At 39.0% G+C, this 72,089-nt stretch overlaps 5 protein-coding genes across 5 annotated transcripts; all 5 read right to left on the bottom strand.

Moving 5' to 3' along the window:
- Positions 1 to 9,922: 9,922 nt before the first annotated feature.
- On the bottom strand, positions 9,923 to 11,169 carry LOC122022444 (nuclear transcription factor Y subunit B-3-like). The gene is made up of 2 exons (XM_042580455.1): positions 10,171 to 11,169; positions 9,923 to 10,039 (listed from the first exon to the last, which is right to left on the bottom strand). The coding sequence occupies exon 1, from the start codon at positions 10,828 to 10,830 to the stop codon at positions 10,192 to 10,194; it is 639 nt and encodes a 212-aa protein (XP_042436389.1). The 5' UTR covers positions 10,831 to 11,169; the 3' UTR covers positions 9,923 to 10,039; positions 10,171 to 10,191.
- Positions 11,170 to 28,934: 17,765 nt separating this feature from the next.
- LOC122023347 (UDP-glucuronate 4-epimerase 3-like) lies at positions 28,935 to 40,297 on the bottom strand (the record flags this gene model as incomplete). Its single annotated transcript, XM_042581398.1, has 4 exons — positions 28,935 to 28,959; positions 29,916 to 29,993; positions 31,048 to 31,255; positions 39,907 to 40,297. Coding segments are annotated over 4 exons (702 nt in total), but the record flags the coding sequence as incomplete, so codon positions are not given.
- A 5,487-nt stretch (positions 40,298 to 45,784) lies between these two features.
- Positions 45,785 to 46,701, bottom strand: LOC122025240 (ethylene-responsive transcription factor 11-like). Its single transcript, XM_042584006.1, has one exon. It carries the CDS (start codon positions 46,627 to 46,629, stop codon positions 46,009 to 46,011), a length of 621 nt encoding a protein of 206 aa, XP_042439940.1. The 5' UTR covers positions 46,630 to 46,701; the 3' UTR covers positions 45,785 to 46,008.
- Positions 46,702 to 65,950: 19,249 nt separating this feature from the next.
- LOC122025667 (ATP synthase gamma chain 1, chloroplastic-like) lies at positions 65,951 to 67,266 on the bottom strand. Its single transcript, XM_042584506.1, has one exon. It carries the CDS (start codon positions 67,169 to 67,171, stop codon positions 66,089 to 66,091), a length of 1,083 nt encoding a protein of 360 aa, XP_042440440.1. The 5' UTR covers positions 67,172 to 67,266; the 3' UTR covers positions 65,951 to 66,088.
- Positions 67,267 to 67,743: 477 nt separating this feature from the next.
- On the bottom strand, positions 67,744 to 68,700 carry LOC122023348 (protein FEZ-like). Its single transcript, XM_042581399.1, has 3 exons — positions 68,652 to 68,700; positions 68,268 to 68,569; positions 67,744 to 68,130 (listed from the first exon to the last, which is right to left on the bottom strand). The coding sequence occupies exons 1-3, from the start codon at positions 68,698 to 68,700 to the stop codon at positions 67,744 to 67,746; spliced, it is 738 nt and encodes a 245-aa protein (XP_042437333.1).
- Positions 68,701 to 72,089: the final 3,389 nt, after the last annotated feature.

Consider the following 72,089-nt stretch of genomic DNA (forward strand, 5'->3'; position numbering starts at 1 on the left):
ATTTAAGGAACCTTGTCGAATGTACCAGTCCAATAAACATAAGTCTATGTGCCGAATTTTACAATAATCTAGTAAAAGTAGACGACTTCACCTATACCACTAGGGCGGCAGGCACTGATATCGTATTTTCCCCTACGACTATCCGAGAGTTTTTAGAGTTGCGTCCTTCTACTTGCTCCTTTTTATGCTATCCTCCGAGGGATCTACCGTTCGACGATCCCTACTCACATATTACTCTCGATACGATGTATTCATATTTTTTTGGGGGAGAGAGAGATCCCACTGTGACACAGTTTAGGTCAGTAGAACTTAGAGTCCAGGACTACGCCCTTTATAGGGTTGTAGTTCTTTGCATTTTACCACTGACCACTCGGGACATCGCTGTGATGCGCCCATTCCATTCATTCCTACTTTATGCCCTGATTCATAGGTTAGAGATTGACATTAGCCTACATATCTTTTCCACCATCATTTACTCAGCCGGATACGTGACTGACAGTCGAGTCCATATGCCATTTGGTCACATTCTGACAGCCTATATGTCCTCGCTGCACATTGATGTCACTAGAGGAGACGTTGCCCATATGACCGAGTTCGATGTTATATCCTCTCGGAACTTTTCCCTAGTCGGCATCCAGGTAGATAGAGATGACGGGACTATGACTTGGCGGAGGGGGGCACAGCACCGGCCCGATCCAGACGCACAGATGGACGAGTTCATGCTCGCACTATTTCCGGAGGAAGCCGCACCGGCTCCACCACCACCCCCAGCTCGAGCACCACGACACGCTCCCCGCACTCTAGCCGACCGTATGACCGGACTAGAGAGAGCCATGGCGAGTCTCCAGCAGGAGAACTCCGACTTTCATCGGGACATACGGCGAGAGGTTGCCGAGTTACGAGCTGCCGGGGACACCCGCCACACTGAGCTGATGGCACTTCTTCGATCCTTGGGATCTGGACCACCCCCTTCATCATCTCAGTAGCTTTAGTGATGACCTACTTCTGTAGCTACACTATTTGTAAAATATTTTGGATTTATCTAGTGGCATTTCAAACTTACATTGAATATGTTCTATCTTAATAGACTAGGAAATTTCAAAAAATACTTTCAAAAATGATTTTATCAAATTATAGGTTAAACTTGTTTGTTTTCAAAACTTTCCATTTTTAGATTTTCAAAAACAGTTTTGGCCTTAGACTAGGTTTACATCCTTAGAAAGCATGTACCCATAGGACCAGTTTTTGAGCATCTCACCAACACCCTAGGGTTACCTTGCTTGTGTTTGACAAACATAGAAAGGGGTGAGATGCATAGGCCAACTGTCTAGACTTAAGATGCTTATTTCAGTGCATCAACATAAGTTTGGACGTTAAATACAATTCAGATATTAATCAGATTAAAGTTCATCAGTCAAGTCAAACACTGACTGATTATAATTTCCTTAATCTGACTAACCTAGTGAAAGCTACTATCTTCTGATAGTTAGTTAGTACCTAATTGGTTAGACAGCTGGTTAGAATTAAGTATCAATTTCAGGGGGAGAAATAAAACTACTTTAGTTTTCCAAATTGAATTTTGAAAATCAAAGTTTAAAAACAACTTGTTTAAAATTGTGAAATTCTTTTACCTCACAAACTTTTTATCCATTTTTCCTAGTTTTTGAAAACTGACATTTTCAAGTATTTCAAACCATGGTTTTGAATCTAATCATTTGATTTTAGAAAACAAATTTTACAAACACATTCTAAAAATATGATCTTACTTTTACCAAACTCCTCTGAAAACTGAAAGTAAAGATTTAAATTTAATTTAACTTTACCTTGAAAAATGGTACTGAATCTAGTCCTTAAAACTTGAGTTTGACAATTTAATTTCAAAGCTAAATTTTACAAACTAAGCTTCTCAAAATCATTTTCTTTGATTTTGAAAATTGAATCTTTTACAAACTTAGTGTTGAAAAATAAATCAGTTTTGAAAAATATATTTTCTCAAACTTGTTTTGGAAATTTGGTTTGAAACATTAGACCTTATACACTTATGAATGAAAATTAGACAATCTACACTTAGCAATTTTTTCAAAAGCTAAAGAACAAATGCGTTAAACAAGTTTTTTTAAAACTCCCCCAAAGTCAAATTGATTTTTCTTGGATTTAAAGAGTGTACTTTTATCCTTGAATTTTGAACCAAACTCAGTTATTTTTCATGATTAGGTAACTTAAACACTATGCTTATTTACCCTTGTTCTTTTTTGATGAATGCCAAAGGGGGAGGAGGGTTAGGTGGTTAAGTTAGCTAAACCAATTTGAAAACTCAAATTAACTTTAAAACCACACAAATACATGTTGTTTCGTACATATGCTTTCACTAACTTAACCAGGTTGTCATTCCATCAAAAAGGGGGAGATTGTTGGTGCGGGTAGCACTAACGGTCTAACCCAGGTTTTGATGAATGACAAATGAGTTAAGTTAGTTGTGTTGTTGTCTGACACTTTTATCAAGTGTGCAGGAAAAGTCCAGCTAGGTCGACGGGCTGACCGGATAGCTGGGGAGAAGTCCAAGCGGGTCGACGGGCTGACCGGACGCTTGGCGAGAAGTCCAGCTAGGTCGACGGGCTGACCGGATAGCTGGCGAGAAGTCCAAGCGGGTCGACGGGCTGACCGGACGCGTGGCAAGAAGTCCAGCCGGACGTCTGGCAGGTAAGTGAGGTAAGTCACTGGAGGGGAGTGACTGCGAGGACGCGTTCCCGGGAATGGAACATTAGGCGTCGATCCGGCTTAGATCCATTTCGGATATCTAAGTCGAGATCGTGACTAGATTCCGGTCTCAGAAAGACGGAATCTAAGTCATACTCTAGATGCTAATTTTTATTACTGAGCGTACCTGTAAAAATGTGCTAACAAACTGTGCTGCAGGGTTTATTTGCCTCGGACTAACACTGTTTTGCAGGTAGGAAACAGTGGGGGTCCGGGCGCCCGGAATGGCTCCGGGCGCCCGGAAGTCCGGGCGCCCGGAAGGGATCCGGGCGCCCGGAGGCAAATTTTATCCCCAGGACGACGTTGACACTTGGAGCATGCTGGTTGGGAGTGCTACGTCACATTCCAGGCGCCCGGAGGGGATCCAGGCGCCCGGAGCAGCATATAAAAGAAGCCCCAGGCAGGAGCTTCAAAACACAAGTCTTCTGAGAACTCTGAGTCCAATCACTCTGCTGCTCTGCGCTCCAACGACGTTGACAAAGCTCCGACGACTCACTCCGGCTCTCCTTTTTAATTCATTGTTTGTCGGTTAGCTTTGATTTCTTTCTTTTCATTAGCAATATTTGTACGTAAATTGTAATTATCCGAATTGCTAGTGAATTGCCCAACGAAAGTACTCAAGGAGTACGGGCCTTCGAGTAGGAGTCGTCACAGGCTCCGAACGAAGTAAAAATCAACAGTGTTCATCTCTTTACTTCTTTACTTTTTCCGCTGCGTTTTAACTCGAGATTTTCGAATCGATATTCACCCCCCCTCTATCGAATCTAACGGTCTTACAGAAGCGACTTCAAATTTTGATAGACGACTAGTCAAGATTGTCAAGCACATCATCCGGTAGTGACTCGGTGAGCTTCTCCCGGTTTATAATCTTCTTGGTCAGCATGGGAGAGAGATAGCCGTTGTACTTCATCTGTTGGAGGGTCCCATCAATGTCACAGTTAAAAAGACGAAGAGCCCAATTTGTAAGCTCGTCGTTGAAGGGGTCAAAGCAGAGATAGTGTGCTTGAACGCTTCAAACTGCTCGGGCTCTTCCTCTTGGTACGTTTTGAAGAACGCTCGGGACTCCTCTAATTTAGCTTTCAGCGAAGCCAGTTCGACATTTTTGGCGTCAAACTGGAGCTTCGTAGCAGCTTCCTGAGCAGATCGGCTATCCCATGCAGTCGCTAGAGCAACCTCCACCTCCTTGGGCCAAGACCTGATCCTCTTTATTTTTGATGTCTAAGTCCTCAATGGCTCAGACTTTTCCTAGTGTTGGCGGAGTTAATCTTAGATTCAAAGCTATTGGCCTGCTTGGTGAGCCACTCAATTTGTAAGGCCTGATCGTTGTTCCTACTCCTCTCCGCATTTAGCGCCCGCTCGGAGCCCATTAGTTACCCAGAGCTCTTTTCCAGGTCGACCTTTAACTATGACACCTCTACAATCAACTGTTCAAGGTGAGCCCGGGAGGCTTCCGGATGTTTACCTGAGGCGCGCAACTGTTACACCTCGTGCTCCAAAAAAGCTAACCTCTAGCACATGACCATACTTTCTATCCAAAACTGCAATAAAATAAATTGAGTGCCGGTCGGGAAATACGCAAGCAAGTATACTGGCAATATACATACTCCAATGGACTTCTGAGTATGAATGTCAGCGAGCTCCCCGGATGAAATAGTCATCGCACGGGCCCGTGCATCAGCCAGACTTGTGCTAGCGATCTTTAAATTCTAATTTCGTGTTCGGGGAGCACGGCTCGGCGTCGTCAGGATGACGCCACTCGTCCGTTGGTAGGTGGATGATGGTCGTTATATGTCTACGACCGCTCAGACCTGAGGGCTTGGAGGTGGCATGGCCTGTGGACTTAGGCAAAGGGGCGGAGTGGATAGTGGGCACTTGGGCGCCCGACAAGGAGGAATGGGGCGGCATATACGCGATGAGCGACGGAATGGGGCGGCATATACGGAATGGGTTAAATTTTATTTTATTTTTAAATTTAAGATATTTTTATGTATATTAATATTAATGTTAATATGATAATGATTGGGTATTAGATAAAAATTAAGAATTATAGGGAAATATTAAAAAAAAAATCATTTTGAATTAGGTTGTTCGGGAGTTCGGATTGGTTGGGTTCATGTTATATTCAGATTCGAATTGGTTTCAAGTTGATTTTTTTTTTAAAAAATAATTTGACTCAAATCCGATATGATCTATTTGAATTGACACCCCTAATCCTCCCTTTGTTATATATATATATATATATATATATATATATATATATATATATATATATATATATATTTTGTGCACCGATGCACCAAGAGACGAAGAAGGATATGAGCTATGTTTGCTAAGTATTTTGGTGCATATAGGACCAGCAGGATTTCTTATGGATTCAATGGATACACTATACATACTTGGGTCGTAGATACTTATGATATGGAAGTAAAGCATGAGGACTCTTTGTTGATTAAGAGACTACTACGGATCAAGGATGAGATACCGGCATTAGAGGGCTTAATCACAACTGCAACAAATAAGCTAGTAAGATGGTTTACATAAACTAGGAAAGGGGTAGACAAAGCTTATGGTTACTTCAAGAGGTCACAAAGTACAAACCATGGACTGATAAGCGTTTGAAAATCAAATGTGCAACTGAGTCACACTTTCACAAGGTGTTTGCTGGCACATGGTATAAGAGATGAGACATAGGCATCTGTTTTTTTCCAATGCGTATGACAAGGCAGCTATGGAGGAGAACCAGAGATTGGCTAGACATGAGACAAGAGATAAGCACATATAGGAGAATATTTTGGGTCTTCAATCGATGCTATCATGGGGTATATATTTGTTGGTGTAATAGTTCTCGAATGAAGATTGACCAGTTTGACTAAATTCGAGTTAACTTGAGCTTGAGTTTCGATGTTTAATAATATGTGAGAGAACAATCAAGTAGGTCAAGAGAGGACCGAATACTTATCTGAGAAAGCCTTAATTGGATGTTAGGCAGTGGGTAGTCTAGCGGGGCTAGATAGTGAAAACCTAGTTGGAAACTAGACAGTGGAAATCCTTGCAGGACTAGGCAGTGGAAGTCCAAGCGGGGTTAGACAGTGAAGACTAATTGGGAACTAGACAGTGAAAGTTTTAGCTTGCCTAGGTAGTGGCAGATCTAACTGGAGGTTAAACAATGGAAAGTCCAAGTGAGTTAAAGGGTGACCGGACATTTGGCGATCGAAGGTTCAACTGGAGTTGGTATGAGATGAAAAGTCCAAGTGGGTTAAAGGTTGACTGAACATTTGATGAAAAAACTCTAACAGGTCAAGATTGACCGGATGCTAAGCAATGAGAAGTCCTAATAGGTCATGTATGATTGAATATTAGGTAATGGAAGTCCTGATAGGTTGATGTCAACCGGATACCGAGCAAAAGATCATGTGATTTCAACCTCAGAAAGGATGAAATTAGGGTTAGTAATTGATTGTTAAGGAGTGGAATCGATTGATAAACCCTAAACCTGAATCTTAGGGTTTTGGTGCTCCAATAGATTAGGAGGTTGATTGCCTAATCGATTAGGGTTGTTTTAATGGAGTATAGAAAGGTATTAAATCGATTAGGCTAATCAATTTAGCATGACTCAATGGATTAGGGTAATCGATTGAGAGATTTGTTACGATAACACAAAAGGTGTTGGAATCGATTGTACAATCGATTAAGGCTAAACCAATCAATTAGGGTAATCAATTGAGGACATTTTCGTGACAACACAGAAAGTCTTGGAATTGATTGAGACAATCGATTAGAGGCTTCCTAATCGATTAGTATGACTCATCAATCGATTATACGTTCAAAAAAGAGTCGTTCTGTATATTTTTGAATGGTTGTTTGACGTGATAATCGATTATGGGTAAGCTTAATCGATTAGGAGACATCAAAATAACCCTAGAAAAGGTGATTTTGCATAGATTTGAAGGAGAGTTGTGTTAGGACCAAAAGATTTTAGATATCTACATAATAGTATGATATTATCCACTTTGGACCTAAGTCCTCGTGCTTCTTCTGGTGGTTAGTCCAATGAAGAGCGATCTCATTCTGATACCAATTGTTAGGATAAAAAAATTTTTAGATATCTTTACAATAGTATGATATTGCCCACTTTGAGCCTAAGCCCTCATGAATTTATTTTTGGGCTCTACCAAAATGTCTTAATCAATAGAGATATCTTCATCTTATAAACTCATGATTTTTTTCATGTATTTCCAATATGAAACTTTGATTGTATTCCCAACAAGTTGTTTATGTTAGTTCTTAAGGGTTTGAAGGAGAAGTGTTGCTGCATTAACAACCATCAAGAGGCAATCCAAAGCGATAAGCAAACATCCAAAGCAAAGAAATTATTGTAAAGTGTTATGCTTTCATATTCCATTCATTTTAGCGTTGCTTATATTTTGTTCTTGTGAGAATAGCTTGTACCATGCTTTCCCGCCTCTAAAAAGTTTCCAAGAATGAGGGATTTTATAGTGGATGAGATCGTGAGAGCTGGACCCTCAATTAGTCATCTCAAGAAGATGGAGACTAAGTAAAACGAAGATATTAGCATTACTTTAAGTTTTCCGCTGTCAATCAAGTTCAAAAAGTGATCGAAACTATTCTCCCCCTCAAGTCTCTACATATCCTAACAATATTTTCATGAACGAATGAAACCTAACCATGTCATGTATGGTGCATCTCATTTGGTAAGTTTCTCACTAACAATCAGGATAAATCTGTATGTGCGAATGACGAGTCGCTTGGTAGCTAGTATCCTAGGGTTGTCTTCTTACAGGAAGAAATTAATCTGCAGTACGTCGCAATTAGGAATTGAACCTATGGATACCTAGTTAACTTCAAACCTCCTTACCATTGCACGTGCTATATTATGATTGTTACGTTGTTACATAGTTTGATATATATATATATATATATATATATATATATATATATATATATATAGAGAGAGAGAGAGAGAGAGAGAGAGAGAGATGTGATACTCTGCACACTCCTAGATGACCTTCACAGATCCAGACGCTCGGATCCTCGCCCGAGCACCCTTATTCACTTTTGAGAATTGGGACGCTCGAGCGAGCATCTGGGCGCTCGGACCTATGAGGGTCATCCAGGAGTGTGTAGGATAAGGATGTACAGGGTAAAAAATTTATATATAATATATATATAGAAAATAATTTTAATTTTAAAAATCATTTGTGATGGCAAAGACTATCATAATGTAATAGAATTATGATGTAATTTAATTTAGAAAAACTTATTTTCACACATTATAGGCTCTATATATATCAATCATGATTCCCTAATATTACCCTAAGGTGCATTTAGTTTAAATTATCATATATAATCTTGGTTATGCAATTATCTGATAATCACATAATCAATGTTATGGATAATAAAATATAGTATAATATTATTTAGTTCAATTTAGATAATTAATGCAACAATCTAATTTAATATTTTACTAATATACTTTTACTTCATCCTCTTCTCTTTTTTCTTGGTTATGGTGGGTTTGGGGAAGAACCATGAGATGATGTGGTAGAGGGCAAGCTCGATCTATTGCTGTTGGGTGAGGCCAATCATCCCATCATCGACTCAGTGGAAGATGATGCCCTTGTGCCCTTATTACTATCGATAAAGTAGGAAATTGAGGTCGAGAAAAAGGAAGAGATTGAGTAGGTTCAGCCGCCACCATTGCCGACCTTAGTTTTCATCCACAAATTTTTTATTTTTGCTAGCGACGCCTTCGAGCGAGTCCTTAGCGTCGTTGTTGTTGCTTAAAATTAAAGCTGGTCGGCAAGTGAAGAAATCGAATGCCAGCCGCTATGGTCGCCACGAGGCTTCACCATCCTGAGCACATCCTCAATGTGATCAAATAGATTGCCCATGCCATCTTCCATTTCCTCCCTCTCTTCACAACGCAACATCACAAACATGATGTTAGACCAAAAACCCAACGACGCCATTAACGAAACGCCTGGGCAAACTTGGGAATGATCCCTGATCCCGTCCGGAAGCTGAGTCAGACGGACCGCCGGGTGAGGTGGATGGAATGTTGACTGAATCGCGACGTCCCGAAGGGGGAGGTATGCTGAGATGACTTCTATGTTGACTAAGTCTTCGGAAGTCCTCTGGTCAACGCTACTTGCAGCCAGCGACCGAGTTGACCTAACCCCCGATACTCCGATACTCGAGGCAGATCCAACGAATATATGAGTACAAGACTAAGCCATAAAATAATGAAATATGCATAGAATATGAACGGAGAACGTACCCTGGCCCAGGGGGGCGCCCTTGGATGGGACGCTGGTCGAGTTGTTGTGACCTGAAAGAGCAGATGACTTTGATCAGGTTGGAGAGCTGGATCGGACGACGCGGAGCCGGATGCGGCCCAAAACCGGAAGGTGAGCTGCAGGTCGGGGTCTCGCTGCGCCATGCAGACCGAGACACAAGACCGGCACGCAGGCCAGGACACTACATTGGCACATAGACCGAGACACGAGGTCGGCACGTAGGTCGGGACACTACATCAGCACATAGACTGAGACACGAGGTTGGCACGCAGGCCGGGACATGAGATCGGCACGCAGGCCGGGACACTACATCGGCAGATAGACCGAGACACGAGGTCGACACGTAGGCCAGGACACGAGATCGACACATAGACCGAGACGGTTGATCCGTCCTTGGCTCCGTTGGCGGCGGAAGCAAGAAAACAAAGGAGAGAAAAACACCGCCCCTTCAAACCGTGTCCTCCTCCTCCTTCTAATCCCTAAATAGTAAAAAGACACAAATACCCCTCCTTTTCTCTTTAATTCCCTCTCTGCCCTTAACCTATATCCACATCACCCCCATTTGCTAACATGACCACATACTTCATTATATGAGAATCACTCATTATCTTAACTAAACCAGTTAAATAATATAATCTCATATAGATAACTAAGATTATCAATAATAATCTTGAACCAAACTAACTCTAATAATAATGCTTCTCTAGCACTCACAATATGCAACCCCTAATCCATCAACTCATTAGGGTTTAGGAGCAAGAGACTATATGAGTAACATAGGTATATATTGATGAAAGGAGATGGTTTTAACATTAACCCTAATCTTAATTAGTTCTCTCCATCTTCTACATTCTCTTCTCTCTTTGATAACTTAAACATCCGAGGGATCTCACCGAGACGATTCTCTACTATCCCTTTGGCACGTGCTAATCCGAGTAGGATGTCTCATCAGTAAGCAAACACACCTAACAAATTATTTGGTTAAATTATGAATTTCATACAATCCAATAATTATGAATCTCATCACAGTTGTAGCACTGCACAAGGGGCGAATCTATCATTCTGCGCATAAATAAACCGTGCGGGCTGTACGTACCAATCCAAATAGTAATCCTTGCTATTTAAATCCCGGCTTAGGAGACGACGAATTCCCGCCGGCGCCGGCGCCGCTTCCGATGCTGCTCTTGCCGGGCACGGCCATTTGGTGCTGGTGATACGCCGAGGAAGAAGGCGGCGCGGCGTACATCTGCTGGCCCACCATCATCCTCATTCCACCGACGTACATCGGCGGCGCGCCGCCGCCCGCGTAACCGCCCACATTGGTCGCCATGGCTACGGAGGAGCCGCCGCCTCCGACGCCGGAGGCGTCCTTCGGCTGGAGCTGCGACGAGGATGCGGAGGCGCCGCTCTTCTCCCCCTCCGTCTCGCGGAAGCGCTGGAGGTAGACCTTGAGCGGCTCCACGTACTCCTCGAACCCCAGGGTGGTCATGGCCCAGAGGAGGTCGTCGCCGTTGACGGTCTTGCGCTTCTCGCGCTGGCACTTGTCGGAGGCCTCGCCGGTGATGAAGCTGATGAACTCCGACACGCACTCCTGCACCGTCTCCTTGGCGTCCTTGGAGATCTTAGCGTTCGCCGGGAGAGCCTTCTTCATGATGCGGCTCACGTTGGCGATGGGAAGGAAGCGTTCCTGCTCCCGCGGCGCCGCCCCCGCGTGGCCGTGGCCCTGCCCGCCCGAATCATTGTCCGAATCGGCCATCGGAAGCACCCAAAGATCGCGACTTTATCCTATAAAACCCCTCAAAATCTCACCTTGATCGAAAATTCCGACGATCCACGACTCGACCAGACGGAATTCTTCCTCCTTTTTTTTTTACCGGCCAGAAGAACACACGGCCCGACCAGGATCAAAATCGGCGCCGGCGACAGGGGAGAAAGAAAGCCACGATCAGAACAGAGACGAACGAAGATTAGGCGAGGCGTGGCCGGAGAAATCTAAAACCCTGGCTGGCTGAGAGCCGCGGAGGGAGGAGAGATCGCCGGTCAGAGAGGAGGCGGAAGAGTGGGCAGAGAGAGAGAGAGAGAGAGAGAGAGAGAGAGAGAGAGTGCCGTGTTCGTTGGATCGTTGGGTCTGTTATCACATCGGGACGGAAACGTGGCGGCACGATGGCCGTTTGTTTTGCGATAAGAGTGTCCCTTGTGGGATCGCGTTGGCCCTTCGATGGATCACGTCACCCTTTATTTCGGCCGTTGAATTAGTGGCCCCTCCGTTCAACTAATCGGATTTAGATTGAATTTCATATCTTTATTATTCATTTTTCATCGAATATATCTGTCCTGTCCATGACTACGATATTATAGTAAAATATTTTAATTATATTTAATTTATCATCTTATTATTCTTCTAATATTACGATAAGATATTTAAATTGTCATCTATGTATTATTCAATCCCTAACTATATTTGTAGATTTTGTTTTTCAAATAGAAGCACAATTAAAGAAATAGTGACATTATCATCTATTATATTTGATAACTAATTTATCTTCTACGGATGAAAATCTTCTATAAAATTTATCTACCATCCTAGAAATAATTAATAAAAGTAACTGAGTTGAAATTATAAATATTTATTAAATTCTTAAAAAAAAAAATAAGTATTTTTAAAGATTTTAGGTAGAAAAGAAGATGCTATCGATCACATCGGCCAAAAAGGTAAAATAAGTTTATTTTTTTGTCAGAGGACCAATAAAAAATAAGGCTTATTTAATTGGGTGAATAGGATATGGATAATGTTTTACTATATTCATCTTAATATCATTATTTAATAGGATTTAAAATACATTTCTACATTTAGATCCGATATTTCGGAAGAAATTATCATCCTTAGTTTCGGCGGTGCAAGTCGGTCCAATTGGATTGGTCCGGTCTTGAAGGTCAATCCTCTGTTTACTCCGGAGGAGGAATTGAAGAAGGAAAGAAATTTGACGCGGAAAAAAAAATCCAGACAAGGGAAAAAAAAAAGGAAAAAAAATCTCTAATAAAAAAAAAATGTTTTAAATGAATAGGAAAAAAAAATTGAAGTGCGGACGGATCCATCGCTTGCAACCATGCGAGGCAAGCTCACGGTCGCATAGGGCGACCTCGCAGTTGCAAGCTACTGAGATGGTTGGAAAAATTATTTTCCATCCGATGAAAAAATATTGTAAAAATAATTCATCTCAAATAAACAGAGATAAAATTGACTGTAATTTGTTTTTTTATAATTTTTATCTTCATCCTCTCAAATAATTTGTTTTTCTCCTTTTTTTATGGATATTAGTTGAATAATTCTTGCTATTATTGAAGGCATTTAAGCCGAAAAGGAATGGAGAAATATTATTTTATCAAAAATTTAATGAGATAAAGACAGTGTTGCCAATCAGGCTCCATTTGTTTGTTTGCTCTTATTTTCTTATTTTTTGTTTCCAAAAATGGGAAAGCTACGTGGGTAGGTGTCCATATGGGAAAAGTAAGAGGATGGTGTTGGATTTAGTCGATCTTCCTAAGGTGGGTGAACATGATGCACAAATGTACATTATAGATGAACTCATTAAAATAATTCAATTTGTATGTTGAATCATGGGTTTATGATACAAGATATGGACTCGTATGTGTAAAACTCGTTAACTTGTTACCGTTAGTTTTGATGGATAACTAACTAGTTTGGGCCCGTTATGTATATAAGAGTGTGATCTCCGTAGGAGCGAAGATTGGTGACTTTCTTATTTTCTCCATCCGACCAAGATTATGGAGTCGTCGCCCTTCCACCTAAGGAAGATCTCACTCTATAGATAATTGGTGTTTTGATCTTTGGATTCTTCCCGCGACAATAAGGATGAGGATGTCTCTGAATTTAAGTGCGGATTTTTAGTTTATGTATCTATGCTTCCGCTTTTGTTTTTCGCATATTTGTTGTAGATCTCTGACATATCAGGTGTATCAGAGTCACAAGTTAAGTTGTCGTTGATTTTACAGCATTCTGATATGAGGTTTTCGACGATTTTGATCTAAATGCATGTGTTTTGTGTTAGGTTTTGATATAATGCATTTTAAACATGCATATTCATCGAGTTTTGGTGTATAAAACCTAGGATTATCATGTAAAAAATATCATAACCGCTATGTGCCAACGGTAGTGATTTCTGTCAAAATGTGAAAAATGCAATGAACAACGGTAGCTATCCTTGTAACCATCACACGATCTCGAAAAACATGTCAACAGGTTTGGGTTTGGCACGCACCATGACTGTGGTGACCAACACAACCCTACCATTTGGGGCATTGAGTGAATTTCGTCCAACCCACAATGCTGGCTACTGTTGGTGCGGGTAGCACTAACGGTCTAACCTAGGTTTTGATGAATGACAAATAGGTTAAGTTGGTTTTGTTGTTGTCTGACACTTTGATCGAGTGTGCAGGGGAAGTCCAGACAGGTCGACGGGCTGACCGGATGTCTGGCACGAAGTCCAGCTAGGTCGACGGGCTGACCGGATAGCTGGCGAGAAGTCCAAGCTGGTCGACGGGCTGACCGGATGCTTGGCGAGAAGTCCAGCTAGATAGCTGGCGAGAAGTCCACACGGGTCGACGGGCTGACCGGACGTCTGGCAGGTAAGTGAGGTAAGTCACTGGAGGGGAGTGACTGCGAGAACGCGTTCCCGGGAAGGGAACATTAGGCGTCGATCCGGCTTAGATCCATTTCGGATATCTAAGTCGAGATCGTGACTAGATTCCGGTCTCGGAAAGACGGAATCTAAGTCATACTATTTGTGCTAATTCATACTATTATAAATTGTGCTAACAATCTATGTTGCAGGTTATATATTGTCTCGGACTAACTTTGTTTTGCAGGAAAATGGAGTTTTCTGGAACGAAGTGGTCCGGGCGCCCGGAGGTCCGGGCGCCCGGAAGGCAAATTATATCCAGCCAAGTCGTCACCACGTGGAGCATCACGGTTTGAGCAGCTACGTCACATTCCAGGCGCCCGGAGCAACATATAAAAGAAGCCCCAGGCAGGAGCTTCAAACGATCATCAATCAATCTGAGAACTCTTCTACTGCTGGTCCTGCTGCTCTACGTGCCTGCGACGCCAACAAAGCTCCGACAAAGTGCTCCTTCTGTTTTTAGTTAATTTCTTTGTCGATATTACTTTGTTTCACTTGCATTTCCTGTATTCATTTTGTAATTATATTCGAATTGCTAGTGATTGCCCAACGAGAGTGGTCAAGGACCACGGGCCTTCGAGTAGGAGTCGTCACAGGCTCCGAACGAAGTAAAAACAACAGTGTTCATTTACTCTTCCGCTGCGTAGTTTTACTCGACTTTTCGAATCGATATTCACCCCCCCTCTATCGAACGATCACGGTCCTACAAGTGGTATCAGAGCGGGTACCGCTCTGATTTGGTGCAACCACCAATCAGACTGGGGGTGAAATTTTTTATTTTTGTTTTCAGTTCGACGCTTAATTCTAAAACTGGTGGATCATTACTTTAATATTTTTCTTAATTAATCTAAATTGGTGCAACACGAATCTAGATTTTTACTATTATTTTTTTTCTCTTCCCGCACTACTAATCCAAGACCAAGTCTTGGGATTTTTTTTGTTTCTTCTCTTTCGTCTGTGCGCAGGACTAAAATGTCTCAGACAGAAGGATTCAGCACAGTACGACCTCCACTCTTCAATGAGGACGATTTTTCGTACTGGAAAAAGCGGATGGAGGTTTACCTCAAAACAGACTTCGACCAGTGGATGAGCATTACGAGACCCTACAAAATCCGGGAATCTACTGGATCCTGAAGACTGGACAGCAGACTTGAAGAAAAAGGCATCAACAGAAAATAAAGCGATCAACACTCTACAGTGCGGATTGACAAGAGAAGAACTGAACAGAGTCGGTCCACACAAAAACGCTAAAGAGCTATGGGACAAGTTGATCGAACTGCACGAGGGAACGAGCGACGCCAAGGTAACAAAACGAGACCTGCTTTTAAATAAAATTTTTAATATAAAAATGCAGGAAGGTGAAACCGCGAATCAACTCCACGCAAGAGTCAAGGACATCCTTAACGGGCTTCATGCGATAGGCCACCAGATGGAAAATAGAGACTTAATAAGGTACGCATTAAATGCTTTTCCACGTAATAGTTTGTGGGCATCAATCGTAGATGCCTACAAAATTTCTAAAAATCTTTCTGAATTAAAATTAGATGAGCTTTTCTGTGAATTAGAATTACATGAACAAACTAATGCTGGAGCCGAAAAAGGTATAGCTTTATTTGCAGGTTCCTCCAAAGAAAAGAAGAGCAAGGCTGAGTATGAAGAAGATCCCGACCAAGACTCCGAAGATGAAGAACACCTGGTGAACCTGGTAAGAAAAATGTTCACCAGGAGAAAAAGGAGCTTCAGCACAAAGGACCTTCAGAAGATCAGTTCTCCCTCAGATCAAAAGAACGTGACTTGCTTCGGCTGCAACAAAAAGGGACATTACAAGAACGAATGCCCAAAACTGAAGTTCGATAAATTGAAGCCAACCAAAAAGAAGGCCCTCAAAGCAACGTGGGACGACTCCTCGGACGAATCAGAGGAAGAAGAGCAGAAACATCAGAGCCACCTCGCACTGATGGCCCGTGAAGCTGAAACAGAAGACGAGTCGGAAAATGAAGACGGGTCTGAACCTGAAACAAGCCACGAGTCCGTACTCGTTTCCGAAGGCCCGAATGAGGTATATTTTAATTTAAACAAATTTTTTTTTAGAATTATTTCCTGTTTAAATAGTAAATTAACTAAAATAGAAAATGAAAACAAATCACTTCTTGAGGAAAATCAAAACCTCAAGGAACAAATAAAAAATTCGAATCCAACTCAAGATCTAACACTTGAGGAGGAGAATTTATCATTAAAAAATGAAATAAACAATTTAAAGGAGATGTTAGAAAAATTCACAACGAGATCAAAAAATCTAGACTTAATCCTAAATAATCAAAAGGCATGCTATAATAAAATCGGACTAGGATATAAGTCGAATTCAAATAAAACCTTCAAATCATTAATAACCCAATACAAATCAACGAATCTAGCTTGGGTTCCGAAAGCGTGCTTAACCACGCAAATAGGACTTAATCAATATTATATACCTAAAGAAAAAATACATTATATAAAATCGAATAAACCAAACCAAAATCCAAAATACAAACCTAAATCAAAATCTAAACATCAACAAAATTATCACCAAGTTAACCATAACTATAAAAAGAATCGACACAAACCTAAAACCAAAATTTAAATTAATAGCCAATAATTCAGGGGGAGGCTCCAGAATAGCTGACACCTCCAAAACTAACTAACCCGGCAGGGTAATTAGGATTAGTTAAAAAGGAGACTAAGTTTAACTTGAATCAATGATACTGGTAAAATTTTTGGATGATAGTACCTTAGGAAAACTTGGGCATCGCATGTCTAGAAAGATGTGGTTTCGATCTGGTGCATTTGGCCAAGTGGAACTGACCGAAGCTACCCTTAAATGGATCCTAATCAGTTAGACCAAGGTTTAGTACTAAGCTCCGTGGATAGGACTATTCGGAAAACCTCGAAAGGTTGGTTACTTCTAATGACGTCCATGTGACTCACCAAGCATAGAAGTTTATCCGAAGAATGGCTGTTTGTAGAGACCAAAACTAAACCTGAATCTAACACAAGTTAAACCAAAACTCCATAATTAAAAATCAAATTTCATCTCGCAAAATCATAGGATTCCCTGATTGATAATATAGATCGGGTGAGATGAATAAGGCTTAAATTTTAAAATTTTAAACTTAAAAAATTAATTTCAAAATTTTAAACTTAAAAATTAATTTCAAAATTTTAATTTTAAACTTAAATTAATTTCAAAATTTTAATTTTAAACTTAAAAATTAATTTCAAAATTTTAAATTTAAACTTAAAAATTATTTTCAAAATTTTAATTTTAAACTTAAAAATTAATTTCAAAACTTAAAACTTAAAAATTAATTTCAAAATTTTAATTTTAAACTTAAAAATTAATTTCAAAATTTTAATTTTAAACTTAAAAATTATTTTCAAAATTTTAATTTTAAACTTAAAAATTAATTTCAAAATTTTAAACTAAAAAATTAATTTCAAAATTTTAATTTTAAACTTAAAAATTAATTTCAAAATTTTAATTTTAAACTTAAAAATTAATTTCAAAATTTTAATTTTAAACTTAATTTCAAAATTTTAATTTTAAACTTAAAATTAATTTCAAATTTTAATTTTAAACTTAAAATTAATTTCAAATTTTAATTTTAAACTTAAAATTAATTTCAAAATTTTAAACTTAAAATTAATTTCAAATTTTAATTTTAAACTTAAATTAATATCAAAATTTTAATTTTAAACTTAAATTAATTTCAAAATTATTTTAATTTTAAACTTAAATTATTTTCAAAATTTTAATTTTAAACTTAAAATTATTTTCAAAATTTTAATTTTAAACTTAAAATTAATTTCAAAATTTTAATTTTAAACTTAAAATTAATTTCAAAATTTTAATTTTAAACTTAAAATTAATTTCAAAATTCTAATTTTAAACTTAAAATTATTTTCAAAATTTTAATTTTAAACTTAAAATTATTTTCAAAATTTTAATTTTAAACTTAAAATTAATTTCAAAATTTTAATTTTAAACTTAAAATTAATTTCAAAATTTTAATTTTAAACTTAAATTAATTTCAAAATTTTAATTTTAAACTTAAAATTAATTTCAAAATTTTAATTTTAAACTTAAAATTAATTTCAAAATTTTAATTTTAAACTTAAAAATTAATTTCAAAATTTTAATTTTAAACTTAAATTAATTTCAAAATTTTAATTTTAAACTTAAATTAATTTAAAAATTTTAATTTTAAACTTAAAAATTAATTTCAAAATTCTAATTTTAAACTTAAAAATTAATTTCAAAATTTTAATTTCAAACTTAAAAATTATTTTCAAAATTTTAATTTTAAACTTAAAAATTAATTTCAAAATTTTAACTTTAAACTTAAAAATTAATTTCAAAATTCTAATTTTAAACTTAAAAATTAATTTCAAAATTTTAATTTCAAACTTAAAAATTATTTTCAAAATTTTAATTTTAAACTTAAAAATTATTTTAAAATTAAAAATTAATTTCAAAATTTTAATTTTAAACTTAAAATTTAATTTCAAATTTTTAATTTTAAACTTAAATTAATTTCAAATTTTTAATTTTAAACTTTAAAATTAATTTCAAAATTTTAATTTTAAACTTAAAAATTAATTTCAAAATTTTAATGTTAAACTTAAAAATTATTTTCAAAATTTTAATTTTAAACTTAAAAATTATTTTTAAAATTTTAAACTTAAAATTAATTTCAAAATTTTAAACTTAAAATTAATTTCAAAACTTTAAACTTAAAAATTATTTTCAAAATTTTAATTTTAAACTTAATCTCAATTTTAAACTTAAAAATTATTTTCAAAATTTTAATTTTAAACTTAAAAATTAATTTCAAAATTTTAATTTTAAACTTAAAAATTAATTTCAAAATTTTAATTTTAAACTTAAAAATTAATTTCAAAATTTTAAACTTAATTTATTTTCAAAATTTTAATCTAAAATTTAATTTCAATTTTAAACTTAAAAATTAATTTCAAAATTTTAATGATTAAACTTAAAAATTATTTGCAAAATTTTAAACTTAAAATTAATTTCAAAATTTTAAACTTAAAATTAATTTCAAAACTTTAAACTTGAAAATTATTTTCAAAGTTTTAATTTTAAACTTAATCTCAATTTTAAACTTAAAAATTAATGTCAAAACTCCAATTTTAAACTTAAAATTTTGTCTGGTCATAAATAAAAACACCTATGGCAGTAAACACAATCTTAGATAATGACCCAAATGGAAAATCAGTTGACTTAAAATATTATAGGAGTGCAATAGGTAGCCTACTGTACTTAATTGCAAGCCGACCTGATATTTTATTTGCAGTTAGTATGTGTGCTAGATACCAAACTTGTGCTAAGGAATCCCATTTGACACAAGTTAAAAGAATTTTTAGATATCTTAAAGGAACAACAAATGTTGGAATTTGGTATCCTAGGACCAATAATTTTGAACTAATAGGGTATTCTGACTCAGATTATGCTGGATGTAAATTAGACCGCAAAAGCACAAGTGGTGGATGCCAATTATTAGGTTCATCACTTGTTAGCTGGTTTAGTAGAAAGCAACATTGTGTTGCTCTATCTACAACTGAGTCAGAATACATAGCTATAGGTGAATGTGTTGCACAATTATTATGGATGATGCACACTCTAAAAGATTTCAACTTAAACATCACAAATGTAAAAGTATTAATTGACAATATAAGTTTAATTAACTTAACCAAGAACCCTGTGCATCATTCAAGAACCAAACATATTGAAATTAGGCACCACTTTATCAGGGATCATGTTACTAAAGGTGATATTGAACTCAAATACATTGAGTCCAAATCAAATTTAGCTGACATTTTCACAAAACCACTCCCTGAGAGTGAGTTCAGCAACTTACGTCGAAAATTAGGGATGTGCTCAATAGACTAGGATTTTTTTTATTGTTTTCAAAATAAATGTTTTCAAATTATAAGTTAAAATTGTGTGTTTTCAAAACTTTCCATTTTTAGATTTTCAAAAACAGTTTTGGCCTTAGACTAGTTTTAAAATCCTTAGAAAGCATGTACCCATAGGACTAGTTTTTGAGCATCTCACCAACACCTTAGGTTTACCTTGCTTGTGTTTGACAAACATAGAAAGGGGTGAGATGCATAGGCCAACTGTCTGGACTTAAGATGCTTATTTCAGTGCATCAGCATAAGTCTGGACGTTAAATACAAATCAGACAGTAATCAGATTAAGATCCTCAGTCAAGTCAAACACTGACTGTTTATAATCACCTTAATATGACTAACCAAGTGAAAGCTACTATCTTCTGATAGTTAGTTAGTACCTAATTGGTTAGACAGCTGTTTAAATTTGAGTATCAAGTTCAGGGGGAGAAATTAATTAAAAGTCTGTGTGTTTGAAAAATGCTTTACAAAAAGTTAAATTTAACTAAGTGTTTGAAAAACTTGGAAGTTTAATCCCACCCAATTTAAACTTATTCAGCTTTGTAACATATGCTTAAAAATTAAACTTTCCAAATTTGGCTTTTATCAAATCAGCCTTAAAAATTTATTTTGGCAAATTTAATCTTACTTGTTCAATTTTTGCTGTGTTTTGAAAAATTGAAGTTAAAAATTTACCTTTATTCTGAAAAGTAAATGTCACTTAAACTTGAAAAGAAAATCTGAAAAACCTGATTTAAAAATTTTACACACTTGAAAAGTTAAACTTGATTAACTTTAAATTTATACTTTTCAAAATTCAACTTGTCTCCCCCAAGTCAACTTGATTTTTTACATGGATTTAAAAATTGTACTTTTATCTTTGAATTTTGAACCAAACTCAGATATTTTTCAAGATTAGCTGTTATTATTCAGTAACTCTATACTATGATTGTTTACCCTTGTTTTTTTTGATGAATGCCAAAGGGGGAGGGTTAGGCGGTTAAGTTAGATAAACCAAATTGAAAACACTAAAACTAACTTTAAAACCGATGTACTTATTTTTTACGTTCTTTCACTAACTTAACCAGGTTGTCATTCCATCAAAAAGGGAGAGATTGTTGGTGCGGGTAGCATTAACGGTCTAACCTAAGTTTTGATGAATGACAAATAAGTTAAGTTAGTTTTGTTGTTGTCTGACACTTTGATCGAGTGTGCAGGGGAAGTCCAGACAGGTCGACGGGCTGACCGGATGTCTGGCACGAAGTCCAGCTAGGTCGACGGGCTGACCGGATAGCTGGCGAGAAGTCCAAGCGGGTCGACGGGCTGACTGGACGCTTGGCGAGAAGTCCAGCTAGATAGCTGGCGAGAAGTCCAGACGGGTCGACGGGCTGACCGGACGTCTGGCAGGTAAGTGAGGTAAGTCACTGGAGGGGAGTGACTGCGAGGACGCGTTCTCGGGAAGGAAACATTAGGCGTCGATCCGGCTTAGATCCATTTCAGATATCTAAGTCGAGATCGTGACTAGATTCTGGTCTCGGAAAGACGGAATCTAAGTCATACTATTTGTGCTAATTCATACTATTATAAATTGTGCTAACAATCTATGTTGCAAGTTATATATTGCCTCGGACTAACTTTGTTTTGCAGGAAAAGGGAGTTTTCTGGAACGAGGTGGTCCGGGCGCCCGGAAGGGATCCGGGCGCCCGGAAGGCAAATTATATCCAGCCAAGTCGTCGCCACGTGGAGCATCACGGTTTGAGCAGCTACGTCACATTCCAGGCGCCCGGAGCAACATATAAAAGAAGCCCCAGGCAGGAGCTTCAAACGATCATCAATCAATCTGAGAACTCTTCTACTGCTGGTCCTGCTGCTCTATGTGCCTGCGACGCCAACAAAGCTCCGACAAAGTGCTCCTTCAGTTTTTAGTTAATTTCTTTGTCGATATTACTTTGTTTCACTTGCATTTCCTGTATTCATTTTGTAATTATATTCGAATTGCTAGTGATTGCCCAACGAGAGTGGTCAAGGACCACGGGCCTTCGAGTAGGAGTCGTCACAGGCTCCGAACGAAGTAAAAACAACAGTGTTCATTTACTCTTCCGCTGCGTAGTTTTACTCGAATTTTCGAATCGATATTCACCCCCCCCCTCTATTGAACGATCACGGTCCTACAACTACGACCGTGTTAAGCACTGTGAGTGCACTCCGGCCATGACCGTATGGTTCCACACAGTAAGGTTGTGTTACACGCTAGACGGGTTACGTCCAACCCATAGTGCTGACCATGATTGTGTTAAGCACTATGGATGGACATCGGCCACAACCATATTGGACCACACAACTAAATTGTGTGGCATGCCGGACAAGTTGAGAACCATTGCGTTGGCCAACATGATCAGCTCGTGTTGTATGCTGGACAATGTACATACCGAACACCACTGTGTCTTATGATACGGCCAAGTCATGTTAGCTGTTGTAAGATTGTTATCACTCCATCGCTTGGTTTTCCACTTGGGATTACTCGAAATCCATTGGCGGTAGAGGTTTAATTTCTATTTGATCAGGTTTCCTAATATTTTCTTAAGTCTATCTATACACATGTTACTAAATTAAACTGATATGTCAGACTAAAGGGAGACACATTAAGTAGATTTAGTAAATTTTGTGTCAATATACATATATCTTTAATAAGAGTGATTGGGTCAAAAAAAAAAAAATTTAGGCCAGATATATATTTAAGGTATCTCACTATCAACATGTTATTATATGAATCATATATATAATATGTTAGTCCAAAGGAAGACATATTATGTGACTGATTAAGATAATAGTGAGCTTTGATTATAATTCAAGTAATAAACTTAGCTCATATTTGATAATATTATGAATCATGGGTATAATATGTCTGTCCAAAGGAATTAATAATATGTCCGTCAAAAGGAAAACATATTATGTGAATGATTAAAATAATAGTGAGTATGGTTATAATTCAAATAACAAACCTAGTTCATATTTGGTAACATTTATGAATCAGGTGCATAATGTATTTGCCTAAAGGAAGACACATTGTGTGGTTAACTACGGTAGCCTTGAGCTAGGATTAGAGAGTGCCGCTCACAGGTTACAATTTAATCCAAAAATTAATTATAATATTGTGTTTGACATCTCATAAGGATCCATTTAATGCATATATTTAAGTTTGTTCATATGCATGTTCTTAATATTAATGTGAGCATTTATTGTTTTCTTTTGTCAAGGGACAATAAAGATCCTACATGTCAAGGGACTAATGATACGAGTAAAAGTAATAAAATTGTAGTGTCTAGAAGAGAATTTCTAAATTTTATTAGTTTAGAAGTTACTTTAGCTATAGTAACTAATGACACTTGATGGCTGATATTGGAACAATTACTTATATAAGTGTCATTATGCAAGAGTGTTAAGATTTCGATTGTCAAGTGATGGTGAAAGATACATCTACATGGATAATAACAAAAGGTTAAGGTAATGGTATAGGTGTTTTTAGGTTTTGTCTAGGAACCAATATATTTTTAAATTTGAAAAATACATTTATAGTACCATTAATTAGAAAGAACTTAGTTTCCATTGCTTATTTGGACAAGTCTGGATACACTTGTTCATTTGAAAATAGAACATTTAATTTTTTTTTCAAAATTCAATTTTTATTAGTACCGGTTCCTTAATTGAAAAACTATATAAGTTAAACACCATAGTTTCTATAGACGACTAGATAATGTATAACATAGGTATAAAACACAATTTAACTAATGAGAATTCATTAATGCTATGACATAGGCGTTTAGAATATATATCCAAACAACGCCTAAATGCTTAATGTCATAAGAAATTCTTATTTCCCTTGACATGTCAGACTTTGATGTCTGCATGGAGTGTGTCAAAGAGAAGACAACTAACAAGAAGAACAAAGGTGCAAATTGATGTGATAATGTTTTAGAACTGATTTATACAAACATATGTGGATCATTCCCTAAAGCACCTTGGAATTGTCAAACATAATGTATCAATTTCATTGATGACTACACGCGATATCTTATTTGTACCGTTTACATGAGACATCATAGTTCTTGAAGTGTTCAAGATCTTTAAAGCCGAAATTAAAATTTAATTAGACAAGAAGATCAAAGTTGTCAAATTTGACTGTGAAGGTGAATATTATAGTCGATATGACGGAGTTGTTCAACATCTTTTACAAATTATATTTCTGAGTGCAGGATAGTAGCTTAGTACACCATGCCTGGTACTCCTCAATCTAATGGTGTAACCGAACATGGAAATCAAAACCTAAAGTATATAATAAGAAGTATGATGATATTTTCATCTTTATCGAAGTCTTTGTAGGGTGAATCACTCAAAACTATAGTATACTTATTCAATAGAGTACCGAGATGACAGTGAGAAACACCCCATATGAGCAGACATATAACAAGTCTAGTATTAGACATTTATACGTCTGAGATTGTCTAGCTACGACCAGACCTTATAGGCCTAATGAAAGGAGGCTGAACTTAAGGACGGTTAGCTGTCGTTTTGTGAGTTACTCTGAAAATTCGAGTGAATGTAAGTTTTATGTTCTCTCAAGTTGGTCTATTTTTAAACAAAAAAATTCCAAATTTATTGAGGACAATAGGAGCACTAAACTCAAGACTATATCTTTTGAAGAGGAGAGCATTGACAATTCTACTATGGTAACTAATGATTCAACTAATAATGGTGTATCCATACCCTATCCTATTGGTGTTGCATATCCAATGTGAGTAGTATATCATGATATCCTTGAGTCTTCTCCAATACAAATAGAGGAACCACCACTCATGTTGAGGATTTTCCTCCTGTGGTTGAGTAAGTGCCTCAACCTTCTCAAGTACAAGTGTCACTAAGAAGATCCACTAGGAAAAGGAAATCCATGATTTTATATGATTATGTTTATCTCCAAGAGCATGAGTTTGACATAGGGTTGGAAAATGATTCTATATTTTTCTAAGTAATCAAATAATGCTCTAATCCTGAAAGATGGATTAAAGTAAAAAAAAAAAGTAAGATGAAATCTATGACAGATAATGGCGTTTGAGAACGTATCAAATTGCCTGAAGGTCGAAACTCGTTGGTTATAAATAGATATTTAAAGTCAATCCAAAAAGCATTATATAAGGCTTGTCTAGTCATTAAGAGATTCACTCATAAGGAGGACATTGATTACAGAAACACTTTTTTGTCAGTTTCGACGAAAGAGTCCCTTAGTGTAATCATGACACTTATAGCTCATTATGACTTAGAGTTACAACAAATAGACGTAAAGACTGCTTCCCTTAATGGTGATATTAATGAAACAATATACATGATACAGTCGGAGAACTTTGAATCTAACGATTCAAAGCACTTAGTATGTAAATAAAGAAGTCCATTTATAGTTTAAAACATGCATCCCATCAGTGGAATAAGAAATTTGGTCAAGTGTATTTGATTTTGAGGAGAATCATATTAATCAGTGCATGTATGTTAATTTCAGTGGGAGCAAGTTTATAATACTTTTCTTGTATGTGGATGATATTTTAGTTGTAAGAAATAATAAAAATTTGCTACATGAAACCAAATCATTTCTATCAGAAAAATTTGAAATGAACACTAGTATAATTTTGTTGATAGACTTCATATATAGACTTCAAATATTAAATGAAATAGATGAACGTGAAGTAAAAGAAATAGTTTATAACTTCACCATAAAAGTATCTAAGTCTTTGTTACTCTAAGAATGCGTAACCAGTTTAAAATTTGACCGATTTCAAAGTAAAAAGATTCTTTTAGTTCATCGGTTCCATAGAAGTATTGAAATAGTTGATCATATATGACTTCATAGGTTACATTGATTGATGAAGTAAGTTATTTATATGATCTCATGATTTTTGTAATGTGGTGCAATAAATGTTTAGAGTAAAATATTTTTCACTTTACCAAAATTGAACAAATATACCACAAATATCTACAAAATTGAAAATCAAATTCAACTTGCATTAACCCAAAAAAAGTGTTAAAACCAAGAAATGAAATCCATAAATTCAAACTTGAGACATGTTTAACCAACTTGAGACATGTTTGACCAACTTCACCCAAAATTGTATCCACAAATATCTAAATATTGTTGGTATAGTTAGCACCAATGGTCAAACTTAGGTTTTGATAAATGACAAATGGATTAAAATTAGATGTTAGGTCTGAGGACCTGATAACTGATATGAAGTCTAGATAGGTCAAGGAGTGACCTAATATATGGCAGGAATTCCAACTAGGTCCACGAGACCTAACAACTAATCAAAATTTAATTGGGTTTACGGACCTCACAACTTGTGAGAAAACTTGGTGGGTCAAAAGGCAAGTCAAGTGACTGTAAATGGTAAGTGAGATAAGTCACTGGAGGAGAGTGATCCAGTGAGGACGAGTCTCAGTGGGACTATAGGCGTGGTCAAGCTTAGAGCCATTTCGGATGTCTAAACTAAGACTATGACTAGATCCTGGTCTTAGAAAGATAGGATCTAATTAATGAATTTATTTTATTATTATGCTAACTCTGTTTTGCATGTTTTTTTATTATTGGACTAATATGAACTTGTATGGTCAAATGATAAAATTAGTCTCGAATGAACAGTGTCTGAGGCACCTCGGAGCTCACTAGAGGCACCTCGAAGCATTGCTTGGAGGCGCCCTAGACTCATCGGAGCAGCCCTCAAGGAGATAAAGTTTGTGTTGCGGGGGAAGTGCCTTGGAGTCAGTTGGAGGCACCCTTGCACATTTACTGGAGCCGCCTCATAGCACGTTGGAGGTGCCCTCGGTGGATAAGCAGACTTTGCGCGGATAAGCTGCAAACGTTGCAGATCTAATAAGCCTCAAAGGAGCCGTCTCAGATCTGCTAGAGGCGCCTCCAATAAGCTTTAAAAGGAGGTCACAACCAACATTGATGATACAATTTTCCTATGAGAGCTTCCACGATCATCCTACTACCCCGTCTATGCGAAATCTGCTTTGTTGCTGCCGCGCTACTGCTCTACTTTATCCGACCACAGCCGACAGACCGACAGACCGACACCAATACCCGAACTCTCAACTTTAGCAATTTTGTGTTGGTAAAATTTAGTTTAAGTTGTTTATTTTGTTGCTAGGGCAGTGTAGGTTGTTATACTATCTTTTACTTCGTTCTTGTATGTGATTCCCTTTCCAGTGGTTCTGAAAAAGATTTTTATTGGATTTTCCATCGATATGATCCAAGGGATCGAGGATCTTAGAGTAGGAGTCGCCAAAGGCTCCGAACCAAGTATCCGAACGTGTCTTTATTTTTCCCGTGTTCTTTTATTCTTTCTGTTGTGCACTTGCTTTATAAAACCGAAAAAGATAGTTTTTTTTTAAAAAGTACACCTGATTCACCCTGTTTCCTACAAATACAATCCAAAATTTTATACTACAACGTACACGATCCTTAGGCACCCACATAGGAGTAGACGAATTCACTCCATTCACTTCTTACTTCATTATATTGAGATTGATTGTAATATCGATCCTTGATTGGTGCTAGAAACTGAAATATAAAAAGTACAGATCTAATGAGCCTCAAAGGAGGTGCCTCAGAGTTGTTGGAGGCGCCTCCAATAACTTTAAAAAGGAGGTCACAACCAACATTGATGATACAATTTTCCTATGAGAGCTTCCACGATCATCCGCTACACTGTCTAAGTGAAATCTGATGTGTTGCTGCCGCGCTACTACTCTACTTCATCCGACTGCTATTGGCAGACCAACACCAACACCTAAACTCTCAACTTCAACAATTTTGTGTTGGTAACAATTTAGTTTAAGTTGTTTATTTTGTTGCTAGGGCAGTGTAGGTTGTTATACTGTCATTTACTTCATTCTTGTACTTGATTCTTTTTTCCAGTGGTTTCAGAAAAGATTTTTATTGGATTGTCCAACGATACAATCCGAGAGATTGAGGATCTTGGAGTAGGAGTTGTCGAAGGCTCTAAATCAAGTAACTAAATGTGTCTTTATTTTTCTCCTATTTTTTTATTCTTTCCACTGTGCACTTGCTTTATAAAACCAAAAAAGATTAGTTTTTTAAAAAAGTACACATGATTCACCCACTCTCATGTGCACTGATCCTATAAATACAATTCAAAAATTTATACAACAATGCACATGATCCTTAAGCACCCACATAGGAGTAGACGAATTCACTCTATTCACTTTTTACTTCATTATATTGAGACTGATTGTAATACCGGTTCTTGATTGATCCTACAAACTGAAATATAAAAGTACAATGTTAATAACTTGGGTAGAGATTTTGCTTCAATCAAAAACAATAAATAAATCAGGATATTTAGACTTTGACCTTTGAAATAGAAGCTCTATAAACATTAACAGAAGTTTGAATCTTAATGAAAAATGACTCAATATTTTATAAAGAAATTCACCTTCTTTTCCAACTATAAATCTTCATCCAACACTATCTCTTTCATGTATCGCATTACACAATATCTATATTCAACTCTATCACTTTGTTTTAGATTACCCTATTGAAATTGAAAAGATAATGTAATTAGTCATAATGCAAATAATAGAACTATTAATTGAAGCATAAATACATAGTCATAATATATACGGTCAATTGTATAAAATATGATCCTTTTAAAATACCCCTCGAGTCATTGTATATTTTGACCCCACTATATTGTAAAAAATTAAAAGTTATTTTTTCATATCTATAACTGAATGCACAATGTCATTTTCGACAGGTTCACTATGTCAATTCCAATTCACATAATTTTAACTATAATCATGAAAATAAAGATGCTCTAATTCGGCATGAGGTGGACATAACTTGGAATCTTCTATGTAAGGTAGTTCTATGAGCTCTCATTTAAAACCAAAACTAAAAATAAAATAAATCAAAACCTCCTTTCACTATCGACTTGATAGATTTGTGAGTAAAAGCATCCAACCTTTAACTTCCTTTTTCTATCAGCCAACCAGATTTTTAAGTGAAAGCATCCCACCTTTAACTTCTTAGTACCTCGTGAGTGGACGATAAGGAGCCAAGAACCAGCTTATACCATTTAGTTGATTAGGTATCATATATCAAAAACCCAAATAGTTGAGGCACTTTTGCTTCTTTTTAGTTGGATCAAGCATCTACAGTTCCATAAGATCTAAATGAGAAAAAAATATGTCAACATGGTATGAAAATTTTGAAATACAACTAATGAGTTCTGAAGTTATCAGAGGCATGAGGATAGAGACACCAAAGAAAACTTTAGTTTACACAATTAAAATTATTCATTTTCTATATAATGAGACAACATGTTCTTGAGGGTCTTCTTACCTTCTGGCCAATTTTGACAGTGAAGAAGACTTGGACACATGTAAACGGCGAGTTGAAATAATAGCAAATACTCTGGATTTGGAAGGATTTTCACGCATCGATGCCTTTGTTAATGTACACACTAGAGGTAAATCATCTTGTTTTTACACCAATCAGTTCACTTGAACTGATACACCGTACCATTTACTTCACCAAAAGTAAAATGAACAGTGAGTGGCGGAACTATATGGGGGCTAGTCTGTTGGAACCGTGCCTAGTATGGCGGTTCCTGACTATGATTCCTGACTATGGGGGCTATTTTTATAGCCCCAGTCTTCTTCTCCGCACGGTAGCATAGTTCTTTTTTTAAAAAAAATATGAAAGATTTATGACTTTTATTATTTTTTTTAATACCGTTTAGTGAAATAACTGTTGGACCCTATTTTGATGTGATCAGTCAAGTTAGGTTGGGTCTTGTTTTGTTTTAATCCCAGTGTCTAAGTGTGCAGGAGCTTAGGAACGCAGGAAGTCGAGCGGAAGACGCAGCTGGCAAGAAGGACGACACGAGAAGGGAGCCGACGGGCTCGGTGCGTCCGAGAGATGAAAGAGCTGCGGAAGAGTACACCGGTAGACGAGAAGAACATAAGTGACGTTCGAGGGACAAGAAGCCGGAGTGGAAGCCTCCTTGAGGAGAAGGCCGGAAATTGAATTTGGGTGAACCCTATTTCAGTTGGTCGCAATCACCCAAGTGATCGAAGCTTCGAAAGAAGAAAATGAGTGAAAAGAAGCTGGAGATATTTATACGCTGCAGCATTGAGGGCACCTTCCACATTGAGGGCGCCCTCCATGGCGTTGAGGGTGCCCTCAACCCAGTCAAAGTGACTGTTTCGCATTTAGACAAAACTTTATCCAAATACCATGCGGGAGGCGCCCTCCATACTTATGGGAGGCGTCCTCAAGCCAAAGATAGAGTTTTCAGACCCTATAAAAAGGACCATCGAGATAAGAAATTAATTATCAACTCTTGTATTCAATTACTAGCAACCGTTAAGCGTTCATTGTGTGTAAAAGGCTTCTCCACCTTCAGAGAAGGAGATTCTTTCTGAGCTTTGCAATCACTTTGGATTAACAACCACCTAGGTTGTAACCAAGTCAATCTCTGAGTCTCTTCTTTAATTCTTTATTTTTTTATTTATTGTTGCACTTTAGGAGTTGAAAGAACGAGGAGAGCATTTTTTTTGTTTCAGACAATTTACCTCTCCCCTCTTGCCGGCACTAGAGGATATTAAAAAAATAGTCTTTTTACAAGGTTGAAGGCTGAACATTCACATGATTTTCCTCCCAAATTCTTCCATTTCTCCATTCTTCTTCCTCTCCCCCATTTCAAACCAAACTCTAACCACCCAACCTCCAAAATATATATATATATATATATATATATATATATATACTTAATCATTCTATTGAGAGGTCATGGCGATAGAGGTGAATACCGTGCCAAGGATGACTCCATCTACTGTCCTGATTCATCAGGTAACGTATCGAATCATTGCATTACCGTTTGGCAATTGGCATTGATCTTCCTTTGGTTCTATTCTCAGGCAATGACTGAACAAACCACCTCGAGAATTTTTTCGCACCGTTCTTAACTTTGCTCTTAAGAGATCTAGCTAAAAGTAATTCTCTCCCATGTTTTATCATGTCATTCGTCATCTCAAGCACAGATGAATAAACCCAAATTAAATGTATATACGGCGGCAAATAAGAACAAACAACTTGAAAGAAGCCGATAAAAAAGACTACTAGAGAAATGCATGGAGAGAAATTTTCAAGAAGAAGAACCAAGATCACCTGAATCGTAAGGCAATTAATTCGTTGTTCTTCCTTTTCTTCCGAGCTTAACTCAAGGAAGTAGAGTAGTAATCGAGGTACCAACGAACAAATTCTGCCGAGCGTGATGTTGATGCGGGTGAATTGCACATCTCCGTTCCTGGGCATTTTCACGAACATGTTGACAGCTTTAACCTTGAGAAGCTGCTCTAGGATGGAGACTAAATCGGAGACGGAAACAGGGGGAGGTGTTGCAACCTTTCCAGTACGCTCTCCGGTTTGGTCGATGGCGGCCATGCAACCTTTGACATGTCGTCTGTTAAAAGAAGAATAGAAAGAAGATAAAATAGGAGAGTAATAATTAATTTTATTGTTTGTTGATATTTGCCCTCAAGACAATACAATATATAGGATTTAAACAAGTACTCGGTCAATTAACCAATTAATAAATAACAGAATAATTCTAAAAATTATTCTGAGAATTATTCTAATAATTATAACAGAATTATTAGAATAATCCAAAAACTAATTTGATTTGATTTGATGATTTGATCCGGTCAATTCTGGTAATTCTCTTTTATCTCTTTTACCCCTCGACAAACTTAACGGGAGATCTTTGACGTTGAGTTTGCTTGCTAACTTGTTGAAACGTTATCTGGGTAATGGCTTAGTAAAGATATCAGCAATTTGATCCTCAGCAGAGATATAAGAGACGGATAATTGTTGAGTTGTCACACGTTCACGAACAAAATGAAAATCAATCTCCACATGTTTTGTACGAGCATGAAAGATTGGATTTGCTGTGAGATATGTTGTTCCAATATTGTCGCACCAAATTTTTGGTGCAATATTTGATGCAAGATGAAGTTCAGAGAGAAGTGATTGAAGCCAAATAATTTCAGACGTTGTATTTGCTATAACTTTATATTCTGCCTCAGTACTTGAACGAGATACCATAGGTTGCTTCTTCTAATTCCATGAGATAAGATTTCGTCCAAGAAATATTGCATATCCACTAGTAGAGCGTCTATCTTCAGGAGAACTTGCCCAATCCGCATCACTATAGGCATGTAAATCTCAAGACGATTGACGATATAAAAGAAGATCATGTAGAATAGTACCTTTGAGATAGCGAAATATTCTTTTTACATTATCCCAATTTTGTTCAGTTGGAGCATGCATGAATTGACAAGCACGATTTACTGCAAAAGTAATATCAGGGCGTGTGATAGTGACGTATTGTAAGGCTCCAACAATGCTTCGATAAATCTGTGGATCAGATAGAGCAGGAAAGGATGAAGATGGAGAGTTGTTTATAGCAATTAGTGTAGAGACCGGACGTGCTCCATCCATTTTGGCTCTTTGAAGAAGTCCAGTAATGTATTTGCTCTGAGAGAGAAGATAGTCATCCTCATGAGGAATAAGCTCAATACCAAGAAAAAAACGAGCAATGCCCAAATCTCGAGTAGGAAATTCTTGATTGAGAAAACTTAATAAAGTTATGATGCCCTTGTGATCATTACCGGTTATCAAGATGTCATCCACATAAATAAGAAAAAATATCATAGACCCATCATTATATTTGTGAAATAGAGACGAGTCAGTCTTTGATCCAGAAAATCCTTGAGATTGTAACCAATTGGATAGTCGATGAAACCATGCACGAGGAGCTTGTCAAAGACCATATAAGGATTTCTTAAGTTAGCAAACATGAGATGGAAATTGTGGATGAATGAACCCCAGTGGTTGCTCCATAAATACAGTTTCCTCAAGATGACCATGGAGAAACGCATTTGAGATGTCCAATTGCCGTACAGTCTAATTGGAACTAACAACTATCGATAATAATAGTCTAACAGATGTAATATTGATGACTGGACTAAACGTGTCATTGAAGTCAATACCTGGTTGCTGACTAAAACCTTTGGCTACAAGTCGAGCTTTGTATCGTTCAAGAGAGCCATCAGCTCGATACTTAAGACGGAATACCCATTTAGAGCCCACAACATTCATTGAGGAAGTGCGTGGAACTAGATTCCATGTTCCATTGCGAAGAAGTGCATTAAATTCTGTAGCCATTGCACTACGCCAATTTGGATCCTTGTTTGCTTGCGTAACACAAGTTGGTTCAATAGATTTTGAAGAAAGCACTAGAGCCCGTGGAAGAGGATATCGAGTCGCATTTGGTGGGCAACGTTCATAAATGTCACTAATGGGAAGCATGCGACGAGGAGCATTATCATCTGAATCACTTGTTGATGGTGATGAGGAAGTAGGCTGACATGGTGATGTAGATGACGGACTTGCATTATCCGAGGATTCAGAACTAGAGAGCATATTATCTTCGACCGGCGAGGCTTCCAAGATTGGAGCAGCATCCTGAGGTGATTCTGATGGTATAGGGGAGTTATTAGAGAGCGGAGCAGGACATAGGATGCCATCATTTCTGACAATATTAGGTGGTATTAAGAAGGTGCCACCTGTATCTGGAGGAGAGATCGAAGAAGATACTGAAAAAGGGAATAGAGTCTCATCAAAAGTAGCATGTCGTGAAATATAAATTCGACCTGTTGGTATATGTAAGCAACGATAACCATGGTGCAAATTGCTATAACCAAGGAAAACACATTGTAGTGAACGAGAGTCAAGTTTATGTATAAAATAGGGGCGTAACCATGGATAACATGCGCAACCAAAAATTCGAAGGAAAGTGTAATTAGGAGTTTGATTATAAAGTGTTTCAAAAGGACATTTATGATTGAGCAATGGAGTAGGGAGTCGATTTATGAGATACACAGCAGTGGTAACAGCTTTATCCCAAAATTTACGTGGAACTGATGCATGATGAAGAAGAGCTAAGGCAGTTTCTGTTGGAACCCCAAGGTTGTTTTGGTGTGATCAACAAGTTAAGGTAGGTCCTGTGTGTTTCTAACCTTGTGTCTAAGTGTGCAGGAGCTTAGGAGCACAGGTAGTCGAGCGGAAGACGCAGCTAGCGAGAAGGACGGTAGTCCGAGGGACGAGGTGTTGCGGAAGAGTACACCGGCAGACGAGAAGGAAGCGTGCGGTGGTTCCGAGGGACGAAAGCCGGAGCGGAAGATTGCTCTGGGAGCAAGAGACGCAGCTAGCGAGAAGGACGGCATGCAGTGCGTTCGAGGGACGAAGACTGCGGATGAGTACACCGGCGGACGAGAAGAGAACATGCGACGATTCCGAGGGACGAGAAGCCGGAGGGAAGCCCGCTCGAGAAGACCGGAAGTTGGGTTCGGGTGAGCCCTTTTCCGGATGGCAGAGATCACCCAAGCAAGCGGATCCGGAGTAGAAGACCCGGACCGAGCCGAACCAAACCGGAGCAGTGGTCCCCGGATGAAAAAGTCAACGTTGGTTGACTTTGGGCTCCGGGGCGCCCGGAACAGTCCGGGGCGCCCGGAACAGTCCGGGCGCCCGGAGCAGCCCGGGGCGCCCGGAACCCTTCCGGGCGCCCGGACCCAGTATTTTGACCAGACCGAGTCAAAACTCGATCTGAACGTTGGGGGATAAAATTTATCCCCCCAGGGCGCCCGGAACCCTTCAGGCACCCCGACCAAGGCTATAAATATAGCCTTGGTCCAGAAGCTTTGAATCAACTCAGTAATTAGCATTCCAAACACTTGTGCACTCACTGTTCTAGTTTAGCTTCTGTTTTTGTGCTTTCACCGGTGTAAGAGGCTTCTCCGCCCGAAGGAGTTTTTAGTGCGATCACTTTCCTTGGATTAACAACCTCCCCGGTTGTAACCAAGTTAAACACGGTGCCTCGTTTCTTTCTTGTATTTCTGCTTAGCTAATTTTATACAAGTGTTAGTTTAAGAGTTCGAGAAGGGTTGCTTTTGTTTTTTTTTTACAGGGCTATTCAACCCCCCCTTCTAGCCAGCCCAACAGTCCTACAAGTGGTATCAGAGCCAAGGCGCTTCAGGAGGACTAACCGCCGAACGAAGCAACGAGATGGCCGGACCAAGCATTCACCCGCCGAAATTTGAAGGGGATTTTGCCACTTGGAAAAAACATATGCAGGTATTTCTTACAACAGATATTGAATTATTTTTAACAATGAAACTTGGTTTTCAAGCTCCAGAGGACAAGGAAATAGATAAATGGACAAAAAAGGAGCAGGCCGACTTCGTGGCGAACGGCAAAGCAGAGTACCATCTGCTAAGCGTTCTTCCGCCTCAAGAAGTCAACAGGATTGGTAAATACAACTCTGCAAAGGAACTTTGGGAGAAGTTCCTCGAGCTGCACAAAGGAATGTCCGAAGCAAAGCTCGCCAGAAGAGATCTGCTTCGCAATCAGCTCACCAGCCTACGACTTGGGGAAGACGAGTCAGTCGCGCAACTGCACTCGAGAATAAAAGAAATTATCATCGGACTTTCGAATCTCGGAGAAAAGGTAAGTAACCGAGATTCGCTCAGGTACACTCTAAATTCCTTTCCTAGAAATACCAAATGGGCATCATTAGTAGATGCATTTTACATTTCTAAAGATTTAGAAAAGATTTCATTAGAAGAATTCTTTTCAACATTTGAAGTGCATGAGTCAAGATGTGCAGGAATGAAGGAGCCTAAAAACAACGTCGCCCTCAAAGCCTCGAGAGACGAACCAGAATCGGAATCCTCTCTCGACGACGAGGAAATGGTAATGATGGTAAGAAGATTCAAGAAGCTTTGTAAATCCAGATCTACTAACCATCCGCAGGGAAAGAAGAGAAGAACGATCCGCTGCTACCATTGCGACGAAGAAGGGCACGTCAAGGACAACTGCCCCAAGCTGAAGAACAAGGACAAGGAGAAGGGTAAGAAGTCTATCCAAAAGCGAAAGGCCCTAAAGGCGACGTGGGACGATACATCGTCCGAATCGGAAGTCGAAGCTTTCTCCGGACTCGCACTGATGGCGAGTCATCAAGACGACGACTGCGATTCAAGCTCTTCCGAAATGAGCATCGAGAGCATCGATGAAGGGGGAGACACGTCAGAAGAAAGCAGCAGCTCAGGGGGAGAAATGGACAACGAGATCGACAAGGTAAGTCAGGTACGATCTCTTCCTCCCGATAAAATGTTTAAGTTCGTTAAACTTTTAACAAAAGATTGTTGCAAATTAGAAAGTGAAAATAAAAATTTAAAAGTAATTCTAGCTAAGTCTTGTCCCTTAGAAGAATTAGATAAATTAAAACTAGCAAATGAAAAATTGAAACTTGAAAATGATGATTTGAAAATTCAAGTAGATAACTTGAAAAACTATGCATGTTCATCTAAAACTAATTTTAGAAGATTTAATAATTTAAATTGGTACTTTAAATATCACCCGAGACAAATCAAGAACATTTCAAGAAAATATGTCCCTAAAATTTTTTTGGTTAATCCAGTAGGCTGGAACCTATATTGGGTTCCGAAGTCATGCTTAAATTAATTTTAAAATTAAAATTAGCGCTTTAAGTGAAAAAATTAAACAAAGAATTTCTTTATGAGGCTTTGTCTAAGGAAGTTGTTATTGCTCCAATAACCAAGAAGGCCTAGTGCCTCGCCACGACCTGGAAGCCAAAATAATTGAAATAAATGTTTAATTAACTTACTAATGAAGCATTAATACAAGATTTAATTAGAGCTTTAAAAAGGGTTATTCAAAACATTTTATTTCAATTTAGAAATCTACTTACTTAGAAATTTTTAATTGACTAAGTCATGTGTTTTAAAAATGTGCTTAAAAAATTCTCAAAAATCATTCTTTCTTAAGTTAAAAGATTTTCTGAAATTAGAAATTTATGCTCAAATTACTTAGAATTTTTTTTTTCTAAGTCAGATTTTTTTAAGAACTTTACTTAGAAATTTTTTTTGGAAATATTTCTCAAAATAATTCTTGCAAAAACTTAAAATTGTTTTTATGATTTTTTTTTCAAATTTACTAAATCTTTAACCCTTAGATTATTTTTCTTGAAACCCCATTTTTTTTGTGATCAAAGGGAGAGAAGGGAAAGTATAAGTCTAGGGGGAGGTAGATAGATTTAATTTGATTTTATCTTTTCTATCTTTTTGCACTTAAATTGAAATTTAAGTTAATTTACTTAATTCTATTTTATGTCTATTTTAACCCTAGCTTAACTTGGGTTGATCACACCAAAAAAGGGGAGATTGTTGGAACCCCAAGGTTGTTTTGGTGTGATCAACAAGTTAAGGTAGGTCCTGTGTGTTTCTAACCTTGTGTCTAAGTGTGCAGGAGCTTAGGAGCACAGGTAGTCGAGTGGAAGACGCAGCTACCGAGAACGACGGCAGTCCGAGGGATGAGGTGTTGCGGAAGAGTACACTGGCAGACGAGAAGGAAGCGTGCGGTGGTTCCGAGGGACGAAAGCCGGAGCGGAAGATTGCTCTGGGAGCAAGAGACGCAGCTAGCGAGAAGGACGGCATGCGGTGCGTCCGAGGGACGAAGACTGCGGATGAGTACACCGGCGGACGAGAAGGGAACACGCGATGATTCCGAGGGACGAGAAGCTGGAGGGAAGCCCGCTTGAGAAGACCAGAAGTTGGGTTCGGGTGAGCCCTTTTCCGGATGGCAAAGATCACCCAAGCAAGCGGATCCGGAGTAGAAGACCCGGACCGAGCCGAACCAAACCGGAGCAGTGGTCCCCGGATGAAAAAGTCAACGTTGGTTGACTTTGGGCTCCGGGGCGCCCGGAGCATCCCGGGGCGCCCGGAACCCTTCCGGGCGCCCGGACCCAGTATTTTGACCAGACCGAGTCAAAACTCGATCTAAACGTTGGGGATAAAATTTATCCCCCCAGGGCGCCCGGAACCCTTCCAGGGGCCCTGACCAAGGCTATAAATATAGCCTTGGTCCAGAAGCTTTGAATCAACTCAGTAATTAGCATTCCAAACACTTGTGCACTCATTGTTCTAGTTTAGCTTCTGTTTTTGTGCTTTCACCGGTGTAAGAGGCTTCTCCGCCCGAAAGAGTTTTTAGTGCGATCACTTTTCTTGGATTAACAACCTCCCCGGTTGTAACCAAGTTAAACACGGTGCCTCGTTTCTTTCTTGTATTTCTGCTTAGCTAATTTTATACAAGTGTTAGTTTAAGAGTTCGAGAAGGGTTGCTTTTGTTTTTTTTTACAGGGCTATTCAACCCCCCTTCTAGCCAGCCCAACGGTCCTACAGTTTCGACTATGTGTCTATGTTTTCTCTCAGCAGAGTCATTTTGTTCTAGAGTGTGAGGACAAGAGACTCGATGAACAATTCCACAAGAGACAAGATGACGATGGAGAGCTTGATATTCACCTCCCCAATCAGAATGAAAAGAAAGTATTTTACGATTAAAATATCGTTCAACTTGATTTTGAAATTTACAGAATATATCCAATAAATCAGATTTTCTTTTCATAGGATAGAGCCAAGTATATTTACTAAAATGATCAATAAAGGTAACATAATATTGGAAACTTTAGTTAGATAAAACAGGTGCAGGGCTCCAAACATCAGAATGAATTAATTCAAGTGGGAAATTAGAAACATAATCGGATGAATAGAAAGGTAGCTTATGACTTTTAGATTCCATGCATGCCCTACATGAATGAGATAGAGAGGAGGTAATGGAAGTAGGTAAACCATACCTATTGATGATTGACTGGACAATATGAAGAGAAGGATGACCAAGTCGAACATGCCAAGCTGGTTTATTTGTGCGTTCACCAACAAAAGCTTTGATTGAAGAACTTTGAAGATAGTAGAGGCCATTTTTTATTCTCCCATGAAACACAATAGCATCTGTTCCTTTATCTTTTATAAGATAATGATTATAATGAAACTCAAAAATGACATTGTTATCAAGACAAAATTGACGGGTAGAAAGTAAATTTTTAGTGATAGATGAAACATGAAAGATATTGCGCATGTGAAAAGTTTGATTAGATAAATGAATATATGTGTTTCCAAGATTAGCAATTTGCAAACCTGAGCCATCGCCTACTTGAACCGTATCTGAGCCATAATATGAAATTACGTCTGTAAGGATATTATAATCCGATGTGACATGATGAGTTGCTCCAGTGTCAATATACCAATCAGTAGATGAAAACTCTGGGGTTTTATTGCAAGTAGGCACAGATGAGAGAGCTACGGTTGTCTTGAGACTGTAGAACCACCAATAAAATTTGAGGCAAATCTTTGAGGGCATAGATTTCCAGGATGACCAATGATGTGACAAATTTGACATTTTACCCGAGAGTAATCAAATCTTTTAGGGCATAGATTTCCAGTATGGCCAATGATGCGACAAATTTGACATCGGACTGAATTTTGTTTTTGGCCTCCTTGATAGTGTTGAGTATTTGACATCTAAAGTAAAATAACTTATCTTGTAGAGAGACTGGATCGCCGGAAAGGGGGTCTTTCGCCTGGAGAAACTCCCCTTGGAGGAAATAGAAGCCTTGGCTGGAGCAACCACTTGTTGTCGACGTCGAGGTTTGGTCGGCGTTCGGTGGACAGCGGCAGTAGCACAAAAGGAGAAGCCCCTTTTTTTTGTCTTGTTTTGCGGTTTCAAAAAAAAAAAGAAAAAAAAGGAAAAAAAAAAAAGAAACTCCTCTTTTGTCTTGGGCGACGACAGAAAAAGGAAGGGAAGAGGATTTGCGAGGGAAAATTAAGAGAAAGAGAATGAACGAAGGATTATGACTCTGATACCATGTTAAAAGAAGAATAGAAAGAAGATAAAATAGGAGAGTAATAATTAATCTTATTGTTTGTTGATATTTGCCCTCAAGACAATACAATATATAGGATTTAAACAAGTACTCGGTCAATTAACCAATTAATAAATAACAGAATAATTCTAAAAATTATTCTGAGAATTATTCTAATAATTATAACAGAATTATTAGAATAATCCAAAAACTAATTTGATTTGATTTGATGATTTGATCCGGTCAATTCTGGTAATTCTCTTTTATCTCTTTTATCGTCCATGTAGGTGAACTCGTGAGCAACTGTGGCATGGTCAGGGCCTTCGAAGATGGACACTGGTTTCCTGCGGAGGATGTCGCGGGTGAAGAAGAAGTACGCCATGTCCGGTAGCCTCTTGGGGTCATAGACTGTGAAGAAGCGGAGGCTGGTGATGGAGAGGCTGTAGAGATGGTTGTAGACGTGGGTGATCTCCTCCCTGGCTTTCTTTGTGGTGGTGTAGAGCGACGTCGGTCGGTCGGTGCGGTCGACCTCCGAGAAGGGGACCTTGGAGTTGAGCCCGTAGACGGAGGAGGAGGCTTGGACTACGTCCGGCTGGAGGTCCGCTGGCTTGGCGGCCTCCAACACCGTGACAAGCGCCGCGTCGTTGAAGTGGATGGGGGTGGAACGTCGGAGAAACAAAATCGGTGGTTTAGAAAAATAGGATCGGTTGTTTGGGAAAATGTTAAATTGCGAAGGAAAAATAACGGTTTTTTATAAAAGGTGTGATTACATTTTCTTATTTATCAAACGAAATACCTTAGTTTCAAAATTAATTAAAAAATATCAAAAATAGTATTATTTTCTTTATACCTTTTCCACTAACCTTCTAAATCTCACGTTATTTTTTAATACATGAGTCTTATATGAGAAAATATAAGCCTATGACAAACCTAATATTGGACCATATCAGACCGAGCGTGGACTTGATATTTTTCATATTAGGCCCAACATGCATGATATAGAAAAATATTAGGCTGAGTGTGGGCCTAATATGGAAAATATCAAGCCCCTGGACTTGATATCCCATATTAGGCCCTTTTTAATTCGAGAGAGAGAGGATGCATTGGAAAACGGAGAGAGGATTTAGAAGGTTGGTGGGAGGGGTAGGAAAGAAATAACATTATTTTTAGTATTCTTTTTGATAATTTTAAAATTAGGGTGCTCTTTTGGATAAATAAAGAAACGTGGTCTCTCCTTTTGGTAAAAAGCTCGAAAAAAAATGTCTTGGCCGGTTTAACTTATTAGTTCGGCATTTAAAAATTATAAATTTTATTTTATAATTTATTATTTTATTAAATAAATATTATGAAATAAAATATTAAAATTAATTAATAATTACTGAAGTAATCAATGGCAAGGTATATTAACAAAATTCTATTACTAGAAAGATCTCGATGAAACATCTTTTATATTAGATATACATATTTATCGTGATCGTTCAAGTGACATTTTTGGACTTTAACAAAAGAACATGTATTGAAAAGGTGTTTATTTTATATGACATGTAGAACTATGCACCTGGTGACACTTCTAGAGATGACAAATTTAACTTGCAAAGGTGTCTGCAATGTGAACTTGAAATAAAATACATATTTCATGTTAGCATATCTACTCACTAATATGTGTAGATTATATATATTTTTAGACATTGTTTAACGCACATCTACTTACATTTTATGAGTATAACCTATGTTTATTATATTATATTTCATTATTATATCATATTTCTACTCCTTTTATTTGGATATCTACTTCTTGTATGTTTTCATTGATAGGACGCGATATAAAATAAAAATGGATAAAGAATGCTTAGTGCAACATTCTTCAGAAATCAGCATGGGCATGTCGTGCCCTGAGGCACGACCACGCCTCTCCCCACAACGCTGCACACGACTAGGTCATGCCCTGAGGTACGGTGTTCCTCATCCTTTAGAGCTCCACACGGCAGGGCTATGCCGGCAGGATCGTGTCAGTCCCTAGGTAAGAACACACGGTTGTACTGTGCCCAAAGGCACAATCGGGTCTCTTCAACCTAGCATGTCGCATGGTCATGTCGTGTTTGGACGCACGGTCGTGTCTCTTCTACTCAGCGAGTCACACAAGCAGGTTGTGTCCCGAGGCACAATCGTGCATACCCTAGGCCATGACACACACACCATGTTCGTGCCTCGAGGCACGACTGTGTGGCAGAGAAAGCGAGGGGGGTTTTCTCCTCTTTTGACCTATCTTGGGTTTGAGGCTTTGCCCCTCTCCATGGGGAAAGGTTTTCCCTTCTAGGGGAAGCCCAAAGCATCCATCTTCATCCTCCTGACGATTCACCCATCTCTGAAGCAAGAAGTTCAACCTAGAAGACCATAAACGCATTGCTAAACTTTCTCTCCTCCTTTGTTTATGATTTGAGTTTTGGAATGCTATTCTTCATTTCTTTTGGTTGTTTCTTATTTGCTATGGAGTAGTCTTGCGATTTTTAGGTTGGAGGAAGTAGTTATAATGCGATATTAATGCATAAACTAGGGGTGCAAATGAGTCAAGCCACTTGCGAACGACTCGATCAAAACTTGACTCGAGCTCGGAGTTGACCGAGCTCGAGCCGATTTGTTTAATATTCAAATCGATCTCGAGCCCATTTTATAGTGGCTCATTGGCTCATAGAGCTTTAACGAGCCAGGCTAATTCAATATTTTAATATTTAAAATAATTATTACTTTAAGAATAAATAATAAGTTAAGAAGGTATTTATGATAAGAATATTTCATTGAGTTTGTTGGGCTTGTTATAATTATAATATCTATGACTTCTTTATTCTTATACTAATCTAATTTGTATATACAAGTTTGTGATATAGGACGTAGACTCATATGTACAAAACTCATTAGCCCGTTACCATTAGCATTGATGGGTAGCTAACTGATTTGAGCCTATTATAAATATAAGGGTATGATTCCCATAGGAGAGGAGAGGAGACTGACGACTTTCTTACTTTCCCCATTGAACCAAGATTACAGAGTTATAGACCCCGCACCTATGGAAGATCTCACCCTACAGTTAATTGGTGTTTTGATCTTTAGATTCTTCTAGCGACAATAAGGATGAGAATGTCTCTGGATTTATAGTTTGTCTTTATACTTCTGCTTTTGTGTTTTCACATATTTGTTATAGATCTCCGACAAGATCCTGTGTTGGATCATGTGAATTATTTCTTGTTGATTTATATACTATAGCACGATCATAAGGAGGGATATGAAAAATCATGGGTCTCAAGTTGATGCGTAAGTATTTGGTAGACTAAGGGATAAGTAATTTGACGGAAGACAATCATGATGGTGAAGTCAAGCTGCGAAAAGGTAAGTTTTGGTTATGAGTTGTGAGAGTCAAGAGCCTAATTAGGATGATTGTTCATCCAGTTCTACCGCAATAGGAATTGAGTCGACTAAAGAGTTGACTCAAGTCACTTAACTAGTGAACAAAATGTGTTTATTCAAGGCTAAGTTGACTAATCTATAGTGAGTTAACTACAACAGAAAAGACAAAAGGAGCAATTAATTAGATAAAGTTGCATTGGAACGGTCCATTAACCTAACGATTACAATGGTCTAGTTGATTTATGGTGAAATTTAGTCGCCCAAGATAGTTGTTGACAAATCGTGGCAAACTCGGGTTGAAGTAATTATGGGAATTGATCGGGCGGGTTTAAAGACACTTATCTTTAGAAAACTCTATATATATAGTTGGCCGGGCAAAGGTCGACCGGATTTAAATTACTTGATATCATATTGTCCATAAAATAAAGCACTAATATACATGATTTATCGGATGGTTTCTTGAATGGATTTTTAGCATACTGTGGGCACTATATTAATCTCTGAACAGACTTGGCAACATTTAACATATGACAGAGTAAATTAATACAATGACAAGTAATACGACCGACCTTATGGACCGGCCAAAATATATTTAGTAGACAAGCAGCAAACAACATTCTAACAATCTGTCAAAGTTGTTGGAGAATATTCCTTGAGAATTTCCTCACTAATTGATTCATTATAATAGCATATTCTAACAATCTGACTAAAGGCCTAATCCATAAGCGACAAAAGAGGTACATCTGTGAGTAGAAAAAAGATTCCTCGGGCTATCATTACAGATCACCCAGACTGTACTCTTTCCATCATCTATCAAACTCAGACACAAAGAGCCACCTTATGATCACGGAGGTTGTGAAAGGTGGTATATAAAGGGGAATCCTCTCCGTTGGCAAGGTACGCAATTAGCATCTTCAAAATCTTACTCTCGCGTGTATCCTCTACTGTTCTTCTTCGCCCACTTGTCTGAAAACCTACTGACTTGAACGTCAGAGGGTCTTGTCAGGGACCCCCTTCTCTAGTCTTTGGTTACAACGCTTTGTTAGATTGTCGAATTATACGCAGGATCATTGAAGAGTCTATCGCCGGTTAAAAAAGCCTTCCACTGGACAACAAACCATCCATATGAGCCAGTGCACTATCTTTCTAGCCTTCAGACTAGATCACTATAGAAAGGGGAGCAAGGTGAATCTTTGATGAGGAACAAATAGAGATTGTTTAAATCCTTCTGGATCATTGTACTCTTAGCCTTCTTAACTTTTCTTGTAATTATTTATGCTGTAAGAGGTTTGTCCATCTCTACAACTTATTTGTGAAGGAGAAAGATAATAGACTTCTTAGGAATGATTCATCAACTAGTAATAAGCTTTGGAATATAAATGAGAGTTTTGATCCATGTTATTTACTTTGTTAGCAATTTAACATGCTATTTGTGTGTGTGTGTGTTTATGTCCGCTGTACTTGTCGCCATATGTGTGTGTTAAGCTTGTATCAAGAATAAGAAGAATTCACCCCAGGGGCTATGGTGTGACAGTGGTAAGCAACAGGACAGGCTCCTTAGATAATTAGGATTTGAATCTCACCGAGGGTAAATTTCATCTGAGAAGTTTAAATTACTTACGAAGCTAGGTCTATCCTAATAGTTAGTGAAAAATTTCTAAAAGATCGGGATGATCATCTCTAGGATTAATCGGACCAAACTAGAGAAGGAATAAAAAGACTTCAGTTGCAATAAAATTCACTTTTGACCCGTGTAGTTCATAACAATTATTCATTCTACATTGGTTCTAGAAAGTGGTATTAGAGTTAGACGGCTCTTATTAAACTAATCACCAAGAAAACAACAAAAGATGGCTAGAATGGATTTTGTGATTCCATCGTACAAAGAAAGATTTCAATTTTTAAAAATAAAAGGTGGAGTATTGGTTTAAGATCAACTATGGAATAGTTGTTGCTTGTTGGGACTGAATGCTGAGATGATTAGATACACTAGGGGGTGATTTATAACTACTATAGCTAAAGGTTAGCATCAAGATTAGCAACGGAATAGAAATATTAACACATGCAAGCACATACTAATCACTAACACTGAGATGTAATGTGGTTTAGACTCTTTATTCCTACTCTTTTAATAATAATAATAATAAAGGGCATACTTTGTGTTAGGTAAAAGAAAATTAAACTCCAGACAAACTTAGCTCCGGTTATTTATTTACACATCCTATACCTAGTTGCACCTTCGAATGTCCGAGAACGAACAAAAATTACTAATAATAAGATTAATATTAATATTAGATGCCACCAACGAGCCCCGCATAATTGCCTTTATCACCGCACCGCTGGCCAAACGCGACAGCCTGCTGCGGGGCGCCAGCAGCCGTGGCAGCGTGCATTAACGACGGCGGACCAACCAGGCGCAACACCACGGGCGGATCCACTCCCCTTCCTCCACCCAATCCGAAACCCGCCATTGCCCCGGCCCGCAGGGAGGGGATTAAGGCGCCGCCGCCGCCACTTGGTTGCCTAGCTCGGCCGGCACCGGCACTGCCAACGCCCTTTTCCATTATTGTACCCTAAGCCAGTACCTGCCCGCCAACTGTTGAACTAGATGCGTAGGCTGCGGTCCCGTCCGGCGAGTATGAAGAATGTTTTAAATTCACAAGCAACAAGAAAAAGGACAAAAAGGCCTGTCGACGAGCCTGACGCACACAGCCACTTGCAGCATTCAAACCAATATCAGATAAAACGAAGATGCAATAAGAAATTTACTCTTTTTTTCTTCTTTTGTTTTTTTTTTGATATAGCAAAACTCCGATCTGCCGCTAATCCTGCTGCGCAAAGGAGGAACAGAGAGAACTAACCAGGAAAACAGTATACAAAAACCTATCTTCTTTCTCGCTGATGAAATCTCCGATCGCGAACGAGTTGGTCAAAAAATTGGAGTGGTTAAGATTTCTATGGCATTATCTCCTATCCTCAAGCGATCTCTGGAAGAGCGGGAAGATTTAGATCGAAGTCGAGGAAGGGTGGTGCACGCCGCTTTTGCTGCGGTTCTGGAGAAAGGTGGAGGTCGATGACGGAAGAGGAGTCCGAGACGTCGCTCTTGGTCAGATTCAGATCGTGAACGAGTATTTGGGGGCGAGAGATCTGGCGATGGTAGATCGTGGCCGGCGCAGAAATCTCCGATCTGACGATATTGTTGAAGAAGAACAAGGGGAAACGCCCGCTGCCGCTTTGTCCTTGGAAGAGATTTAGGTCGAGCACGGGATGGAGAGGAACGGCGAGCGGCGGCCCGAGGTTCGAGGACTCGATCGTGCTGCCTTCGCTGCGAGGGCTGTGGCTTCCGGCGGCGTCACGGCAGGCGAAGTTGGTCTTGGCCTTGGATCCGCGGAACTGGAGGGCGGCCGCGTCGTAAGCCCTGGCGGCCTCCTCGGCCGTGTCGAAGGTGCCGAGCCACACTCGGCTCTTCTTCCCCGGATCCCGAATCTCCGCCGCGTACCTCCCCCACGGCCGCTTCCTCACCCCCCGGAAACGCTTGTCCTTCACGCCCGCCACTTCCGACGCACCGCTGCGCCCTTCGCCACCGACCGCCGGCATCTCCTTTCTGCTCCCTCTGTATTAACAAAGAAAAAAAAAAGGAAGATGTGCTGGCTCGGAAGGGGACGGGGGGTCCGTTTATATACCCACAACGGAAAGGCGACGGTTGATCGGGGAGCTTGAAAATGAACCGGCACAGAAAACGGAACGGTTTGACTGCGATGGACGCGTGGACCGCGGTCCCACCGGCTTGGCCGCCGCGCTTCCGCGGCGTGTAACTCGGATCACGAGGCGCTCCGTGGCCCCCACTGAGTCTCACCTACCTATTAATACCATTAAAGCGGCCTCCGTCGGTTACCGCGGGGGCTCTCAAATGGACGGACAAGATCGGACGGTGGCTGAGTGGGTGGCGGTCGGAGCCGTTACGCACGACCAGCGGTGTGAACGTCTTCACGGGCCGCCTTCGTCAATGATCCGCATAGTAGCGTATGCGAGTCGCTGTCTGCGGAGGTAGGTGGGGCCGCACCGAGTCTTGTGGTTACGCCAAAGTTAATTTAAATAATTACGAACCGGAACGAAATTACCAAAATGCCCTGCACGTTGCGAGCCGGGACGGCCGTCCGTCTTCACCCGGGGTAAAAGAGTAAATCGGCCGAAGGTACGATAGAGTGAGAGGCGGTCAATGCGTTCGGCCGGCGTCGTGGAGGGGGGTGGGGCCCACCGAGCATTAATGGCCTCGTCCACGGGATCGGTTGCGTCTGGGATGCTACCGTACCGAAGCATGTCGGCAGTGCCGGCCTGGTTCGCGAACGATCGATGGCGGAGACAAAGGCGACAGAGTCGGTCGGCGGCCGTGGGTCGCGCTAGCCGGCTGGGCACCGACCGGCACCCGAACCGTTCGTTCCCTACGAAGCAAACAAGGAAAGTTACTAATCACACAACTGGATATTTATTAGGAGGTTAAAAATGAATCCGAACCGTCAATTCCATCCGAATGGATCGAGTTTTCAGATTCGGATCGACTTCAAATGTGAATGGAAAGATTTCGTATTGTATTAAAATAGGATCAATTTAAATTTCAGATTTAGAATTTTCTTCATTAAATTAAATTTTATATTGAAATACTATAAAATAATTATAGGAAAAGTAAAAAAAAATCCTCTGATTTCGATTTAGGATGAACAGTTATGTATAAAAAACATTTAAAAGGTCTCCGGGTGGGCCCAGGCTAAAGCCCAAGTAAGCTACAAATCTGCCACCGTCCTTGCTTCAAAGTGTGTTTGGTAATTTAGCATCCATCTCAGCTTTTAAAGAATTCTCTAGGTTGAATATTATATCTCTAGAATACTCATTAACTTAGCAATTCCCTTAAATATAGATTTGCTATATTAACGACCCCTTTAGTATCGATCCTATAGATATAGAAAGAAGTATATGTAGGTATACATGCGTCAGACACATGGTTAGGTAAACCTCAGATCGTCAGTTTCTGAGAATTGACCCCTAATCATTACGTCAGAAATATCATGCGTCCATCGTCTATACTACGCCCTGAGGACAATTGAGCAATTCCCTTAAACTTCAATTTTTGGTGTTGTCGGATGGATAAGATGGGTGTTAATCCAACAATTGAGTCCGGTTAATTAGCTCGACAATGAATTGATTGTATTGACATGAACCTTGTCTTATAAATATTATCGACACATTCTTTCGTGTATTAGATGTACCGTTTTTTGATATTATCATTATTCTGAGTTACCCCTTTACACCCTTTCATGGGTTCACACATCAATTTTGTGGGTTCCCACAAAATTGATGTGGGTTCACACATCAATTTCACACCCTTCCATGGTTTCACATATATTGATATTCACACATACTCAGACTTGGTGTCTAATTTTTCATTAATAAAAAAATTAATTTATGATAATGTACTCACGAAATAAACATCCTATCATTATTCAATTTATTTGGTAGTGAAATCAATATTCTAACATTTGGTCGCCCAAACATCAGTCTCAACATCTAACAAGATACCAGTCGGAGTTATGATTGAGCTCGATACACAATTTCTCCTAAGTGCTTTACAGACTCTACTGTCTCGTTGAACCAACCATCCTTGCAAATGATGCTGATTGGGAGTCGACCGGGACCGAGCAACTAGCGAATAAAATTGTTCTATTATTGTCTGAGTTGACTAGACCGCTACTAGTAAATTATTCTTTGAAATGGTTTTTCAAATCTATGTAATCCTGTGATAAAAGAGATCTCGTATATCAGGAGTGAGAGTAGATTTTTTGGACCCTTTTTTTTTATGGTTTAGGGGATGTATCACTCTTATTTGTGATTGGATCGTGGTTATGATCCGGTCGTAATTGGTTACGATCTCTTCTTGGGTTTACCGTCCACATCAGGTTATAGTTTGGTTCGGAGCAGGCGGTCGAAGGTTACCCGAAGGCTTCCGGTGGTGAATAAGTGGACAGGTTACTGGGCGTCGAGTGAGGGTGTCCTCCGAGCGACCATCGACCGTCCGCTCCGAACCAAACTATAACCTGGTGGAGACGGTGAACCTAAGAAGGGATCGCAACCAATTAAGGTCCGATCGCGGCCACGATCCGGCTGCAAATATGAGTGACACATCCCCTGGACCACAAAAAGTGGTCCAGGAGATCTTGTCTCATCACAAGTCAAATGACACAGTGTCGGTCAAAGTCAAGGTGGTCAACGCCGGAGCTTATAGAAAGAGTCTCGGCCAAAGGTGGTTATCTAGTTATCCCGGTCGACAAAGGAGTGGCCGAGCGAATCACCCGACCGGTCAGACGAATGGACATCATGGACCGGTCAGACTAATGACCATCATAGGTTGGTCGGCCGAACGGACAAACCCATAGTTGGTTGTTTCGGTCGGCAGGAAAGCGAGCCGCTCAGACCGCCCATCCGACGCAAGGAATGACATTACACAAGAGGGGACGAGAAAATGAAAGAGAACACTCTGTCTATCATTAAATATGAAGAAGTCAAAATAAAGAAAAACACTCCATCTATCATTAATGCACGGAAGTCAAGACAAAGAAGTCTTCCTCTGGCAATTAATATCATTAAATAAGGGCAGATGCACAATCACAAATAAAGGTATAAAAAGGTACTCCAGGTATGAGGAAAGGCAAGATTTATCTATTTCTTGATTACTCATTCTCTCTTCATGATTCTAACTTGAGCGTCGGAGGGTCAATGCCATAGACCCCTTCCTTGGTTTGGTTTTATTTTACAGGATTGAGGTCTTCATCCCGTCAGCAGTCGCCCCATTCCTGACTTTCTAGCTTCCCTCATTCGGATAGGGTCATTTTGGCGCCGTCTGTGGAAATGTAGCCTGCATCTAAATAAGAAGATAGAAGACGTTGGACGACTCACAACAGTGACGCTGATGCAAGAGGATCTTGATGCACTAATACGAGCTTGAGTGATGAAGATATTGGAGTAACAACAACAAGCATTGGTCGATCGACCAACGCATGAGCATGCTGCAGCATGTCGACAGGCTAAAAGAGGCCAGACCGAGCGGATGAACTTTCCGTTGGAGAGCCAAATAGGAGACCGATCGGCTCCTATGGGGACGCTCGTGATACGCAAGTCCCCTTCAACTGAGCACTATCCAGCCAAACACATAGAGGACTCCCTCATGTAGCAATTTGTGGATATGGTATTTTTGCCCGGCCAATTGTGAAGTTCCGTGGAGGTAGTCCGATCGGCTCTTGTATTTCTTGAGCTCTGGAGGGTTCGGCGCCTCTAATTTCCATCTAGTCGGGAAATCCGGCCGCTCGGGAAAGTGAACGAAAAAGTAGTAGTCCTTCCAATGCTTGTTGGAGGACGACATCTTGTCAAAGAAGACTAGGCCCACTCGGGCTTGGAAGAGAAAAGTCCCCGGCTCGGACAGTTTGGGGTAATAGAAATAGTGAAAGAGTCGAGGAGTGAGGGAGATGCCGTGCAGGCAGAACAGAACGACGACCCCGCACAGCAGCCGAAAGGAGTTTTACACTATTTGGTGGAGAGAAATATGAAAATATTTACATAAAAACCGTTGTCTATTAGTAAGAAAATAAAGAAATAGACAATGCTTTTTGAAAAACGTTGTCTATTAATATTTTTTTAGTGTCTATGACAATAATTTTAAAAAAAAACGTTGTCTATTGTCAAGCCCTCATCTAAATCTGGGATGATCTGAACCGTTGGATACAACTAAAGAGTAGAAAAGATCTAAGTTTCAATTTGGCACCCACCTTTCTCCCGACCCACTAAGAAACCTAATCCTTCTCAACCTTCACACACACCATCATTTTTTTTCTCGGCTTCCTGACACAAAACAGCCAACGCATCGAAATAGTAGAAAAGAAAGGGTGGATCGAAAATTGTAGACCGGCGATAAATTGGTCCCTAAAAAATGTTACGAAACCGGACGACGGTTCACTCGAACGATCATAGGCAGAGGGAAGACCAATTTGATAGTTAGGCGGAATTTCATTTGCAACCCTCAAACTCTCCGCATCGTCGACGTCGAACCTCGACTCAATGGAGGTGTACCAGAGTCTAGGGATGAGGACGGGAGGTTGAGATGAGATTGCCATCGAGAGAACGAAAGAACAAGATCAAAGATGAATGATAAACGAATACTAAAGCGAATCGATCGAAGAACCTTACAAGGAAGATCACACAGAATTGACCAAAGAAGCTTACAAGGAGACCACCGGAGTACAGGGAGGCCACCGACGAAGAAGCGAAATGCTTCAGCGGCGAAGCTCGAAGACGAAGGCACAAAGTGGAAAAGATGATAGCACACGCGAGGCTTATAAACCTCACAGCCGCTCGCTCTCAACCGTTCGATTCAAGGTTTTGAAAACCTAGAAGAAGATATGACCATGGAATTCGAAAAGGCGCTAGTCACGTCAGCAAAGAATATTCGCCTATCTTGTCAGGTGTGCGGCGGTAGAAATAGTGACATGTGGTATGCGGTTATCAGACAACATTTAATGAACTTAATTAAAAGTGATGGCCACGTGCTCAGCCATAATTGTCAAGGATTTACACGGACTTCGAGAAATATAGATGACATCAGTGACGACTGTGCTCGCTCGAAGAAGTGCATTTGGAGAATTCTCAAAAGTATTATCGCTAATTGTCCCACTCTGCATAGAAAACTAGTTACCGAACAGATCGTCCATTTGCCATGGTTATACAATGATCGAGCGGCGTTGGTTGATGCACCGATCAAATACTAGGGACCGAACACTCCGATCGGACGTAGAATCGCCAAGAAACCAATTGTTCAGTCAGTTGGACCTGTAGCCTCCTTCGACTAGACTTGAGAAGAAGACTTGTGATGCAGTAATAAGGGAGAGCCCACCTATCACGAGTCATGTGGCACGATGCCAGTCAACGTCGGGGCTTATGGAAAGAGTCTCAGCCAAAGGTGGTTGTTTGGTTTTCTCAGTCAGCAAAGGAGTGGCCGAGCGGATCATCGACCGGTCAGATGAATGGACATCATGGACCGGTGATCAGACTAATGACCATCATGGGTCGGTCGGCCGAACGGACAAACCTGTAGTCGGTTGTTTCGGTCGGCAGGAAAGTAAGCCGCTCTGACCGCCCATCCGTCGTAAGGAATGACATTACACAGGAGGGGATGAGAAAACGAAAGAGAACACTCCGTCTATCATTAAATATGAAGTAGCCAAGACAAAGAAGAACACTCCATCTATCATTAATGCACGAAAGTCAAGACAAAGAAGTCTTCCTTTGCCCAGAACTAAAGAAGGACAAAGTCAAGACACCCAAGAAGCACAAGAATCTAAAAGCAACTTGGGACGATAGTTCATCATCTGAGTCCGAGATTCAAGAATATGCCGGGATAGCACTGATGGCAAGCTATGAAGGGCAAAGTACATCAGAACCCAACATCGATGATGGGGGAGCAACTTCAGATGAATGCAGCGAAGCAAAGGGGAGAGTCAGGCTTCAAGTCTGATATGGTAAGTGAGGTATGTCTCTTACCTTCTGATCAGCTTTATTTCGGTATCAAGGCTATGGCTAAGTCTATGTACAAATTAAAAGGTAAAAATACTGAATTAAAAAATGAAAACTTAGAAATAAAAAGAACTTTAGCAAAATCATGTCTATTAGAGGTTTTTGATAAGATTAAAATTGAAAATGAAAAATTAAAAGAAGAAATAGAAAGATTGAAAAACTCTACCTGTTCAAATATTTCTGGTTTTAAAAATTATAGAAGACTAAACTGGTACTATAGGTTTCACCAAAGTCAAATCAGAAAAATAGCAAAAACCTATGTACCTAGAAAATACTTGATTAACCCTGTAGGAAGGAACCTTTATTGGGTTCCAAAAACATGATTAATTTAAAAATCAAAATTAGACTTAGCATTTTTAGCAAGAAAATTAAACATGTAATTTCTTTATGCGGCTTTGTCTAGAAAGTGGTTGTTGCTCCAATAATCAAGAAGGTCTAGTGCCTCGCCACTGTCTGAAAGTCAAGTATTGAAATGAAAAGTTTAATTGATTAACTGAAAAAGTATTAATTTAAATTACTTAATACTTTAAAAGAGTTATTTAAGTTATTTTAGAAATATATTCAAAAATATTGATGTTTTAAAAAAAAATCCTTATGAAAATTTATTCTAAAGAAAATTTTGAATTATGTTTTTTTGAAACTTAAATTGAAAATTATGGTTGAAACTTAAAAATTATGTTTTCAAAACTTCGAAATTTCTTTTAAGTTAGAAATTTTTTTCCGTGGCAATTTTTACTTATGAGATTTTTTTTCTCTTCAAACTTAAAAGATTCTATTCCATTGCACAAATTGTTTTGAAGTTAGTATTTGCCTTAGACTTGTTAAAAAGAACCTCATTTTTATGTGATCAAAGGAGGAGAAGAATGTTAAGTCTAGGGGGAGGTATAAAATTAAATTAAAAAATCTTTGGACTTATTTGCAAATTAATTGTTTGTATTGCATATGTTTACCCTAGCTTACTTGGGTTGCTTACATCAAAAAGGGGGAGATTGTTGGAACCCCAAGGTGTTTTGATGTGATCAAACAAGTTAAGTTAGGTCCTGTTTTGTCTAACCCTTGCGTCTAAGTGTACAAGAGCTTAGGAACACAGGAAGTCGAGCGGAAGACGCGGCTAACGAGAAGGTGTTGGAACCCCAAGGTCGTTTTGGTGTGATCAACAAGTTAAGTTAGGTCCTGTGTGTTTATAACCTTGTGTCTAAGTGTGCAGGAGCTTAGGAGCACAGGTACTCGAGCGGAAGATGCAACTAGCGAGAAGGACAACACGCAGTGCGTCCGAGGGACGAGGTGCTGCGGAAGAGTACCCCGGTGGACGAGAAGAAAGCGTACGGTGGTTCCGAGGGACGAAAGCCGAAGCGAAAGATTACTCGGGGAGCAAGAGACGCAGCTAGCGAGAAGGTCGGCACGGGGTGCGACCGAGGGACGAAGACTGCGGATGAGTACGTTGGTGGACGAGAAGCCGGAGCGGAAGGCTGCTCGAGAAGACCGAAAGTTGGGTTCGGGTGAGCCCTTTTCCGGATGGCAGAGATCACCCAAGCGAGCGGATCTAGAGTAGAAGACCCGGATCGAGACGAATCGAACCAGAGCAGTGGTCCCGGATGAAAAAGTCAACGTGGGTTGACTTTACTGGTCCGGGGCGCCCGGAACAGTCCGGGGCGCCCGGACCAGCCCAGGGCGCCCGGACTAGCCTTTTGACCAGGATCGAGTTTTGACTCGATCTGATCGTTAGGGGATAAAGTTTTCCCCCCCAGGGCGCCCGGAACCCTTCCAGGCGCCCCGTCCAAGGCTGTAAATAGAGCCTTGGTCCAGAAGCTTTACAACGAACTCATTACTTGTAATTCCTACACTTGTGTGCTTTAGAGTTAAACTTCTGTTTCTGTGCTTCAACGTTGTAAGAGGCTTCTCCGCCTGAAGGAGTATTCTAGTGCGCTTAACCTTCCTTGGATTAACAACCACATCGGTTGTAACCAAGTAAATCTTGTGCCTCATCTTTTTAATATTTTATTTATCTGCTTTGTTTATTTTATAAGTATTAGCTTAAAGAGTTCGAGGAAGGGTTGTTCGTCTGTTTTTTATTTTGCAGGATATCCAACAACCCCCCTTCCAGCCGGTCGCAATGGTCCTACAAGTGGTATCAGAGCCGAGACACCTCAGAAGGACTAACCGCCGTCTGAAGCAACAAAACGATGGCCGGAGCTAGCGAATATCCACCAACATTCGAGGGGGAGTTTTCTTCATGGAAGAAACAAATGGAGGTATATCTTAATTCTGATTTTGGCATTTCTTTAATATTGAAATGTGGCTATGAAGAACCAAAGACAACGAATGGAGAAGAACTCGATCTACGCCTCTGGAACAAGAAGCAACGTGACGAATCGATGGTAAACAGACGGGCAGAATTTCATATTCTAACCATAATACCAAATGAAGATCTAGACAGAATCGGCGAATACAAAAGCGCAAAGAACTTTGGGAAAATTTCTTAAAGCTCTACGAAGAACCTTTGGAAGCCGACGACTCAATAGACACCGAGCCACCGACAGAACCAACAGCCGAAGTACATCTCAAGAACACAGAAAACCCTTCTTCACTAAGCATTGATGAAGGGGGAGAATCTTCGGAAGAAAACAATTCAACAGGGGGAGAACCAACGGCCGACGAGGTAAGTAAGGTATGACCTCTACCCTCTGAACAATTAGTTCAATTAATCGAAAAATTACCTGAAGATTTTTACGAATTAAAAATTGAATCATCGAAAGAATTTTTCGGATTAGAAAATCAACTGGCGAACTCTTATTGCAAATTAGAAATATTATCGAAAGAATTTTTTGAATTAAAAAATGTTTTGTTAAAAGAATTTTGCAAATCATAAATATTACCAAAAGATTCTTGCAAGTTACAAAATATTTTGTCGAATGAATCTTGCAAATTAGAAAAATTGTCAAACGAATTTTTACCAATTATCTTGTCAATACAATTTCTTGCATGTTTAACATTTGTTGCTTTAAAGCTGAGAGAAATAGTTTGTCGATTAAAATATCTCGACAAACTATTAACAAAAATTAACATGATACAATTCTTCGCATGTTCAAATTTTCTTACTTCAAATTTGAGAAATTGTAATAAGTTAAAATAGAAATTTAAAACTCTCTGATAAAAGCATTAGAATAAAATATATAAATAAATAAATGCATAGAAAATTTCTTTTAATGTTATCAATTCTCTTAAATTTTCTTCCATAAATTTTTTGGCTTAGAAAGTTTTTAATTATTGATGACGAATACTTAGAAATTTTTTTTCAAAAGTTATTTTTTAGAAAATTTTCTTGACTTAGAAATACTTTCCAAAAAATCTTTGAAATAAATCTTTATAAATTTTCTAAGTGTCAACCCTTAGATTTTTCTTGAAACCCCTATCTTTTATGTGATCAAAGGGGGAGAAGAAAAAGTATAAGTCTAGGGGAGGTAGAAAATTAAAAAATTTGAAATTTAATGTTTCTATATTGAAATTTAATGTTTTTATCTTGTTACACGTTAGTGCAAAATAAACTGTTTAATTTTCATATCTATTATTGACCCTAGCTTAACTTGGGTTGATCACATCAAAAAGGGGGAGATTGTTAGAACTCAAGGTCATTTTGGTGTGATCAATAAGTTAAGTTAGGTCCTGTGTATTTCTAACCTTGTGTCTAAGTGTGTAGGAGCTTAGGAGCACAGGTACTCGAGCAGAAGACGCAGCTAGCGAGAAGGATGGCATGCGGTGCGTCCGAGGGACGAGGTGCTGCGGAAGAGTACCCCGGTGGACGAGAAGGAAGCGTGCGGTGGTTCCGAGGGATGAAAGCCAGAGCGGAAGATTGCTCGGGGAGCAAGAGACGTAGCTAGCGAGAAGGTCGGCACGGGGTGCGACCGAGGGACGAAACTGCGGATGAGTACGCTGGTGAATGAGAAGGAAACACGTAGCGATTCCGAGGGACGAGAAGCCGGAGCGGAAGGCTGCTCGAGAAGACCGAAAGTTGGGTTCGGGTGAGCCCTTTTCCGGATGGCAGAGATCACCCAAGCGAGCGAATCTAGAGTAGAAGACCCGGATCGAGCCGAACCGAACCAGAGCAGTGGTCCCGGATGAAAAAGTCAACGTGGGTTGACTTTACTGGTCCGGGGCGCCCGGAACAGTCCCGGGCGCCCGGACCAGCCTTTTGACCAGGATCGAGTTTTGACTCGATCTAATCGTGGGGGATAAAGTTTATCCCCCCAGGGCGCCCGGAACCCTTCCAGGCGCCCCGACCAAAGCTATAAATAGAGCCTTGGTCCAGAAGCTTTACAACGAACTCATTACTTGTAATTCCTACGCTTGTGTGCTTTCGAGTTAAGCTTCTGTTTCTGTGCTTCAACATTGTAAGAGGCGTCTCCGCCTGAAGGAGTATTCTAGTGCGCTTAACCTTCCTTGGATTAACAACCACATTAGTTGTAACCAAGTAAATCTTGTGCCTCGTCTTTTTAATGTTTTATTTATCTGCTTTGTTTATTTTACAAGTGTTAGCTTAAACAGTTCGAGGAAGGGTTGTTCGTTTGTTTTTCATTTTGCAAGATATCCAACAACCCCCCTTCCAGTCGGCCGCAACGGTCCTACAGAAGGACGACACGGGGAGAGAGCCGACGGGCTCGATGCGTCCGAGGGACGAGGTGACCGCGGAAGAGTACATCGGTGGACGAGAAGAACGTACGCGACGTTCGAGAGACGAGAAACCGGGAATGAATGCTGCTTAAGGAGAAGGTCGGAACTTGGGTTCGGGTGAGCCGTATTCCGGATGGCCGAGATCACCCAAGCCAGCGGAGCCGGAACAGAAGATCCGGACCGAGACGATCTAAACCGGAGCAGTGGAACCGGATCACAAAAAGTCAACTGGGTTGACTTAAGTGGTCCGGGCTCTCGGAAGTGGATTTTGACCAGATCGAGGTTTGACTCGATCTGAACGTTGGGGGATAAAATTTTATCCCCCCAGGGCGCCCGGAACCCTTCGGAGCGCCCCGAACAGTACTATAAATATAGCACTGATTTGCACAATTTATTAAATCAACTTGAAATCCAGTGCTTTCAATTCTGTTCTTTCTTTTTGTGTTGTCAACGCTGTAAGAGGCTACTCCGCCCAGAGGAGATCATCAGATAGTGCGCCATCCTTTCCTTGGATTAACAATCCTCTGATTGCAAACCAAGTAAACTCTCTGTGTCTGATTTCTTTAATTAGTCTCTTCTTTTTTATTATTACAAGTGTTTGTTAATTAGTTTAAAATCTGAGAAATGTTAGACTTATTTTTGTACGGTAATTCATCCCTCCCCTCTTGTCGGCCTCCAAAGGGACCAACAGGTTACTCGTCCTGATTAGCTACTCTGCTCGACCATACTTGCTACCCAGTCGGCTATTCTGCCTGGTTGATCGTTTGTCTTGATTAGCTACTCTGTTCTACTACTTAGATCATCTTGACAGAAAAATTTAATTTAATTTGATTTAATTTAAATTCGGCTAGTTGATCGCAGAATGCCTTGAGGTGTGGTAAGACTCCATGTAGTTGAGAGTTGAAGTGTGTACATGTATGGGGTGAAAGTGTATCTAAACTTTGATAGACTCGGCTATTGAATTAGTCATAGTTGACATACTAGTAGACTAGAGAAGTTCACTATTGATTGAGTAAACTAGTAAGTTGACTAAAATGTTTTAGCCGAGGAAAAAAAAGGTTCTGTTTGAAAGTTTAGTCAACGGATGAAGGTAGGATTAATTGGGCAATCAATTCAAACTAGTTTTCAAATGAACAAAATATTTCTATTCATGAGTCAAATATAATGATATGATATTCTAGACGATTAAATATGGAACAATTGATTAATTCTTATGACGAGTCAATTGATGCTACAAAGTAAAGTTCAAACAAAGTTATTAATGTAGCAAAAGATGAAATCGTTCGTCCTCAACGTCCTCGTCACACCCGATCTAAGATCATCACGAGGGAGGTAAATCATAACATCCTGAGCGAGCATGTAACAGGTGGGGTGAGTTGCACAGGGACCGGAGATTTACGCCCCGACTACCCTGAGTTTCAATCCCACAACCTCATGTGACAAGTATCCCACCACATATCCGTTCGGATAACCTGTGGGGTCAAACAATGATTATAATAAATCAATCAACTGATGGTGGAAATCAATTGACTTATTGATGACAGCATAACAAAACAACTTCAACATTTGAATTAGAAGAAGAGTCAATAGAAAGGGCTCAAAAGCTATGAACTTGAGAAGAGATTGTGAATCTTTCACACTCTCGTACTTTTGTTAAGCTTCTTTGTAACTCTCTTCATTTATTATTGTAATCATATTGTGTAAATCCCCAAAAGAAGTGTAAGGTGTTTCTTCGTATCTAGTGTTGCCAAGAAGGAGAATATATAGAGGATTTACTAGAGTGATTCGTCTAAGGATCATAAATAGACGGTGGATGAGGAGCCTTGTCTTGTCTTGCTTTAAGTCATTTTCTACTACATATTTCATTTTAGTTTACTAAGTTGTCGTACAAAGTGATATTCACCTCTTATACCACTCCAGTCATCCATCATACATGATCCAATAGTTTATTATCCTTCACTTCATCAGGGAGGAAGACACTTGGAGTGAGTGTAATCTTTTACTATAATAAATGACAATTATGCACACAATCTTTATTGTAAATCATTTGAGCATTCTTTATAGTTTAACTCTCTAAGTTTTCATTGTAAAGGTTTCTCCTATAAGAGGTTTCTCTACATAAAGTTTCCAAGAATAAAAAAGATGGTGAACTTTCAGTAACTTACCAATGAATCATATAGGCTTGGGAGTTAGACGAGGATTCTAAACTCCATTACGTTGCCTTATTAGCATTGGTATGCATTTACATGCTTCAATATTTTATTTCCATTACTTTTAATTGTGTTTAATGACCTAAGACATTAGCAAGAGTAAAAATTGTATTTGTTGGTCAATTATTATTCACCTCATTGTTAGTGTAATCATCCTCAGGTCAAGATTGACCAGTTTGATTATCCTTAAGTTGGTTCGAGATTGAGTTTCGATATTTGATAATATGTGAGAGAGAAGTCAAGTAGGTCAAGGGACGACCAAGTACTTGTTTGGGAAGTCCTAACTGGAAGTTAGGCAACTGAAAGTTCTAATTGAAGGTTAAGCAATAGAAAAATTCTCATAAGTAAAGTTAGACAGTGGAAGTTCTAGCGGATCTAGGTATTGAAGACTTACTTGGGAACTAGGTAATTAAAGTCATAGCGAGATTGGACAGTGAAAACCTAGCTGGGAACTAGGCAATGGAAGTCCTAGCAGAGTTTGACAGTAAAGACCTAGTTGGGAACTAGGTAGTTGAAGTTCTAGCAAGGTTAAGCAGTGAAGACCTAGTTGAGAACTAGGCAGTGAAAGTCCTAGCGATGTTAGGCAAGAGAAAAGTCCAAGTAGGTCAAAGGTTGACCAGACACTTGGTGATCGAATGTCCAATAGGAATTGACACGAGATGAAAAGTCCAAGTAGGTCAAAGGTTGATCAGACACTTGATAAAAAAGCCCTAACAGATCAAGGGTGACCGGATGTTAGACAATGGAAAGTCTTAATGAGTCACAAATGACTTTAGGATTGGGCAAATGAATCCTAAACTCGAGTTCGGAGTTTAGGATTGGGCAACTTAATCGATTAGGACTTATTCCAATTGATTAGGTTGATGGTGCTTTTTGCAAACCACAGTAAGGATCAAATCGATTGGCTAATTGATTATGTCTTATATTAATCAATTAGGACAATTAATTAAAGGTTTTTTCACATAAGAACAAAAGGATTTTTAATAATTTTATTAGTTGGAGTTATTTGTGGACTCTAGACCTATTTAAAGACCTTCTCTTATAAATGCTCCATCAATGGACTGTTAAAATATCATTAGTCAACTTATTGACTAATAGGGTGAATATTTAGTTAATTTAGTTTATAAATTAATTGAATTAATTGAAAATTGATTAATATTGATTAACCAAATCAAATTAAAATTTTACTAAAAATAAATTAAGTAAATAAATTAAAATTTGATTTTAAACGAATAAATTAAAATTTGATTATTTCAGTTAACATCGAATTAATCAAATTTATTTAATAAATAATAAAAAAATATTAAATTAATATTAAATTAGTCGAATGCTCCTTCCTATCGACTAGTATAATTAATTATGACTTGCTCCTGAATCCGGTCATTATCCATCATCCCACTACCTTAATCGAGTCTCATGGTCTATGACATTTTCCTTTTATTACTTGAATAATATTTGCATCAATCGATTAATTATAATTATGTTAACTTCTCATAATCTATCAATCAACCACACCTCTTAACCTCTAAAACGTGGAAGAAGAGGAAAAGAAAAAAGAGATCACGCAAAGCAATAAGACAAAGACGCGCAAAAGGAGAATAAACACGAGGAAGGAGAAGAAGAAGAGAAAGAAGAAAAGTTACGGTGGTTCAGAGACGTGCCTACTCCACAAAATGGTCGAAACTTTATTAGAATTCTTTTAACACAAGAGAATCACACATAATGATTCTTGTGTTTGTTGTTGTACAATAGATTTACAATGATCCTTATAAATAATGCTAAACCCCATACATGATAAAATCATAACAGAATTTTGTTATGAAAAATCACAACAAAATTCTATTAGATAAAATCTTAACAGAATTTTATTACGAAAAATCTTAACAGATTTTTCTTTCATAACATCATTCATATTAACCTTCATCCAAATATGAGCCACTCGTCAACAATCTCCACCTTGGTGAATATTCACCCCTTCGAAGTACACGAGTATCTGAATAAAGCTCCACCTGGATCTCTGGGTCTGGACTTCCTTCCTCTAGCATTTAGAGATATGGATTAAGTTCAAGCAATGCTTGAACTTATCTGTGGTCACTGGCTTTGTCAGCATGTCTGCAGCATTGTCTGTAGGATGAATCTTCTGAAGTTGAAGTTCTCCAGAAGCAATCAACTCTCTAATCTTGTGAAACCTCATATTAATGTGCTTGGTTCTCGTATGATACACTTGATTTTTCACCAAATAGATAGCACTCTAACTATCGCATAACAACTTGACTCCACCTTGCTGAACATCCAGTTTTCTGACCAACCCTGTAAGCCATAAAGTTTCCTTCGCTGCTTCAACTGCTGCCATGTACTCGGACTCCGTAGTAGACAATGCAACAATAGATTGTATCATAAATTTTCAACAAATAGGTCCTCCTGCCACAGTAAACACGTATCCTGTAGTAGACTTCCTATTATCTATATCTCCTGCATAGTCTGCATCTACGTATCCAACAACTGAAGGATCTTCCGGTTGTCTACTGAACATGATGTCATAATCAATTGTATTTCTCAAGTATCTGAAAATCCATTTCACTGCATCGTCGACCAAGATTTGAGAGAAACTTGCTTACCATACTAACTACTTGCGCCAAATCTTGTCTCGTGCAAACCATGGCATACATCAGACAACCAACTGCATTGGCATAAGGAACCTTTGACATCTCTTGGATCTCGTCATCCGTCTTTAGACACTGTGTACTGTATAACTTGAAGTGATGCGCCAAGGGTGTCTCACCAACTTTGCATTCTTCATGTTGAACCTATCCAACACCTTCTCCACATAGCTACGTTGAGACAGCCATAATCTCCATGCAGCTCTATCCCTGTGAATCTTCATCCCAAGAATCTTCTTGGCCTCTCCCAAATCTTTCATATCAAATTCCTTGCTCAATAGCCTCTTCAATTTGTCAACATCTTTCATCTTTTTTCACAACAATGAGCATGTCATCTACGTATAGTAGTAAGAAAACCAGTGATTCATCTTCAAGGCTCTTCACATATATGTAGCAGTCATACTCACATCTCCTATATCCGTTTTGAATCATGTATGAATCAAAATGTTTGTATCATTGCCTAGGAGATTGTTTCAATCCATAGGGCGATTTTTTCAACTTGCAAACCAACCGCTCTTGTCTGGGTTGATTAAATCCCTCGGATTGTGACATAAAAATCTACTCCTCCAAATTTTCATGAAGAAATATCGTCTTCACATCCAATTGTTCAAGCTGCAAATCGTGGTGTGTCACTAAAGTCAACACCGTTCTAATTGACGTATGTCTTACACCAGAGAGAAAATTTCTTCATAGTCAATCCCCTTTCTCTGTGAATATCCCTTTGTTATCAACCGAGCCTTGAACTTCACTTATTCTCCTTCTCCTTCTGACATTGCTTTTTTCTTCTTGAATATCTACTTGCACCCTATAATTTTCTCTCCTTCAGGGAGTTCCACTGATATATCCCACGTTGGTTCTTATGCAACGATTCCATCTCCTCTGCCATAGCACACATCCACCTGTCCTTCTCAGAGTTGTGTATTGCCTATTGAAAAGATGTAAAGTCTCCATTACTAGTGATAAGTGCATAAGATACCAAGTCTTCAAATCTGTATCTGGTGGGTGGTTTTACGACTCGTCTCGTTCTACCACCAGCTATAGTGCGATGCTCTGTGTGCTCTAAGTTAGAATCATCGAAAATATGAGTCTCTAGCTCCACCTGCACAATATCTTTCTCCATGTTGCTCTGTGGTGTTTCCTTTCCTTCTTCCTGAGTATGCTGTAACATAGCTTTCTTGTCAAACACCATATCTCTGCTGATCACCACCTTGTTTGCCTTAGGATCCCAAAGCTTGAAGGCTTTAATTTCTTTCTGATACCCCAGAAAAATGCACTGCTTTGACTTCGCATCCATCTTTGATCTTTCCTCACTAGATATGTGCACATAGGCTGGACATCCAAAAACTCGAAGATAAGAGTAATCTACTTAATCCTCTGTCCATACTTCCTCTGATACTTTGCCTTCTAGTGCTGCCCTTGGTGATCTATTAATGAGATATCATGTCATGTTAACCGCTTCCGCCCAAAAATTCTTTGCAAGCCTCGCATTCAACCAAAGACATCTTATCTTCTCAATGATTGTCCTGTTCAACCTTTTCGCCAACCCGTTTTGCTGAGGTGTCCTGTGAACTGAGAAATGCCTCATTATCCCATTCTGCTCACAAAATTTTTGAAACTTTAAATTTGTGTACTCAGTCCCATTGTCCCTTCATTACCGTTAGAGCTCCTTTGCTGACCTTCATCACCCCACTCACTGATTTGTAATTGCAGCCAATACCATTCAGTGTGTCTAGTGAGACCAAGTGCTTTCTTAGCTCTAGTATATATCTGACATCACACAAAGTTCTGATCACACCATCAAACATCTTGATTCTGACGTTCCCTATGCCGATAACTTTGCATGACGCATCGTTTCCCATCAACACTGAACCAGAATTCACTGCCCTATAGGTGTCAAACCAATCCTTGTTTGGAGTCATGTGATATGAACATGCAGAGTCTAAAATCCATGCATCCGTCAGCTACTCCGAACTTGACATAACTGATAGCATATCTCTATCACCGCTCTCGGAATTTTCTTCTTCAACTATGTTTGCAAACTTTGTCGAACTACCTTTGTTCTCTGCAACATATTTCTTTATCTCTAGACAATCTCTCTTGATATGACCTTTGCCTCCACATTTGTAGCACGTGATCACCTTCTTCCTTCTCGATTTAGAACAAGCCTTGTTGTTATCCGATCCATGTCGAGATTTACTCCTACCACGCTCTTGGTTGCTATTTATCACAAGTCCTCCTTGAGAAACTTCATCACTTGTTTTCTTCCTTTAGTGAAAACCTAGCAATGCATCTGTGATCTCCTCCAATTTAAGAGTTTCCTTACCCCCACATCAAAGTAGTAACCAAATTCCCGTATGTAGGAGATGAAGGTAAAGAATTCAACAACATCAGCGTCTTGCCCTTGTCTTCGATCTCCACATCAACCCGCTTCAAATCGCTTACAATTTGATTGAATACATTGATATGCTGGCTTAGATCGGGTCCTTCTGTCATCTTCAGCCCGAATAATTTCTACTTAAGATACAACTTGTTTGTCAATGACTTTGACATGTACCGGTTTCCAACTTTTGCCAAACTGCCACCGGTGACTCGTCGTCCATGACATGGTACATCACGTTATCCGTAAGACAAAACCTGATTGTTGCTACTGCCTTCGCTTGAAGTTCTTCCCAATCTGATTTCTTCATATTTTTTTTCGATTTTCTTTCTCCTAGTGCCTTCACTATGTCTTGTTGCACCAACAAGTCCTTGACCCTTCTCTGTTATAATCCAAAGTTTTCGGTTCCGTCAAACTTCACTAGATCAAACTTCATAGAAGTCGTCCCGACATGTTGAACAAATCCGCCAAAAACCTGTAGCTCTGATACCAATTGTTGGGCAAAGAGAGGGCAACACCTCTCAACCTTTAAAACGCGGAAGAAGAGGAAGAGAGAAAAGAGATCGTGCGGAGCAACAAGACAAAGACACACAAAAGGAGAGCAAACACGAGGAAGGAGAAGAAGAAGAGAAAGAAGAAAAGTTACGGTGGTTCGACGACGTGCCTACTCCACAAAATGGCCAAAACATTATTAGAATTCTCTCTACACAAGAAAATCACATATAATGATTCTTGTATTTGTTGTTGTACAATAAGTTTACAATGATCCCTATAAATAATGTTAAATTTCAGACACGATAAAATCGTAACAGAATTTTGTTATGAAAAATCACAATAAAATTTTGTTATATAAAATCTTAATAGAATTTTATTACGAAAAATTTTAATATATTTTTTTCCCATAACATCACTCATATTAACCTTCATCCAAATATGAATCATCCGTCAACAGAATAATCCTTTCTTTAGGGTCATCAATCCACTCATTATTAATCAACCCACTACCTTAATTGAGTCTCATGGTCTATCACATTTTCCTTTTATTACTTGAATAATATTTGCATCAATCGATTAATTACAATTATGTTAACTTCTCATAATCTATCAATCAACCACACCACTTAAAACAAACTACTTTTGTCTGCCCTAGTTGTTGTCAAATAATTTGACTTTCATACATCTAATGGTCAATTACATTTTTTTTTTTATAAAGATAGTACTAAATGATTAAAATCTATCCGTCAAAATATATTTTATATCAAGAATATTTTAATAATATCATATTTATATATTAATTATATACATAAATTATAATTCATTTCTAACTGACAAATGCTGACCAACAAGATTTATTTTTCCTATAGTTCTTGTTTTTTTTAACTCCATTGTAATAAAAAATAATCCCATATATAAATAAGGTCAAAAACAGATGTTGACTTAGATATGTTGTACAATTAAAGAGAGAGCAGAGTTGACCTCGTTTGGTAACACAAAGTGTAGCGCGAATCGAATCAATGATATAGTTACTACACCAGAGCATCTGCCCCTGCGACGATCTCCAAGATCTCGCCGGTGATCTTGGCTTGCCGCTGCCGGTTGTAGAGGATGGAGAGCGTCTTCTTGAGCTCGACGGCGTTGTCGGTGGCGTTGCTCATGGCGGTCATCCGGGCGGCGAGCTCGCTGGCCAGCGACTCCTGCAGCGCGCGCAGGATCTGACTGTTGAGGTACAGCGGCAGCAGGGCGTCGAGGATCTGCACCGGGTCCTGCTCGAACTGCAGGATGGGGGAGAAGGCCGGCGTCGGCGTGCGCACCACGTCGCGCTCCACCGTCAGCTTCCCCTCCTTGGTGGTGAGCCGGAACAGCTCGTCCTCGGCCGCGTCCACGCACACGCCGTTCACGTCGCAGATCTCGCCCTTGGGCGACAGCGGCAGCAGCGTGTGGATCACCGGATCGGACTTCACCAGCGACACGAACTTGGTGTAGAGCAGCTCCACCTTGTCGACCTCCTCGCTGACGAACAGGGAGAAGACGTCGTCGGCGATGGCTTGCGCCTCCTTAGCGGTGGGCTGGTTGCCGGCTTCCAGGAATCGGTCGACCGGGATGTGGGGCCGTCGTTGGAAGTAGACGTTGCCCTTCTTCCCCACGCTGATGAGCGTGTATTCGATCCCCAGAACAGAGAGCTCCGCCATGCGCTGCTCTGCCTTCCGGATGATGGCGTTGTTGTAGGCCCCGCAGAGGCCGCGGTCGCCGGTGACCACCACCAGCGCGATCTTGCGCACGGGGCGCACGCGGGTCAGCGGCACGTCCACGTCCTCCGTCTGCAGCTGCTCGTTGATGTTGTAGAGAACCTCCACCAGCGTCTCCGAGAAGGGGCGCCCGCTCACCACCGCCTCCTGCGCGCGCCGCACCTTCGCCGCGGCCACCAGCTTCATCGCCTCGGTGATCTTCTGCGTGTTCTTGACCGAGCCGATGCGGTCGCGGAGGTCGCGGAGGCTGCAGACGATGGTGGACGACGACGGGCGGGGCGAGCGGGGAGCCTGCAGGGCGAGACGGGAGGGGGACGAGAGCTTGGAGGAGCCCCAGAGTGGAGTGAAATTGGAGCAAGCCATGGAATTGAAGTTGAAGAAGAAGAAGAATGAAGAAGAAGTGTGGTGTTTTAACGGCGAGGAAAGGAAGAAGAGGAAGAATGAGAGGTGGAGGGCAGAAAGTTTGGATTGGGTTGGGGATAAGGCTGGATTTTGACTCACGGCCATGCAATTTCTAAATTCATTGTTTGTTTTTTTTGACCTTTCTTTTTTGATTAATTATTTTGATCATTTGTTATTTGTCTTGTTTTTATTTTAGAGTGCACGTATAAAATTTTTTTAAAAAAAGTTAAATCGAATTAACCATTAAACTGATAATTTAAATTTTTTTAATTAAATCGACTTCATTTTAATTTTTTTTTAAATTATGACAAACAAATTGATAGACTGATGGTCTTCAGTAATTGATTGATGGAAATCAAAATTAATTGATTGACGATGGAAAAATATATTTGAAGTAAAGGGAAGAAACTTTGGATTGAGCTGCGGATAAGGCTTGATTTTAACTTAAGGGGACTCATACTGAGTCCAGATCCTCTGCGCCCGCCCCCCGTGCGCCCTCTGCGCCCGTCGCTACGCGACAAAAAACCCACGCGCTAAGCACGTGCGTTTCTCCGCTCCAGTAATAAAACCCAACTCCAACGCACACATATCACTTCCTGCTGATCGGTCTGTTGACCGATCAGCAGGAATGCTGATCGGTCTTGCTGACCGATCAGCATTCCAGCAGACTGAGAGGAGAAGCGGGCGTTGGTGCAACTGATCAAGTGTGAGGGTGTTGGAGGCTGGGTCATGATGTGGTCGGAGACGAAGGGGACGACAGCGTGGTGATGGCCATGGGTGGAGTTTGGAAGGGGTAGGAGGCGGTGGAAGTCCGGCGGAGTCGTCGTCATTGCTTCAGAGGAGACCCAGTTGGAGTGGGAGACAGCTCTCTGCGCCACCGAGTTGGTCTTCTTGAGGATCCTACAGATGGCCAATGAATCCTGCAAATTTAAATTAAGCTTAATTAATTGGTATTTTCACCTACTCCTATTAAAAATAATTAATTAATTAGTTATTAAATTAAATTGCTTACATTTGGGAGGATATGGTTCTTATGATCGAGAGAGGTACAAGAGACCTTGAAGAGGGAGGTGGCCGAGTGATGGTGATGAAGAGAGACTAGAGAGGAAGTAGCTGGGAGTCTGAACTCATGCATCATCCAGTCAGTCTTGACGCCTTTCGCGGCCCGGCCTCTGTAGAAGACGAGGGACTTCTTGAGGCCGATGCACTTGTTTTGGTCAGAGGAGTAGATGGGTCTATCTGTGCCTGTGGCCTTCCAAAACCCAGCCCCGGTCACTCTATTTGGCCTTGTGCTGTTCCTGTACTTTCTATCTCTCGGGCAGTAGAAGTACCATTCTTTCTCTCCGGTTTTTGCAAGCTCTGCAGGATTTAATTAATTAATTAAAGACAAAAATTAATTTGTTAACTTAATTCTTTTGAAAAAAAAAAAGAAGAGAAAAACTTCTTACTTGGAAGATCGGCCCGCTTCTCCTCACCTGATCGGCCCCCATGTCCCCTCCCTCTCCCTCACCTGATCGGCCCGCTTCTCCTCTCAGTCTGCTGGAATGCTGATCGGTCAGCAAGACCGATCAGCAGGAATGCTGATCGGTCTGCTGACCGATCAACATTCTTGCTGATCGGTCAACAGACCGGTCAGCAGGAAGCGATATGTGTGTGTTGGAGTTGGGTTTTATTACTGGAGCGGAGAAACGCACGTGCTTAGCGCGTGGGTTTTTTGTCGCGTAGTGACGGGCGCAGAGGGCGCACGGGAGACGGGCGCAGAAGATGTGGACTCACTCATACTTGGTCTATATAATATATTCTTGACTTGGGACTTTACATCAAGTCATTTAGTTACATAAAAGTACAAAATTCAAGAATCTGAAATAGAACTTTTAAATTGTCTTTGAATTTGTGTTGATATAATCTTATAAATTAGTAACATGAGTTGGTAATTTTAAAAATAAACGGCATGGAGTTTTCTCATTGTAACTCGCCTAATGCTTCTGGACCTATCCTCCTCCCCCTTCTCAGCCCCAACTTCCTTCTCAAACCTCCCCTCCCCTTCTTGCACCCTATTCTTATCAAGGAAAAAGATATTTACACGACCTTTTCTTCATTTTATATCATTATTGTTTGAAGGAATTTACTGTCAGGTGATATAGGTTAAGTATATTTTGATTTCTTATAAATGGTCTAGAAAAAGAAAACTTATGCAAAAACTTAAGGGGATCAACAAGGGAAGTTTACAAGGATGTTGGTAAAGGAGGTCAGGCTGTTGATACTCCAGCAGCGGAGGACGGACTGGTGGCATGTAAATTTATTCTAAAGCCAAATTGACTTCTTCAACTATACAAGAACAATGTCAAAAACAATTTGATTTCATTAACCATGCAAGGGAGTTGCCAAAATTAATTTGACTTTACGTAACTCTTCACGAACAAAGTAAAGTTACTATTAGAAAACAAGATTTCAAAGACGGAAAAATCTGTCTCTAAAGCGCATTTTTCTATCTCAAATGAAAGTTTGAGATAAAAATTCCATCTCAGAAATCCGTTGTTGAAGGTGTCGTCTCTGATTTTGAAATAGAAATTTTCTATTTCTAATTTTAAAGACAGATTATGAAATCGTTTATGAATCCGTTTTTAATTTAATCAAATGTCATTAGTTTCAAATACAAATTTCGTCTCTGATTTTGTCTCAAATTTGCCATTATTCGGTCACAAATAACATAAAAAATATAGTTTTATTTCATTTATAAATCCATATATACAAAAAAAAAAAAATTATTTATGAATCCATTTACTGTATAAATTCATTTCTAATTTTATTACTAAATGTATATTATAATCAAATTCTTACATTTCACATCCACATATCATTTTGTGAAAAACAATAACATATACATATTTCTCGATCCACAAAATATATCACAATATTAACATTTATATAAATAGATATTTATATCATCCATGTAAACTGAATCATTGATAATTAATAAAATCATAAGAAACTGAATAAATTTTCAAATCTCAAAAGTATCAAATCACAAGTACATAAATAATGTGAAATCGCACGACTAATCTATCTTTCACATCGTTTATAACGTTGTTCACGGAAGTCAGATCCTCCTGCAAATATATGATTCGTATATCCCACCTCTTGAATCATTTTGCAAACCATCTCTTCCAGATTTTCTTCTCTCTTTCTACTTTCCTCAATGAGCTTCTCTTCTCTCTATCTACTTTCTATGATAGCAAGTTCTAATTACTTCTTACCCTCAATTATTTCTTGCTCCATTCTCTTGGAAGATGCACACATGTCTTGGATTTATTTTGATAGTTCTTTGTTTTTCTCATTTGAACACATCTCATTACTTGTTAGTATAAGTGAATTTCCATTATATACTCTTCCAAAATGACGATTGCCCTCATATCCAAACACCCTCCCCTTCGATAGGTGACCCATCACATCACACCATAAGTTGAGATCAAATGAATGATCCCCAAAATGATCATCATCATTTTGTTTCTCTTTATATTTTTCCTACCAATATTATAATAATTATGTTAGTTTAATAAATATAAAAATAAATCAATTAAATCAATACTACTTTGCAATTAATATTAATATAATCAAATTCCAAATTCAGTAATGTTCTTGTCTAACTACCCACATCAATAATTTAACAACATGATTAAAGTAATCAACTTTTCTTTTGTACAAGTTAAACTCTATTGTCAAAATATTTATGCTAATAGTTCAAGAAAGACAGAATTGATAGTATCATCCCAATAAGGAATAATATGTGTAATAGATAAAATGAAGGCCAGATGCATAAACATTTTAAATTGAACAACAATCAGCCACCAATACCAATAGAGTATTTTCATTAGCACGGTAGGGGATACTCACTTTAACGGTGTTATATACTCATTTTAATATTGTTAATAAGATATAAGAACAAATAAATATAAATTTGATTAAATTTACTCACACTAGCTCGGTCAATTTGTTGTCTATAAATTCTCTAGTACCTTACCTTCTTTTATACATCCGTTCAAAAACTTCAAAGTCATCAACATCTCGTTCCAAATCTTTCATCAACAATTAAATATATATCACATTTCAATATAATATCAAATAAAAAGAAATTACATTTTAATGAAATATGAATTCAAAATTTAATAAGAGATGTGACTATTTGGATAATTACTTAGAAGAAAAGGTTACCATTTTCTCACGGTATATTCCAAAAGAAATCAAACCCCCTACATGCTTTGTAATAGATCTGTCCTTCATTGTCATTCAATTATTTCGTGCAACTTCACATTTTATCTTGTAATTTCCTTAACATCCATCCACTCTGATCCCTTACCTATCATATCTAACATGGTTGGTTCCCTTTCTAACTCTTCGTACGTCGATAATAATACTATTTTTTTAGCTAAATGAATAGATGATCTATCTTTCACTGGAATTTTCATCCCACGCCTTTTTCATTTCTTTATCAGTAATATTATCTCATTTGTATCTCAACTGCAGCATTTTCATTCAGCAATTCATGGTTACAGTAAATATCAAAACTAAATTAAAACCAATTCAAAAATTATCACTTACCGTAAAATTATCCCAAAGTATATTCTTATTATCATTAGGCACATTTTTCCACATTGGCCAAGCTTTTGTAACTCCTTTGATATCGTTTGTTATATCATGAGCAACCTCAATCTCAACAAATCTAATATAAAGAAATCAAAAAATGTATAACAATAATACTAACTAATCACAAAAATATTGGTATTTATAAAATTTAAAAGATGAAAAGTTTTACTTATTCATGACCACATCTTAGTCCTTTCATCATTGTTTGGCGGAATTTGAGACCCTCGATTATGTC

This window comes from Zingiber officinale, chromosome 9B (assembly GCF_018446385.1).
Source record: "Zingiber officinale cultivar Zhangliang chromosome 9B, Zo_v1.1, whole genome shotgun sequence".
Lineage (NCBI taxonomy): Eukaryota > Viridiplantae > Streptophyta > Magnoliopsida > Zingiberales > Zingiberaceae > Zingiber > Zingiber officinale.

Coding starts and splice junctions, on each gene's coding strand:
- LOC122022444 (XM_042580455.1), bottom strand. CDS start 10,830: ATGGCCGATTCGGACAATGATTCGGGCGGGCAGGGCCACGGCCACGCG.
- LOC122025240 (XM_042584006.1), bottom strand. CDS start 46,629: ATGCCGGCGGTCGGTGGCGAAGGGCGCAGCGGTGCGTCGGAAGTGGCG.
- LOC122025667 (XM_042584506.1), bottom strand. CDS start 67,171: ATGGCTTGCTCCAATTTCACTCCACTCTGGGGCTCCTCCAAGCTCTCG.
- LOC122023348 (XM_042581399.1), bottom strand. CDS start 68,700: ATGGGGGCCGATCAGGTGAGGAGAAGCGGGCCGATCTTCCAAGTAAGA. Junction 68,570..68,651: donor GCCGATCTTCCAAGTAAGAA/GTTTTTCTCTTC, acceptor TAAATCCTGCAG/AGCTTGCAAAAACCGGAGAG. Junction 68,131..68,267: donor CGGCCACCTCCCTCTTCAAG/GTCTCTTGTACC, acceptor TTAAATTTGCAG/GATTCATTGGCCATCTGTAG.